Raw genomic sequence first — 66,129 nt, forward strand, 5'->3', positions numbered from 1 at the left:
CCCTGCCTATTCCCCTCACAATGCAAAATGGTTCCATGGAGTCACCGTTAACCCAGTCCTTGGTGTCCAGCCTTTTCTATTTGCTAAAAGTACAAGCTAAGAACTTCAAAACCATTTCCATTAAGCGCAGTCTCAGCGAGAAAAGGCCAGTGCACTCCATCGAATATTTTTTGGCATTGATAAATAACAGCTGGGGCATTTTGCTTAGTCTTTTAACAATATCTATTATGTGGTGAATACCTTTTGGTTGTATGACATAATATCGACAACAAAAATATTCCAAAATTAAAATATTGTGAAAAATATCAGGAACCAAAATATCATGTTTACATCTTCTTATGTAAACTACAAAAATATCAAGACAAGAATATTGTGGAGTCAAGTCAAGTCAAGTCAAAGAATTTATAAAGTGCACTACATACCCAGAGGGTCTCAAGGCGCTAGGGGAGGGGAGGAGGATTACTTGTCGAATATCCACGTTTTAAGTTGCTTTCTGAATGCTAGGTGGTTCTGGGTAAGGCGAAGGTGAGTGGGGAGTGAGTTCCATGTTTTAGCAGCCAGGTATGAGAAGGATCTGCCTCCCATGGTGGTCTTGTTGATGCGAGGTACAGTGGCGAGGGCTTGGCTGGACGAGCGTAGTTGGCGGGAGGGGGTGTAGAAGGACAGTCGTGAGTTGAGGGATTCTGGTCCGATGTCGTAGAGTGATTTGTGTGCGTGGGTTAGCAGTCGGAAAGTGATCCTCTTATTGACGGGTAGCCAGTGGAGGTCTTTCAGGTGGCCAGAGATGTGTTCGTTGCGCGGGATGTCTAATATGATCCTGGCTGAAGCGTTTTGGATTTGTTGTAGTTTCTTCTGGAGTTTAGCGGTAGTACCTGCGTAGAGGGTGTTTCCGTAGTCCAGTCGGCTCGTGACCAGGGCATGGGTGACTGTTTTTCTGGTTTCGGTGGGGATCCAGCGAAATGTTTTTTTGAGCATGCGGAGAATGTTGAAGCAGGATGAGGATACGGCGCTGACTTGTTTGTTCATTGAGAGTGAAGAATCCAGGATAACGCCCAGGTTCCGTGCGTGGTCTGTCGGGATGGGTGCTTTTCCAAGGGCTTCCGGCCACCAAGAGTCGTCCCATGCAGATGGGGATGTGCCTAAGATGAGGACTTCTGTTTTATCTGAGTTCAGTTTCAGACGGCTGTGTTTCATCCATTCGGCAACTTCTTTCATTCCTTCGTGTAGGTTAGTTTTGGCGGTGCTGGGGTCATTAGTGAGAGAAAGGATCAGTTGAGTGTCATCCGCGTAAGAGATGATGTTGAGGTTGTGTTGGCGGGCGATGGCCGCGAGGGGGCTCATGTATACGTTGAAGAGGGTGGGACTGAGTGAAGATCCTTGTGGTACGCCACAGATGACTTCAGTGGCCTCGGACTTGAATGGTGGAAGGCGGACTCTCTGAGTTCTTCCGGTGAGGAACGAGGTGATCCATTCAAGTGCTTTTCCTTGTATTCCGATGTTTCTGAGGCGCTGTAGAAGGGTGCCATGACAGACTGTGTCAAAGGCTGCGGAGAGGTCGAGGAGGATGAGGGCGACTGTGTCTCCATTGTCCAGTAGAGTTCGAATGTCGTCTGTTGCTACGATGAGGGCGGTCTCAGTGCTGTGTTTTGCTCGGAAGCCAGATTGAGAGGAGTCGAGGGATTTGTTGGCTTCGAGGAAAGCGGCGAGCTGGTTGTTGACAGCTTTCTCGATTACTTTGGCCGGGAATGGAAGGAGCGAAATGGGGCGGTAATTTTTGAGTTCGGTGGGGTCCGCTGTGGGTTTTTTCAGAAGGGCGGTGAGTTCAGCGTGTTTCCAGCTTTCCGGGAAGGTGGCGGAATTGAAGGAGCAGTTGATGACGTCTCGGAGGTGAGGTGCTATGACGGAGTCTGCTTTGTTGAAGATGTGGTGAGGACATGGGTCTGTGGGAGATCCTGAGTGGATGGAGTTCATCAGGCGGATGGTGTCCTCAGTGGAGATTGGGTTCCGGTCGTTAAGGGTGTTCAGGGGGGGAGAGTGTTCTTCATATGGATGGGTGGGTTGGTCTCCGGGTTGGTTGTCGAAGCTGTTGTGGATGTCAGCAATTTTGTTGTGGAAGAATGAGGCTAGGGAGTCGCAGAGGGCTTGAGAGGGGGTGATGTTGTTGGAATTGGCCGAGGGATTGGTAAATTCCTTGACGATGTTGAAAAGTTCATTGCTGTTGTGGGCGTTGTTGTCAAGTCGATCCTTGAATGCTGTTTTCTTGGCTTTTCGGATTAGTTGGTGGTGTGTGCGGGTGGCGTTTTTGAAGGCATCCTTGGTGCTGGTGGTTGGGTCTTTTTTCCAGGCCTTTTCAAGGGAGCGGCAGAGTTTCTTGGACTTCTTAAGATCAACGTTGAACCAAGAGGCCTTCTTGCTGCCAGGTTTGCTTTGACGTTTTTTCAGTGGTGCTAAGGTGTCGGCGGTGTTGGATAACCATAGGGTGAAGTTGGCGGCGGCTTGGTCTGGGTTAGAAGAGTGGGCTGGGGTGTTTAGAAGGAGCGATGAGGAGATCTGGTCGATGGTGATTTTGTTCCAGTTTCTTTGCAGAGTTGGTTGGGGGTGGTTGTTGGGTTTTGGCTTGTTGTAGGTGAAGTGAACGCAGCTGTGGTCGGTCCAGAGGAGATTCGTAGTGTGGCTGAAGGAGACATGATTGCTGGAGGTGAAGATGGGGTCGAGTGTGTGACCTGCGATGTGGGTGGGGGAAGTGACCAGTTGTTTAAGTCCGAGGTTGGCGAGGTTGTCCAAGAGGGTGGTGGTGTTGCGGTCGTTGTTCTTTTCAAGGTGAAAGTTGAGGTCTCCCAGAAGGATGTAGTCTTTGGAGGGGAGCGCGTGTGGAGTGATGAAGTCCGTGATGTCTTCACTGAATTTTGCGCGGGGTCCTGGTGGTCTGTAGAGGAGGGTGCCTCTGAGTGTGGTCTTGGGGTCGATGTGGATCTGGAAGTGAAGGTGTTCGGAGTTGGCGAGGTTGGCGTCAGAGCTGGTTGAGATGCGGATGGATTTTTTATGGACGATAGCGATTCCTCCTCCTGTATGGCTGGTACGGTCCTTGCGAGTGATCTTATAATCTTCAGGGATGGCAATGGTGATGTCTGGGGCGGAGGAAGCGTTCATCCATGTTTCTGTTAGGAAGGCGACGTCTGGAGAGGTGGTGTCTAGTAGATTCCATAGGTCAATGGCGTGCCTGTGGACCGATCGGGTGTTGAGCAAGATGCATTGTAGGTTGTTGGGATCGGGAGTGAGTCATCCTAAAGCAGGTATGACAGGGCCCCCCTGGAGGTGAGCGCCAGGGGTACCTTGAGGAGCTGACTGAAATTCTCAACAGGGTGTGGCTGACAACCTCTTCCGGCTCCAGAAGTATGTAAGGAGCTGCCAGAGGAGGAAGAGTCGGCAGACAGCAGCTCGAGAGAATGTGGGGCGCAGGAACAGAGGCTCCCGAGTGACAATGCGACGACAGAGAACAAGACCAAGACCGATTGGGAGGAGAGACGAAGAGGAGCAGAGGTGCCGACCACCTGAGGCAAAGACCAAACAGAAGAAGCGGCGGTGGCCCCATTATCGGGCCACAGCTTCAGACAAGTAACTCGGGCAATCAATCGTTGCGTAAGTGGGTGGTTCTTTACATGCACCTATCTCACGGGGCTGTAGAAGACAAGCCCGAGGCGTTGGAAGTAGGTTAGCTTCTAAGGGGGTGGGGTGTATAGTCTGCTAGGGTGAAAGGAGACTCGGAGTAGCGTAACATATGGGCCCAGGACACTAAGGGAGGGAATCCACCGGGTTTGGCTGCTTCTGTTTAAACCCCTCACTTTAGAGCCACGTCCTTTGATTGAGTCCTCACTTACTCCCAGGGAACCCCTATCCTACCCTTTTGTTCACACATCCCGGGGTCTTTTGGTGAAGGAACCAAAACTAGTTGTGTGGGACTGATAGTAATCACCTGTCCATGTTTCGATTTTCCCGAGGGTGCTCCCGTACAAATGAGGATCCATAGAAGACAGACAGCTACGTCGGACAGCCCGTGAGGTCTGGGGGACTGTTTAAGCATCCCTTACAAAGTCCTGTGTCTTGTACTGTAACAACAGGTAAATATATTGATTTTAATATATATTGCATTTGGACCAGAATAACTTAAAACAAGTAAATAGTTTGCCTGTACTGTGCGAAATAATATAACAAAAAATACAGTATTAATAAAAAATTATCAAACATCAAAAAAATACTAGTATGTACTTTCAAAATTTAAAACATTATTTAAACAATTATTTAATTTAAGAAGAAATTACATTATAAGTCTAACAAATAATAATAAAAAACACACTAGACATGTATACAACAAAAACATAACAAATTATTCATAAAAAAGAATAAACAAAAAAGAAAATTAAAAATCATAATGACAATTTCATTTCATAAATAATAATAGAAAAAATAATATTATCACTTCTAACTACGCAACAGTAGGGGAAGTGTTGGACTTTGCATGGGGCAGATTTAGTAGTCCCACTTCAGTCTTAGTAAGAGAAGGGAAAGTGTTAGACTTTGGAGGGATCAAATTTGCTATTTTCACTTCAACGTAAGCAGAAGTAGGGAAAGGGCTGGACTTTGGAGGGGTCAGATTTACTATTCCCACTCCAATTGGAGGAACAGTAGGAAAAGTGTTGAATTTCTAAGGGGTCAGATTTGCCATTCCCACTTCAACGTAAGCTAATGTAGGGAAAGGGTTGGACTTGGAGGGGTCAGATTTACTATTTCCATTCCAATCTTTGCAACAGCAGAGAAAGTTTGGGACTTTGGAGGGGTACGATTTACCAATCCCACACCTAATTTTTAACTAAAAAATATAATATCTCAGTGAATAACTTAGAATTGATGCTCAACAGGGAGATGAAACTGTATGAGTCTGTATGAGGTACAGAACTGTGGATACCCAGTTAGGGCAGTACTGTGATGGAGCCTTCCTGCATCATTTTTATTGTTATTCCTGCATCCTCTAGCACAGGGTTCTCCAAAGTCTTTCTTGGAGTGCTGCATCCTTGCCGATTTTTAGAATATTCTCATTTTGATAAATGTAGTTATCTTAAAAATCTGGCATTGATCCGGCCCTCCAGGACCGACTTTGGAGAACTTGCTCTACGACACTGCATAGTCCTGTGCTTATAGATGCCGGAAGTGTGCAGTAAGTCTTATAAAAAAAGGGGGAGACTCCATCAGGCCCCAATGCATTCTGTGATTTGGGTCTTGCTATACCCAAGATCACTTCCTCTGTTGTGATCGGACATCCAAGGGATTCTACCTGGGCCATAGTTAGCTTAGATAGAGGGATATCATGCAGGAACTCCCTGATCCTATTCTCTTTTGTGTCTTCTGCTCTGTATAGCGTTTCACAAAATTCTTGAAAGTATTATTAGAGCATAGACCAATCAGTTGTGACTACTCTTGCCATAGCGTTGATTGCTGAAACCTAACCATCTTGGCATTACATTTGAAACACTTTTATATTTTTTGTTTTATTCTGAATAAAGTGTACTTTGCCCTGCCGATACCTATAGATTTGAACTGCACTCTCTGATTGTTATAGGTTTATGACATTTCTTTAAGGCTCCAGTCTGTTTATAAGCTTCTCCTAACTGTTTTATATGTGCCTCCAGTTTAAGACACGTTTCTTTCCTACCTTTGTTAGCCATAGCCACCAAGGAGGTCAGGTTTCTCCTAATGTTGGTGGCTTTGAATGCGTCCCATAGGGTGTGATGTTTATTTCATCTTTGTCATTTTCCTGTAGGAAGTGTGTAATTGCTGTTTTAATCTGCTCTCTTTTGTTTTCACAAGAGGTGATTCCTCAGTCTTCAGGTGTTACTGGTTTTCTGAGCTGCTGGGAGTTGCTCAGTAACATGTATTGGTGCTTGGTCAGATATTAATTTTACTGCAGTTGCCACAATGCATCAGGCCAATTGTTTGCTGGTATGATGGGCAGTGTGCTCCCTCCCTTGAAATTGTGATTGGCTCCTTGCGGAATTTTTGGGCTCACAGCCTCTGGGATGCATTGGCGCTCTATGAATGGTACAGAAATCTGAGAAGACTGTGAGCAGCATTGCCGGCACCCCAACATTTAACTTGCTTATCTCTACTGAAGAAGGAAAAATATCCTGAAACACTTCTGGAGATACACAAGACTGTACCAACAACGGTAAATACAAAAGCCTTTCAAATAAAGTGAATGTTATTGTGCACTTAATTTACCACAATACATTTAGGCAAATTCTGTGCTGGTATGCCAGTCAGTGCTCTGCCTACCCTATTAGATATTGATTGTGCCCCAATTTCTGAGGTCTTTATTCTACTCATATCTGGTAGGTGCTTAAGAATTGGTCAAGGCATGTATGTGTTTTATGCACTGTTGGAAACAATGCAAAATTAAATTGTTCTGGTTATTTTAATTTTTCTGGATATTTAGCCCTCCAAATGTCTGAGTCCTAACTCCCCCAGGGATCCCATTTCTCCAAACCTTTGCACAGATCTGTCGACGTAGTCCTCCATAACCAAATTGTGGAATCCTCATAGGATACTTTATTTGGGTCTATTATGAGGGCGGGCGGACAATGTCCGACTGCCACCACAATGGCAAAAGGGACCGCCTGCCATAGGTGCGGCAGTCTCACCATGCCAATCAGGATGCAACCGCCACCATGGCGGTCGCATTCTGCATTTATTACATTGCGGCGGGCGCGGCTGTAGGCAGCACCCGACCCAATGTAAATAATGCATGTTGTGCATTTGCATGCACAACGTGACAGGCACTGCTCAGTGCCTGCCATCATGCGCATGCAAATGTGGGGGGTACCCCCCATGTGCACCCCCACCCCCCCAACACCCTGGGGGCCAGCAACTGGCCCCCAACAGCAAGAAACGCATAATTTTCCATGGCAGCATCGCCGCCATGGAAAGGTGATCCTCCGCCTACGTCATAATATGGATGGCAGTGTCTTGCAGATACCTCCACCATATTGTGTCCCTTTTTCCACCCGGTCGAGCATTTGACCGTCGGAAAAGCGGTGGACGGTGTTTCCGTCCATCGCCGTGCCCCCGCCTTACTAATATTGCGGGGGGAGAACCAGGGACATATGGCGGGCGGATTGCCACCGCCGGCCCGACGGTGGCAATCCGCCCCCCATCATAATGGGGCCATTTGTCTGGAGTTTGCATGATGTTTGAGTTTGACATTGTAAAATGCTTTCCTTCCCAGTGTTGGGTTCATATGTGAAGGAGTAGTCCATCAGAGTCAGTCTGAGTGCCAGAACCCATGTCTCTGATAACTTCCCATAGCCATGGTTTTCCTCTTTTGCGTAGTGGTCGAAAAGTACTGTTTGGGGAACTACCTTGATATTTGCCAGTCTTTCTTAATATACACAAACGCAATTTTACGTAGTATTTGAGCTAACAACGAGATGTATATAGTAAGCATGGGAACCAGGTTCACAAAATTATTGGTGCGACCAGGGCGAGATGATTCACTTTTTATCAGAAGAGTGAATGTGCATGTGGTGTAGTGGGCATATCTACTTAACCGCATCGCTACTGCCGTCATTTTTGCGCTGTGCGGCTTTTTTCGTTTTACCGCGATACATGACGAGCTCAGCTCGTCATCAGCACACGCCACCCGTGGGTGATGACGAGCTGAGCTCGTCATCAGCATCGAAAGGGTTAAGCACTGTATTCAATTTGATCCAAATGAAGACTATCGAGTTATTTTAAAATGAAGTAAACACTGATGGGTACACAAAAGGAAAACCTATGCTCACACATCACCCTCTCTGCCCAAACACTACCCTATTTCTGCTCTCACTGCTCCATCTGATCACATATACCACCCCTTTACTCACATACTGCCCCTATCTGCTCCTTGCACCTTCTGCTCAAACATATCTCTGTTGGGTATACCCTGCTGTCTGCTCCCTGTCCCTTCTGTTCACACAGTTCTGGGGAGTAATTCAGGCCCCTGTAGCCCCTGTAGTGAAAGGGGTGTGCGGGCAAACCTTCAGGAGACCCCACAGACCTTCTGGGGCCCCCATTCAGCCAAGATCAATGGCTATCTATACTACTATTATAAAGAGAGAACTTGCATCTTTTGGCAAGGTAAACTCGGGAACCACAGCGCCAATCCACACACCCAATACATTTTTGCAATCCTCAGGGTGTGTAGATGGACATAGGCTCCATAAAATAAAATTAAAACGTAAATTAAAAAATTAAAATTAAAAAACAAAGTAGTCCCTTGCAACTAGCGCCGGCCGCGACGTCTGCGTGAGGGGAGGAGCGGCCGGCGTTCACCAGAACCAGGAAGAGCAGCGCGACGTCTGAGTGAGGGGAGGAGCGTCGAGAAGCAGAACCAGGAACCGCCGTGATGCTAAAGTCTGGGCGGGAGGCGAGAGGCGGGAGGCGGGAGGCGGTTGGCGGGGGGCGGGAGGGAGTCGGCAGGTGCACCGCCGTGTTGTTGAAGTCCAGCGGGAGGCGGGAGGCGGGGGGCGGGGGGCGGGAGGCGGGAGGGAGTCGGCTGGTGAACCGCCGTGTTGCTTAAGTCCAGGGCGGGAGGCGGAGGGCGGGAGGCGGGAGGCGGGAGGGAGTTCTGCCCTGGGAAAATGCAGCCCGCAGCCCCCTTCTGCCCCAGGCAACGCTGGGGCGGGCTGCTAGTTTGCAATAAAGACGGGCCCCTCATCACATTCTGCAGGTGGGCTTTATCATTTTGCATCACACCACTGCCCACACTCTGAACCATCTGCTGAAATGCTGCTTTCATCTGTTATCTTACTACTTAATCTCCCTGCCTCTTTCTCACGCGCACTACCCCCTTTGCTTACATACTGCACATCTGTTCTCTGCTCCCTTGTCAGCTCACACATTGACTAATCGCTCACACACTACTTCATCTGCTCCCTCCCCCTTTTACTCACACACTTCCACCTTTGCTCACATTCTACCCGCCTGCTCACTGTCCCTTCTGTTCACATTCAGAAGCCCTGCTTCCTACACCTCTCTGCTTAAACCTTCCTCTTTGCTCACACAATCCTCCATCACCTCCCTACCCTCTCCGCTACACACGGACCTTCTTACTCACACACTGCCCTCTCTGCCCCCACACCGCCCTATCTGCCCCAGATACGTCTGCTCACATATTGACCCTATGCTTCATGCCAGGTCTACTGACACACTTCCCATCTGCTCTCTGCGCCTTCTGCTCTCACACTGCTTCCTACCCATTCATCTTTCAAACTGCCCTATTTTTTCCTCGCCTGATAGCACATCCAACAGCAGTACCACCCCTTCCCTGTTGCCACACTCACTGATCTCATCTCTTTGGTCTCCAGAAATGAAGGGACTCAGATTTCAGAGCTTTGTTCAAAGTTAGAATTAGAGATCAACAGAATCCCTCAGACCTTTCCTCAGCAAACGCGAAGCCCCTTGCCTGAAAATATTTCTAAGGCACGTGTCCCAGGGCACCATAGAATCAAGACTGATTGATAGTGTTAGAATGGGTAAATACGATGTAAATCAATACCATGATGTGAACAAGTCCGACAATACTGATAAATGCAATGCCAAGGTATGACATAACCTGTGCCCATATTACAACATCAGTGCTCATAAATACAATGTCAATGCATGTCATAATCTATGCCTGCACAACAGCAATGATACCGGCAGTAGCAATGCCAATGTATGCCATAATCCACGTACAAACGACAATGTTGTTACCAGCTGTGTTATGCACAGAATCTTTCCTTGATGACCTTGAATAATTCTAAAACAGATTATTTTAAATACTGTTTTCCTTTTAATTTAATATTAATGTGGGTGACGTGTGAGAGCCTATTAGAGACATTTGGCAGAGAAATGTTGTGTTAATGTTTCATGCAACATCCATAAAAAGTTTCTTTTAGATCAAAACAGGACCTCACATTTGAGAAATGAAAGCAATTCATAGAGATCATTTATGTTAATGTTAGTTAGCTGCTGCTGTGTTACAATCTTTAAAACACACGTCACTGTCCCCGAATATGAAACGGACACACATTTAGAATTTGTGTGAGTGAGTCTGTGCATCGCCAGTGACTTGGCCAAAGAGAGCATGAAAGAGCTGAAATTGGATCATAAATTCAAATTGTTCTGAATAGGGACCTCCAAAATACGTTTGGCATGGGGCCCCAAAATCCTTAAGATGTCTTTGCCTTGGTCAATCCTATAGATAGATGCACAAGTTACTACTTGTGTAACAATATATCTGTAAGAGACATTAGTTAGTGATAGATTCCTTACCTTAGAATATCCCCCGGCATCAGACTGGATCCGGAACATTTTGCGTAGCAATACCCCTGCGCGCCGGCAGGCATCGTCCGCGGCTCCGCGTCCATCGTCGGCGTCGTTAGCGCCGGAATGACGTCATCGGAGTACTAAGACGCCGCCCATGCGCGCTGACGTCAGTTCTGATACACTGCTTTTCCGCGCCAGATACGCAGAGCCATGATAGAACCAACACTGGTGCCATGAAACTAGGGCCCTGAAAGGGGGATGACCTTAACCCTAGATATCGGTTCGCAGAACGGGGAGGATGGGTGGGTCGGTAAGGAATCTATCACTAACTAATGTCTTTTACAGATATATCGTTACACAAGTAGTAACTTGTGCATCTGAAAGAGACACGTTAGTGATAGATTACTTACCTTAGAATAGATACCCTAGCAATACCAACCCCGGTGGTGGGTCTGCAAACCAATAATCACACCAGAAAGTCCTGGAGGACAGAACGGCCAAAGAAGCCATCCCTCCGGACTTGGCTTTCCAGGCAATATTGTCTTGCAAACTTGTGCAGCGAGGCCCACGTAGCTGCCTGGCAAATATCCTGCAAGGGCACTCCTCGGCCCAGGGCAGTGGTAGTCGCCGTGGCCCGGGTAGAATGAGCCCGTAGTCTGACAGGGGTTTCCTTCTTTGCCAAGGAGTAACACTCCTGGATACACAAGATGACCCACCGCGAGATGGTCCGCTTGTGCACCGCCTTTCCCTTCTTAGCGCCCACGTAACCAACAAAGAGTTGGTCATCCACCCGGAACTGGCGTGTGCGATCCAGATAGTAAGAGAGCGCAAGCTTTGGATCCAGACGGTGGAGCCTCTCTTCCTCTTTCGAGGGATGCGGAGGTGGAGAGAAGGTGGGCAAGGTAATGGACTGCCGGATGTGGAAGACCGTGACAACCTTGGGCAGGAACGAAGGTCTCGTCCGCAACACAACCTGGTCCGGATGAACGGAGAGGAAAGGAGGTGTAGAAGAAAGAGCCTGGAGCTCACTCACTCTCCTGGCAGAGGTGATGGCAACCAGGAAAGCAGTCTTCAAGGTAAGAAGACGGAGAGGACAGTTATGGAGCGGCTCAAAGGGAGCACACATTAGGTAGGTAAGTACAAGATTCAAGTCCCACTGGGGCATCACGAAAGGAACAGGACGGAACAAATGAGTGATGCCCTTTAAGAATCTGTTTACAATGGGGGACTTGAAAAAGGAAGGCTGATCAGGTAGCCTTAAGAAGGCTGAAAGGGCAGAAAGGTAGCCCCTGAGAGTGCCCAGAGCAGAGCCCTGCTGGGCAAGAGAAAGAAGGAAGAGGAGAACCTCAGAAAGGGGTGCAGAGAGTGGATCCACAGCCTTTGCTGTGCACCATGCCACAAATCTGTTCCACCTGCAGGCGTATACCGACTTTGTGGAGGGACGCCTGGCTGCCAGAATGACATTACAGACTTCGGGAGGCAAGTCAAATGGCCTCAACTGTCGCCGCTCAATCTCCTAGCTAGTAGGTGGAGACTGGACAGGTTCGGGTGGAGGACCGTCCCCTGCTGCTGTGACAGAAGGCCCTCCCGAAGAGGCAGACGAATCGGGGGATCGACTGACATGCTGAGTAGCTCGGGATACTAGTATCTTCGTGCCCAGTCCGGAGCCACAAGGATAACCCGGGCCCGGTCGCGCCTGATCTTCTTCAGCACTCTGGGCAGAAGTGCTATAGGCGGAAAGGCGTACAATAGACCGCAACTCCACTCGTGACGAAAAGCGTCCCTGAGCGAGTGCCGCCTTGGAAACTCCAACGCGCAGAACTGATGACATTGTGCGTTCTCTTCTGTGGCGAATAGATCTAACCAAGGCTCTCCCCACTGCTGAAAGAGGCCTTGCGCCATATCCGAGTTAAGATGCCATTCGTGATCCATCATGCACCGACGGCTGAGTTCGTCCGCCTTGGCGTTCAGGGAACCTGCCAGGTGTTGAACCACCAGGATCACGCCCTGATGTTCCAGCCATTGCCAGAGGCGTAGAGCCTCCTGGCATAGGGTCCACAACCCCACCCCACCCTGTTTGTTGCAGTACCACATGGAGGTGGTGTTGTCCGTGAACACCTGCACTACACTCTCCCGGACAGAGGGGAGGAATGCCTTCAGTGCAAGTCAGATCGCCCGCAGCTCCAGAAGGTTGATGTGGAGCTGGGAATCCGCCGTAGACCAGAGACCCCTGATCTCCGCCTCTCCCATGTGGCCTCCCCAACCCAGGAGGGACGCGTCCGTCACAACTACCTGCTCCGGGTGGGGTAGGGAGAGGGATATGCCACTAACCCAAACGCAGTCCGTGAGCCACCACTGCAGCTGTTTTGCAGTGCCCTCCAAGATCAAGACATTTTCGGACAAGTTGCCCTGATGCTGGGTCCACTGAAACTTCAGGTCCCACTGCAGAGCCCGCATCCGCCACCGGGCGTGATGCACCAGAAGGATGCAGGAGGCCATCAGCCCCAGAAGCCGCAGCGTCAACCTGACTGAGACCCGGGATAAAGGCTGAAAGATCAGAATCAGTGCCTGAATATCCCGAACCCGCTGTTCGGGTGGATAAACCCGAATCTGCGCCGAGTCCAGAACCGCTCCGATAAAGAGGAGCTTCTGAGAGGGACACAGGTGTGACTTCGGCACGTTGATGGAGAACCCCAGCAGATGCAGGAGATCGGCCGTAGTCTGGAGGTGGTTGACGACTGTCTGGGGCGAGCCCGCCTTCAACAACCAGTCGTCGAGTTAGGGAAAGACTGAAACCCCTATTCTGCGGAGATGGGCTGCGACCACCGCCATCACATTGGTGAACACCCGTGGGGCGCTAGTAAGGCCGAAGGGGAGCATGGTAAACTGAAAGTGCTTGTGGCCTACCGTAAACCTGAGTTTACGCCGGTGGGCTGGCAGGACGGGGATGTGAAAATAGGCGTCCTGCAAGTCCAACGCTACCATCCAGTCTCCTGGATCCAGGGCAGCTAAGACCTGAGCCAGAGTCAGCATCTTGAACTTCTCCTTTCGGAGGAAGCCGTTGACGTTCCGTAGATCCAAGATAGGGCGTAGGCTCCCTTTGCCCTTCTTGGGTACCAGAAAATAGTGGGAGTAACAACCACACCCTACTTCTGGCCCAGGAACGCGCTCAATGGCCCCCTTGGCCAAGAGGGCCGTGACTTCCTCTTGCAGAAGTTGCAAGTGATCCCCCGACACGCGGTGGAATTGGGGTGCATGGCTGGAGGGGTCGCCTCGAAGGGGAGGGAGTAGCCCCTTCGGACGATTTGCAGCACCCACCTGTCCGACGTGACGGTGCGCCAGTGGAAGAGGTGATGGCGAACCCTGCCCCCCACTGGCGTCACATGGGCCTAAAAGCACGGACTAGGAGGGTTTTGAGGCAGGTGCTGCGGGGGAAGGTGTGGACTGGCCGCGCTGTTGTCCCCGACCGCCGCCACAGCGGTTTCCACAGCCGCCACTGCACTGTTGGACATTCTGCGGCGTGTGGCTGGCAGCCCGTGTGGGGGGCCCCTTCCTTAACCATGAAAGGAGCGAAAGGCACCCGTTTGCTGGCGAGGGGCCGAGAGGCCCAAGGACTTGGCCGTAGCCCTGGAGTCCTTAAATCGCTCAAGCGCATGGTCTGCCTTGACGCCAAAGAGGCGACAGCCATCAAACAGCATGTCCAGCAGAGTGGCCTGGACATCGGCTGAAAAGTTGGCGGGCCTCAACCAGGCGTGGCGTCGAACCGCCACTATCGTTGCCATCGCCCTGCCCAGTGAGTCCGTGGTATCCAGCCCACACCGTATGGAATACCGTGCTGTATCTCGACCCTCCGCAAGGGTTTGGGTGAGTTTTGCCCGGACCGCGTCCGGACAATGTGGCAGCACGTCCGCGACCGCGTCCCACAGGGTGTGGGTATAGCGGCCCAAGAGGCATGTGGTATTAACTGACCGCAGTCCCAAACCGAGGGACGAGAACACCTTCTTCCCGAACTGCTCATGCGTCTTGGATTCCCGATCAGGCGGGGCCGTCGGGAATGCGGTCTGGGAAGTGGAGGCCTGGATGACCAGGCTCTCGGGGGTGGGGTGGGTGGACAAAAAGCAAGGGTCGCCCGGGGCGGGCGGTAGCGTCTGGCCACGTTCCTACAGGCGGACCTGTGGCGGGCTTGGACCAAGTGCCCACAAGAACGTCACACAAGGCCTCATTAAACGGCAGCAGAGGCTCACTGGAGCTTGCCTGTGGTTTAAGGACCTCTGTGAGGAGGTTAGTCCTCACGGCCGCGACAGGGATCTCAAGGTTTAAGGCCTTGGCTGCCCGTGTCAACACTACACTATAAGCAGCCCCCTCCTCCATAGCCACGGTGGGAGCGGAGACAAATCCAGTGTCTGGCGAAGTGTCAATACCACTGGCCTCCCCAAGCTCATAAGTCCAGTCCTGTGGTGACTGGCACTCCCGTGCCAGAGGGTCCTCAGACTCCTCCCTATCACCCTCGTCACCCATCTTCTGTAGTACAGGCTCAACAGATGGGTCCTGCTCATGGAAATAGAAATCTCCAAATGCCGTTGGCGCTCCGGCGCCAGAACCGGACCGGGGGTAGGATCGGGGACGCCACCAATAGCAGGCGCCGGGGGCGACACGTAGGGCCGGCGTCGGCGAGGTCGTGAGGTCGACCGGCAATGACCCGGATCCGGAAGCGGATCCAGAGAGGGCCTGCGGCGCCGGGACCGAAGTCGCCGGCGGCGCCGGGGCCGAAGCACCCGACGACGTCGGAGCCGAAGCACCCGACCCACTAGGCCCTCCAGCCAGGGCCGTTGGGCCCGGAGGCGCCACGGAACCCGGCTGAGGAGGGAGGGACCTCAAGGCCATGAGGTACCGCTCGATCTCCTCAGGCGTCGCGTCTTGCCCAGGGACCCGAAGGTGTGGGGCAGGCGGCGACGACTGCGACTCTGGCGGAGCCGCGTGGGTGGTGTCACCCGAACCCCCGGCCGCATCGTGGGAGCGTCGGGGTGGGTCGGAGGAACGATAACGTCTCTCCGACCTCTTATGCCTCTTACCTGAGGACTTGGATCCTGACGACCGATGACCACTCCCGGAGCTGCGAGGGCTCCGACCCCGCGACCTGTCCCTCGACCTCCCGTGGGGCCGGGACTGGGTGCGGGTGCGGCGCGGGGCCGACTGCCGGAACTCCAGTCGCTTGCGAGACCGCTCTCGCCTAGCCTTAGTCGTCAGGGCCCGGCAGTCGGGGCAGGCGCGGTCCGAGGCCTAAACACTTGAGGCACCGGCGATGGGGGTCGGTAACCGACATCAGTCGGTGGCACCTGGAACAGGGTTTGAACCCGGGCATCCCTACCGGCACCGTTGGAGTCGAAGACTCGAGTCGAGAGATGATCAAAAAGATCAAAAAGTTTAGTCAAAAAAGACTAAGGGGTAGAGCTTCTCCGGATCTGCGCTAGCTGGCATCGAAAAAAGAAGAACTGACGTCAACGCGCATGGGTGGCATCTAAGTACTCCAACGACGTCATTCCGGCGCTAACGATGCCGACGACGGACGCGGAGTCGCGGACGGCGCCTGCCGGCGAGCAGGGGTATTGCTACGCAAAATTTTCCGGATCCAATCTGACGCCTGGGGATATTCTAAGGTAAGGAATCTATCACTAACGTGTCTCTTTCAGATAGTTGAACCACAAACAGATCTGCAGTTACTGGCCCCAATAAAACACGTCTGGCCAAAGGAATGTGTTCACCTAAAATATCACAAAGCTATATGCCACATGTAGATTGAAATACTCTGCCAATCAGGACATAGCATGCACACCACGCATAGTGATCACGCGTTCCTTATGTCGGACATTTATACACATACACACTGACCCACACTAGCTCTCCCTGAGGTAAAGAGCCAACCTTGTTAATTTACAACTGTAATACCATTTAAGAATGCAGAAATCGGTTTATGGTACTTCACAAGATGTGTATAAAACCAGCCAAAACTTTGAAAACAGAGAGACTTTCCTCAGACGCATTCTGCCAAGACTCCCCCGGCTGCTGAGTTTAATTAAACCAACTCATTTTTTTTTAGAGTTTTATGTAGCGCAAACTTGACCCGAAGGTATCAGCGCGCTTTACATGCGCACCAGTTATGTTACACAAGTACACATTCATTCCTTTTTGTTAGGCTGTGGAGGTTGTGTGATTTGGCCAGAATCACAGAATGTTGAGCGTCATTGCCGAGTCTCGAACCTGGTTCCCCAGATTTGAGATCGACCGCTCTAGCCCGTTAGGCCACATCCTCTCCCTTAACTTGTTCCTGTTTTGCCAAAAGCCTCTTGTGTTTTCATTTCTTTAAGGTAAATTTATATACGAGCAACAACAATGTAAGATTCAATTAATCAAAGCAAAGAAAAGAAGAAAAATACACTCTGCATATATGTCCATATATATATTTGTGTTCTACAAGATTAATCTTACATTAGGATGTAACAAATGTATGTACATGAATGTTCTAAGACCTGGCTAGTCATCTGTTAAGAGCATTACCCATCTTGAATAGTTATGATCTCTCTCTCTTCCTCCCAACTTTACTCTCCCCAAGCCTTGCCGTGATGGGAAGGATGTTCAATACCATTAATGGAGATGAATCAACAAAGCTTCCCTGAAGAAAGTTTCTCTGTCTACACAGGTCAATTGATTTTGTTCTGTTTACTCCCATTCATCTGAATGGAATTTTTTAATTCTTTATTTGCAAAAATGCTCTCTATTGTTGTTACTATAGTCCTTTAAAAGCTATATCATTTGAAGAAGAGCTTTGTGGCACCTTGAAAGCTAGCGCCTGGTATCCACTCTGCATCCTATTTTCACTAAGTCCATTTAAACATGGGGTGTTTGGATAACAGTTTGAAGAAGCTACAATGTTTTCACAGGGTGCTGTTAATAGTGTCTACAGTACATCTCTTTTCCCCATTCACACCAGTTAAAAATATGAATTTTATGGGGATGACAGTTTCATAGTGTAAGTAAGACAATGCCCATTGGACACACTGCAGCCTCAAACTCCCAGAGCATCTCTGAGTTTGTGGATTTTTCTTATATTGTTACGTTGATGGTACTTCAAGAATCTTTATCCTCCCTCATTGTAATTATATTGACACATAGGGGCTGATCACGATGTGGGTCGGAAAGGCTCCGAATGGCATTCGGTTAGTCAGTTCGTCGGTCGGACTCCTCGAATCTGATTCAGGCGTAAACATTTCCTAGACCGTGTCTGTTGGAATGCTTTCTGACCAACCACATAATAAGGCCCATATTTGCGTTACTTTTTCATCTTAGCTGTTATAAAGGAGCAGAAAAACATAATATTAAAAGACATCTTTCTTGTACGTTATATATAGCACAAAACAGAACAGTTCTTTGGAGTAATGCAGCATTGCAAGCCATTCCAAAATGTGTGTACTCCACTCCCTGGTTCATCATTCTGGAGGACCCAAACAGCATCAAGATAATATACACAACTGTAGGAGGAGCACTCCATAAATAGTAGGGTGACTCCGGTTTAGCCCCATTTGCAGTTAACAGAAAACACAAAAATGTATTTTGATCAAGATGGTATTCTGTATTTTTTTCTCATAGTGTAAAGGAAGAATACAGCCAATGTGTTTCATCCCGTAGACAACAAGTCTTCTTCAGGGCTGATAAAAATACATAAAGCATGCTAACCAAATAATAAAATTACATATACTAACACTCTATGACCATTAAAACATATTGACACATACAAATATAAAACAAACGTGGCACTCATGACCACTCAAAAACACGTGTCCCAAAGTACCAAAACAACTTGTGCCATATGTATTTTTATTTATATATATTTACATATATATTCATAATACATTTATCACAAACTTCAGTAAATTATTTCACACTGCCATCTTCTTTATTACAATATTATATCTATATAACACTCAAAATTCCATCTCGATTTTCCTCCTTCATTAGAGTGCAAAAGTTGTCTGCTCATACATGAAAATTAAGTCCTATTGGGAGAGATGGTCTAGACCCCTATGCTTCAAACAATCGTAAAAAAATCACATGGAAGAACATATTGACCTGGAGTTAGAATAAGTTACTAATCAATCCCAATTTGAATGGTATTCACAAACGCTCACCAATTGGTGCAAATTAGGGGACATATTTATCAAAGTTTGCGTCACCCTTGTGCCATGCAAGATAATGCAAGGACGACACAAAACTTAGATGAAATTTACTGTGCCATGCATAGCCACCTTGCGCATCCCTGCGGTGCTTGGTAAATCTGGATTAAGGCAAGACAGAACAAATTACTACCTTGCATTACTCTGCCTCAGGGAGGTGTTTCATGAATGGAGCGTGGGTGTTCCCACGCACCCACCCATGGATTTTGGCGCATTCCCAGGTTTACCATGAGTGACAGACATGGGACTGCATCAAAATACTACTCCTTCCCAGGGGAGGCACAACAAGGAGAAATATCTTTATTTCTCCTTGGTTTCCTCTTTCTATGTGTGCTGCAGTCTACAGCACACATGGAAAGAGGAGAATGCCTCAAAGGATTGTATTTGTCCACGAAGATATCCCTTCCTGCACAAAACAATCCTGCCTGCAAAGCAGGCACTATTGCACAATAGAACAAGGGAGCCTGCGTTTGCTCTAGGATGCCCTCAGCGCGCCAACGCTAGGAGAGAGCAGGAGAGCGATGTATGACGGTACGACGCGTACCATCACAACGCGTGCTTTAACAACGCGTCCCTTACAATGCAAGTCGTTACCACGACTTGCGTTGGGGGCGCGGATTGAGAACAGTATAATTTACTATTCTAACACCAGTCCCCGTGGACACTAGGGAAGGTGTTGGAATAGTAAATAGACTATTCTTAATCCTCTAGCGCCCTCCAGCGCAAGTCGTGGTTACGACTTGCGTTGTAATGGACGCGTTGTTAAAGCCTTGCGGAGTAAAATCCACGTGATAAAGGATGTTTCCCGCAGGAGAGCACACCATATTGTTAAAAATGGAGCATTCCTGCCCCCTTTCTGTCATGCAGCGGAGCAAGTTGTCTTGCTGTGCTGCAATGCATGACATTTTGATAAATCTGCCCCTAAATCTTTAAGGAAATTTAGTTGGACACAGCAACACAAAATTGCCCCAAATATGTATTTTAGGGACAAAGAAAAACATATGCCATTCTAATCAGTTGATATTTCACATTCCTGTTAATATAAATGAATATTTACAGCGAATCCTTTTAGGTAAGGGATTCGGTGTAAATGTAAATGTGGGTGTGCTTGTAAAGCACACTGTGACTCCAAGGAGGATCCAGGCGCTGAAGACCGCTGGGGAACCCGTCCTGGATTTCCCTGTGAGATGGTCCCTTTCTGGGTATCTCCAAGGTGAAACCAGGCATCGCCGTTGTAGAGATGAGGCAAGCTAATGCCCAGAGTTGCGAGTGTGTTCCATGGTTAGAGTAGGCACCGAGGCGAGAATTATCGAGTCCGCTGACCCTGGTCCACGACCCTGCCGCTTCAGGAATTGAACCCTGGTCCCGGGCCGTTTTCTGCTTACGGGTCTGCCGCCTCTAACCAGTGAGCCACACCACTCCACTGTGTGAATATTCCTTGCATTTTATGACTTAGTGATTTTTCATTGGTTAAACTACTGAGTCATTAATTTCATAACACTCGATGTTCTGGTCTGCCTTCATAAGTTTGTTAAAGGTGTACAATGAGACCTAAAACCAGAGTTTCTTGTGCCCTTCCAGTTACGTTTTGCACCGCCACTACAGTTTCAGCTGTGGGTTAATGAACACCTAGTTCGGGGCAGGGTTCTCAGGGCCATGTTCAGGAATGGGCTGCAGTGAGGGGGCGATGAGAACCTCCTGTAGAAGTGACGTTGGTGTTAATTCAAAATAAATCTCAAAATATTCCATAGAATCCCCTGGTTCCTGCTCCACCAAGAAGTGAAAGTCTCCAAAGCGGATCATACATTTGCTGGGTAGTTCCATTTTATTTAGGTAGTTCAGCTCCACATTGTTCACCCAGAGTTTGGTCTTTCTGCTCATGTTCTTGATCTCAAAACTGATATCAGAGCTGTCAAAGTGTTTGAATACCTGCAGGAGAAACTGAACCCGGGAAGCGTGCTCATCCCACAGGGCATAACTGCAGGTATTGATGTTGCGTCCAAATGTAAGGGACACCTCTGTTTTGTATTTCTGCTTGCTAAGAAATGGAATGGCTCGAAAGACTTGCTTTTCGATATTCTGAGGATGGTACATTTTCATTGTGATGCAGGCCAGTGTCTCTTCTGTTTCTGCATCTTCAAAAGTCGCCATGAGAAATAGTTGGTTCTAAAAGCAAACATTCAGATTTACATGATTAAAGAATTTACATAAGTCACAGCTATCCTATTTTTTCAGCGAATTCAAGAAAGAAGGTTGCTCCGAGCTCAGTGGCAACCCCCCATGTACATCTGAAGAGAGGAAATACACGCAGCAAGCCTAGTGCCTTGAAATGTGTAGTTTAACCACCACAGTAACTGAAATAAAGAAAGGACAGCATTTTTCACAGATGAGACAAATGTGCACAATGCGTATTTTGATGTTTATTATTTCAGCTTTTGATGAAAAATTAAATACTATACACCTTCATCACACTCACACAGAGACCTTGTTTGCAAACTGTCTGTGCTTCTCTATTAAAGATAGTATGTAAGGTTTGTTTCTCTGCTCTTTATCCACCAGAACACAGAGGACCTCAATGTATGGTAAATTAGAATACAGTGGAGCCATTCCTAGCCAGAGAAAATATGCTAATGCATCTTGCGCTTTTTCCCCTCCTGCTAAATTACCCCATAATTGCGATCTTTCTTTCTTAGATCGAAGAATAACATGCGAATCTGAGTTATTTCATGCAATTTACACGCATTTTACATCTTTCTGAACAGTTTGCTTGCCAGATATGTTGTCCTTGCTTCATTTCTTTAAGGGACATTGCATGATAGCATTTTTTATGATTATGGTTTAATGCTAATTCTCTTGATTAACTAACTTTTGCTTTCTCTAGTGATACTATTATTTGCATAAATCTACAAATGCCGAGATCTGGAAACACCTTGTTGTGCAGGTGTTCCTAATGGTCTTGATTGTGCGTTAAAGTTTAGAGTTCTCCCTTTCGAGCCTATCAACAGCCCATAATTAATTAGGGGTGGAGCTGTGACAAATATATGTAGCATTCCATAAATCAGAGTCCTAAATTGTATATGTAGCTGCACAATACATTTCTAAGGGATTATGACTTCTTGTTTCAATTCTTAGACCCTCATTATGAATAGGCCAAAAAATACTGACATCTTTGAAACCTTTATTTGTGTAGGGGTTGGAATTATACATTATATGGAGTTTATCACACCAAGTAATAAAGGAGTGAAATAAACTCTGCACCCCAATAACATTTCACCATGCCCAAACTGCCAGAATGTAGCCAGGCTAAATGACCAGGACATGCAGTTTTTACTGAGATAAACTTGTAATAGGTGCTCAGTGCTTAATTTGCTGAAAAATAATTGCCAGGTCCCTCATCAGAAGGCCAATGCAGCTTGCACCACATATTGCCACTGCCATGCTGTCAATGTTAGTAACAACACAACTTCTAACGATCACACTCCTGCAAGTATGACAGTTTGGACTATTTCAGGCCCCCAGATCTATAAAGATGGCTTGGGTGGCAGGTAATATTATTTTTTATGTATATTGAATAAACAATTAACTGTTATTGTGGTAATTTCCAAATTAGCCAGACAATGCCACCTTGTGGCAGACTATCACAAGTCGGTGTTGACAATTAAGTGCCGGTGCCAAGCACTGGAAACCACCGGCTCAAATTAAGCATTGTAGGTGCTAAGTATGGCACCGACAAATTCTGACCCCCGCAGTATTGAATTTTAACAGATGTAATAAATATGGCCGCAGCACCTCCTCCGCTAATGCGGAGGAGCATTGCCCCACATGAAAAATTAAATGATAATAACATAACCTTATTGTCATTTTATTTTTATGGTTCAGGCCCAGTTTTTTTCAAGGGGCGGGGCTGAGTTGCCAGCTAGCAGGGGGAGGAGTGGTATATACACTTAAGTACGGAAAACGATAAGGCTGGCCATCTTGGGCTGGTCAAACCATCATGCACACTTTGCATGTTTTCCACCCAGTCTGCATTATAGCCTGAGTGGAGAACTTACCCAGGCTTCCACTCCCTCTCTGAGCGCCGAACCACGGTGTTCAGACCAATCACAATGCTGCATCAGCAGCGTCGTGATTGGCTTGGACAGACTGGTAGCCTGGGTGCTTCCTGTTGCAGCTTTCTCAACGAAGAAGAACGGAGGAGAGGCTGCGGCCAGATAAGTTCCGTTTTCTTTCTTTTTAACCCCTCCTGCTGTATTCCCCCCCTCTGGCCCCAACACCATGGCCCAATAGCAGCCGACACTGAAATATGGCACCTTCCTAAAGGGCTCCCGTAATGAAGGGCCTATGGCAGAGGGTTTTCTGCATGTCAACTTTCTTTGGATGTCAGTTTCTATGGTTTTTTTTAGCACCAGCTGGTACATAAGAGGATGGTCGAAATTACTTTAAGCGAAATTATTTCAAGCAGACACAGTTCTTCAAATTATCATGGCACACATCTTTGTGCTGCTCGATCCACCAAAGACTATAGTGGGTCGGGTTCACAAAGCCATTTCAACACCAAAGTTCAACTGAGGCGCACAAATGATCAAATTTATTAGCTCACATTTACTTTTTGCAATTCACAAAACCTGAATTTGTCCTTGTCAATCGCGTATTAAAGTGGAATTATGTAATGATAAATGTGAGTGAATCTGCTCCCCAGGCGAACAGCTGGTATCACTATTCAGAAAGAGTGTGTGGATGAATGCTCCATAAAATTGTTGAGGATGTACCAAAAAGGTCTTTCTATCTGGGGAAGCATGGGGCATATTACCAACGTTTAGCGATATTTACCGCTAACGATGCTTAGCAACAAATTTTTTAACGCTAAGCATCGCCGGAAATTATCGCAGAGATAACTTGCTATTAGCAAGGTTTATCTCAGTAGTGATAAAAATCCTCGCGCTAACTGCCAATTGAGAGATTATCTCTGGAAAACCAACGATAATCTCTCGAAATTTGGAGTTAGCTTGATAATAGGGGCTCACAAACTTAGCCATGATATCCACCTTCCATAGGATATCATGGCTAAGTCAGGCAAATACCAGGTGTAAAAAAAGCAGTGCTAACCGCGGTTAGTACTGCTTTTTTTTATCTCTAACAGGGTTAGCGAAATCCTTGATAATAGGAGAAATGTCGCTTAACAACATTTCTCCTATTATTTTTCTCTGGAACGCCCCCTTTGCATGTAAATGTAAATGTACAGGAATTTATATAGCGCAAATCACCAACCGGTCTCTAAGCGCTTGCTTAGGGAACCCGTCCTGGTATTCCCCTGTGAGATAACCCCGGCAGGGTATCCGCAAGGTGAAAGCCAGGCATCCCACTGCGAGGGGCCGTTGTGGAGATTAAGCAAGCTATTGCCCAGAGTCGCAGAGTGTGAACCCATGAATCGAGTAGGCACCAGAGAGAGAATTGTCGTGTCCATGGACAATTTAGGACTTAAGACCCCGCCGAGCCGGGAATTGAACCCTGGTCCCAGGCTGACCTCTGTTTCCAGGTCTGCCCCCTCTTACCAGGGAGCCACACTTCTCCACTCATTAGAGATGCAATGGGAAGCTTAGAGAAAAAGGGTGCTAACATGCGATTTTGCGTGTTAGCACCCTGTTGCTAATAGGGAGATAATTTTATCTCCGCTTTCTTGGCTTTTAAAGCCAAAAAAGCGGAGATAAATCCCTTGATAATATGTTTTCAAAACAGAATAAAAAAAAATAGCATGAGCAAATGCAGTTTTCTTAAGCTCATACAGGTGTGTAATTGCACGCTATGTACAATTACACATATGTAAGTGCTTAGGTATTTAAAGACCCAGCTGTCTCAGCTTTCCATTAGTACTGCGGGAATCCTTAGAGACCTAAAAACATCATAAACCTCCACCTTCGGGGCTAACTTGGAAAATCATCTGTGTGAATCAAGCTCAGCGAGCATACAGTGGTGGAAATGATAAAAGGGAGTGCAGAAACTCCCCTAAAATGGTATTGTTATTACAAGAAAATAGTGTTTAAAAGGAGTCACGAATGTTAGCAAATTTTTAACTCTACACGTTCAAACAACCATGCGCCAACAAGCCCAACTCTGCACCCAGAGGGGATTGGAAGGGCACGATGTGGCATAACGGCCTGAGCTCAATGTTTAACTTAATAAATAATAATAATAATTTCTTTATTTAGATATATAAAAACATATCTTTAAAAGATTCTTCCAACACATTAAGTACAGTTTTACAGATTAAAAGAATAGAAAAAACAGAATAAATTTGGCCTTTCTTATCAGTGCTTACTGCAACGTGTCAATTTAAAAATTAACGCTCCCGGACAATGCAGATGAGGTTAAAGTACATATCATTCTGCACAGTTATCAGCAAAGCCTTAGCCGTTTCCAATTTTTCTAAAATACTGTAAACTTGCAGAACGAATTTGGCCAAATTTATATTTAAAACAGTGTTCTCTAAGGACAGAGCAGCAATAAGGGCGTGCCTACAAGTCCGAACTCCCAGCCTATTCCATTCTGGCCTGAGAAGGCGTCTGCGTTGAAGAATAAAGAAAGGGCATGTACAAAGCACGTGCAGAATAGTTTCATTTGCTGCCCCACATCCTCTGCACATTGGATCGTCCCTTTTTCAACGCCATACTGGGAGATTTTTAAGGAAGCGCCAGTCTCCCAATCTAAGGTCGATCAGGCATCGCTTTAGATAATAAGAAAATGTTGTCAAAAGGTAATTGGCCGGGGATAATCGTTTATAAGAGTTGGCTACTGCCCAAGCATGACTGCGTTTCGCAAGAAGAGCTTTGTCCATGATCAGGGATTTCAATCTTATACCTTTTTTAATTGTGTTTTTAAAGACAGTCTGGCTTAGATTAAGAGCCCAGAGATCCGCAGCAGACATTTGTTGAATGTGGTCATTTAGGAGGCGGCCAAATGATACCCCCCGGGTTGTTCACACTGATTTCCTTTCAGACTAGGAATTCCAGGGTACCTGCTTCTGCCTGTCTTAATTTGTGGATCAGCTTAAGATATGAGCCAACGTTGGAGGCTTCGTATTTAATTAAGCCCAGCTCTAGTCTGACCTGTGCTGGCGAGGAAGAACTCAGCAAGCGAAACAATTTCTTGTAGAGTTTAGTTGTAAGTTTATTTAGGGTATTATTCATTTTACCCTTAAAAATCTCTACGCCATACGAAAGTGTGGGCCCGATCTTTGCTCTAAGCACTTCCAGTAAGGGCAAGACAGTGGGGCCTGAGAGTCTCCTCGATAGCTTTAGTTTAAAAGGAGTCAAAAGTCTGTCCCTCTCTCTATCTGGCTCTGTAACGTCCCATCTTTCTATGTCTGTGTATTTCTCTATTCTGCTGGCCTTCTCCTCTCTCCAATGGCTTTTCCGTCCTTCTCTCTTCCTTTGATATATTGTGTATGAACTGAAGAGAAAAAATTACACCAAAAGACATAATACACTAGCAGTCCCCCTCAGATGGATCTGGGAGCCAGTGGCGTAGCTAGACCATTGGCCGCCCAGTGCGGCCCCAGCGTTTGCCACCCGCGGTGGCATGTAAGAGCGGGGGAGGGGAAGGGGAAGGGTGTGCTGACGGATTCCTACGATGGCCTGGGGGGGTGCTGTTGCGATTCCCGTGCGGCTACCGCCCCGCAACGGCTGCTGGTAAGAGCTAGGGGTGGGTGGAGGGAGACCACCACCCCCAAAGCTGGTGCCGCCCAGGGCCCTCCGCCCCCCCTTGCTACGCCACTGGGAAGAGGAACACTGAACTTAAATATGTCAAATTAAAAAAATAAAAACTATGTATTTCCTTCTGTCTTTCTGCTTTGTATTTTGAATGTATTTAATAGATTCTGTATATTGGAGCATGCTTGAAGTTATCCCGCATGCCTCATCTGAGGTTACCTAACAACTTGCAAGACCTCTAGTTCTCAGTGGAACAGTTACTTCATGGAGACCATGCAAGAGAATGCAGTCGTGGGATCTTCTCAAGAAAAGTTTAATTTGGAAGATATTTGTTTTTTTTCTAAGAGATTGTAATTGTACATAAATCAGTATGTGCATTGGTGTAAAAATCGGAATCAGATAGACTAACACCATTGAGATGACCAATGATGATCAACTGCTACAATTCAGAAGCATAAACAATATTGCTTAGCCTTGTACAGAATACAGTTGTTTTTTTTAAAAACTTGTTTGGGCTCACAGTAAGTGTTAAAGATTTTTCAGATGTGCAGATTTTTGGTGACAAGTGTAAATTAGTAATTTTAATGATACAGATGACGGTAATCAATGAATTCATGATTTTGCATGAAAAAGATCTTTATTTTATTTAGGAGTATGAAAAATAATGTAGTATAGTTATGCCATATTTTCAATGTGAGACTCTGTTTAATTGAATTGGGAGCAGTTTCTGGAGTTCTGCTCATCTTCCTCCAGCTAATTTTTCCTTCCCAATCAGCAGCCTGCTGTGAGGCTTCTCTCTCTCCACCATTTCCGCTGAACATGGCAGTGACATCAGTAGATTGTAGTAATCGAGATAACAGAAAGCGTGTATTGTGAATGAAACTTTCCATCTTGTACATAAAGTATCATTTTGAAGGATTTCTGTTGGAAGTTCAGATGTAAGCATGCAAAAGAACATACTTCTAAAGGCTATTGTTTAAATAATGTTTCATATTAGATTGCACATCTCGAGAAAGCAGATGCTGGGAAAGAAAGAGCAAGATTACTCTTATCTTAAGAAAATGGTTAGTGTTAAGGACCCTTCAAATTAACAAAATTGTTTATAATTTGCCAATGCGATCTAACCATGGTCATACTGTGCTGAATTTGCAGTTTTATTAATTAAAATGCATAAAATGTGTATAAAAACCTTGTTTTGAAAACACGCGGGTGGGGGCAACTTCTCATCCCCACCACCCCGAGATTCTAAGTATTCTGCGATTTTTCTTTTTCACTAAGATTTGTCAGTACTCTTCTTGAGTTTGAATACTGGAATTTAGACTTTTATGATCTGACTAGGGTTCTACTATGATTTATGAATTTGTCTTTTTGTATTTCGGAGTCTACATGGCTAAAATCTACACTCCTCTGAAATATTGTATTAATGATTCTGTATTAAACCTTTTTTTAACTTAATTTTGATCTAGAGCTCAATTCTTGAGTGGTCCCAGTTTCTAAGATGGTTTCACTGTACTAAATGAGTGGAGGACATTGCTATTGCCACTAGATCAATGACAAGGGTTGCAGAGCTGAATTGCCAAAGGTAAATATTAGGGTTTTGCAGTATTGGGGTTCAAGAGATTATTGCAGTTTGGCTCCCTCAAAGTTTTGATAGCAGAGGATGGGTATCATCAGAGCACCTTCTATTGAAGGAGTTCCGAAGGATTTTTGTAGTTTTTGACCATTTATGCTCAAAACGGAGGAGAAAAGAGTTTTAGGATACGTGCCAATTTTCTGGTGTTGAATCCCCCTAGGACATGACTAGCCGTAATGACTGAGTTTCTGAAAGAATTTGGAATCTAACTATGAATCAGGAGAAATTTACAGCCTGATTCATGAAGTGAAATTGCGCCCGCAATCGCTGCGAAAATGCAAATGCGGGCGCAATTTCCATAATCGGCATTCAACAAAAAAATAGCGAATTCGCAAACACATAATTGCGAATTCGCTAATATATTCGCAGAATCCCGGCCGCTGAGCATTAGCGATTCGGAAATAGCGACACACCACGGATTCTGCGAAAATAATAGCGAAATCGCAAAATAATCGCAATCGGTATTCAAGAAAAATCGCTATTAGCGAAAAACCCAAAAATCGCAATTTGCACCGCGCAAAATAAGGACAACTCAAAGCAGGTGGTAACCATGAAAGCCATGGAAAAAAAACTTTCAAAAAACCGTTGTCCTATCACCAACAGGTACTGGCCTGACCAATCACACATAAGGACCTACATCAGCAGCAGCATTAGGAGTCCCACAATGCCAGGAATGTACATGGTGGTGAGGCGTCGCAGGCTAGACCGATTAGCACGGAGGAGATGCAGGATCCAGGACAGGATATTCCGCCAGCGGGTCACCTTGCTGGGCCAAACCAGAGGGCAGATATATGCTAAATACAGGCTGAATGGGGAAATGATAATGCAGCTAATACAGGACCTTGACCCCCTGATGCAGCACCCAACAAGCCGTACCAATGCTGTGCCTACACATGTGCAGGTATTGTGTAGCCTGCACCTCCTAGCCTCCGGAAGTTTCCAGGGGGTAGTAGCGGCTGCTGGGGGAATATCCCAGCCCACCATGTCACGCTGCCTCCACACTTTTGTTGACGCCATGCTCACCCAGCTACACCGTCACATCAAATTCCCCGCCAGCCAACAGGAATTGGACATGACCAAGCTACAATTCTACAATGTAGCCCATTTTCCACATGTGCTCGGATGTATAGACTGTACCCACGTCGCCATCTGCCCACCAGCTGGCATGGAGTATATGTTCCGCAATAGAAAGTGCTACCACTCCCTCAACATCCAGATGGTCTGCAATGCCAAGACATACATCACTGACATTGTCGCACGGTACCCAGGGAGTACCCATGACTCCTTCATTTTCCGGCACAGCGGACTCCACACACGACTGGCCAGGGGAGAGTTTGGGGAAGGACACCTACTTGGTAAGTACACTTTGATTGAAATGTCACATTGCAAAGATGTAACAGCGCAGCACAGGCAATCACCATCTGCTCCTCTCATTCAGGTGACAGTGGCTACGCCCTCCGTGAATACCTCCTGACCCCATACCTCAACCCTGCTACACCCCAGCAACGGCGCTACAATATTGCACACATACGGACAAGGAATTGCATAGAAAGGACATTTGGCCTGCTCAAGAGCAGGTTCCGCATACTGCACAAGACAGGTGGGGCCATGTATTACAGTCCTGAAAAGTGCTGCCGCATTGTGGCTGTCTGCGCAATACTACATAACATTGCAACCAAGCGCCGGATACCTGTTGACATCTCTGGCAGTGAATCCGAGGGGGACAACCGGCCACCTGCACATGCGCGCCATGCACAAGGGGAGAACCCAGCAGAAGGGCACAGACGTCGCAACCACATCACAGTGAACAGTTTCTAGTACAACCACTTCCATCACCCCACAAATCAACAATGCATGCAAAATGTAATGATGACACAACGCTAATGTGAGTAGCAAAATAAATGTATTTGTTAAATTCACAAAATGAAATATAAGGTTTCTGTCCAAAAAAGTCCAACAAACAGTATTACGCCATACTGCTGTGCATCAGTGCATGGCAGGCTTGACCTCAGCCTGTGCCATTGGTTAGGTGCAGTTCTCTAGGTGCGCCTAGTGCGCGTTCCTCCATAGCGCCTCTGAGGGGCATCCTCCTCCGGGGCTTCAGGCAATGGGGGGGTCCTGGTGCTGCGGGTGGGTGGTGGGGCCTGTGAGGCAGATTGTGAGCTGAGGCTGGACGCCCCCTCACTTGCATCATCACCCCCCACAACAGATGGAATAGGTGGAGGGTGAAGAGCAACGACGGCCGTTGTGAGGGTCTCCAGCACCCTCGTCATGTCCTCGCTGCACTGGATGATTGCGTGCTGCTGGGTCAGACAGCGCTGCGCCAAAAGAGATGTCGCATTTGCCGACACATAACTTGCCCTGCTGTAAGTGCCAAGCCGGGTCAATAGTTGGCGGTGTCGCCGGCGTTGCCCACTGCGCACTCTCAACATGGCACGGGTGTTGGCCTCCATGGCTGCAGCAATGCGGGCCATTCCATCTCCAACACCTGCCAGGTCTGCCCTCATGCCTTCCATGTGGCCTGCAACAGATGCCACATTGCGCCCAATCATGTGCAGTTGGAGCTGTATAGCTCCCTGCTGCTGAGCCTGGCGCTGGTGAATGCGCAGCATCCGTCTCTCGACGCTGAGCCGCGCCAGTCCATCAGCATTGGCCCGCCTGGTAGCTGCTGTGGAGCGCTGGCGTGACCTGCCACGCCTGCCCTGCTGGCCTGATTGTGCGGTTGGCCGCTGAGTGGACAGTGGCGCAGCCCCGGATGTTGAGGCGACAGCTGCTGGGGGTAAGACCGCCGGTGTTGCAGGTGAGCCAGTCGCAGGGGGTGTGCCTGCTGGTGTGGCAGTAGCAGTTGATGCAGGGGGCACAGGAGTGACTGCCCTGGCTGCGGCTCTGGGAGGAGCAGCGGTGGCAGGAGGCACAATGGGGGATGACATGCCAGTGGATGTGGGTGCTGCACCAGTTGCAGGGGGGACGCTGCTGGTGGTACTTGCTGCTGGTGTAGATGCAGCGGCAGGGGCTGGTGCCTGGGTAGGTGTTGGCACCTCCACCTCCGGGACGCCCTCATCGATCTCCAGCCTATCGCTGTCACTGGTATCGCCACCTGTGGGGGTAAGTGGTGGACCATTAGTTGCATGCATCTGGCAGACGTGCAGTTGCTACATGCATGCTGGGTGACATTCCCTGAATGGCAGTGGCTTTGTGTGCATTGGGACCTGTCTGGCTGCATTGTGGTACTGTCGTAAATATTTAATTTACTATCTTAATTTCTATGCAGGTAAGTACTTAATCAATAATAACTCAATCGGAAAGAAAGGAAACAGAGTCCGTGGTGTTAGAGTTCTTAGGGGTTTTATTCCTTAAAAAGGAATTATTCCGGAATAGGATATCATGTTCCTGCAACCACACAGGGTTCAGGAAGGGATAGAGCCATGTTTTATTGACAGTACATAGCTTATATACTTAATTTACATCATAGAAAACAGTGTAGTAGGCGTAACAGCTGAGAGAAGACAAGATAACAGCATCCACGTGTTACTAGTACGTAATCAGAAGGCGTGGACTAGGCGTAACTGTAGGTGTGTTCTAGAAACGTCACAGGTAGGTGTCACATGTGGGTGGCACTAAACAGAAATGTTGCAATGTCAGCAGAAATCGGAAGCTTGGATGCGCGCGTAGCTGTATGACGTGTGATTGGCGTGAAACTGGAGGGTGCAGGGGGCTTGACATTTGCACTGACGGAAAGAGACAGAAGTCTGGCATGTCAGATCAACTTGTGCTTCTATCATATCTGATATCTGATGTTTAGGAACTGAGCTATCTGGGCGGAAAGGTCTCTGGGGCAGAAGCTATTCTATACTGACTGTGAGTGCGTGTATAAGCGCCTGAGTGTCTGCATGAGAAGCGTGGGGGCATGGGCCTTCCATGGGAGCATGGTAACAGAGGCTATGAATTACTTGCACGGAGACAGGCCAGCCCTTTGGCTCTGCAGCTGGGGAATGTTTACTGAAACTAGTAGGCAGGAATGTATCTTCGAGGAGCGGAACAGATAACCCGAAGGTTGTAGTCAGTCTTGGCAGGCAGCAGGCTGAGCTGAGCGTGGTGGGCCGCGCTGAAAGTAAGGCAGAGTTCACAGGTACGGGGGCAGCCTGGGCAGCCTGGCTTTCAGAGTCAGAAGGAAGGAAAAAGCTCGATGGCAGAAATTCAGGGCCTACTTTGCCAGAGCAGAAAAACATGTAGAGTACACTACAAAAAGACGTTGGCATAGCATACTTAGGAACGGGCTATCCAACCCATTCAGGGTGGGTCTGAAAGAGGACATGTTAACGTTGGACGCAAATGTATTTGCGTCTCCATAGCTGGCACAGGAGGGAAGTTACATGCACTTTAACTCGTACATGGAGACGGTGGGGTACACGATAGGGAACATAACTTGACCAAAAATTTATATTTCCTCATTCCCTCCTTGTTCCCTACGGACCCTTCATGATATATCGATCATCATAAATTGATCAGTTTGTTCTTGTAACATAATTTGTTCGTCTCTCTTCCGTTGTCTGTTTGAGAGAAAACTGGAATGTTCAATGCACGATGTGGCACACAGTCCACATATCGCCGGCCCACACTGTAGGCACAGGCAGCAGCTGAATACTATGACAAGGCCAAAACCTAGGAAGGATAGGATCTTCCATCCCCAAGCGGACAACGTTGTCCAGAACCAACCGGACCAAGTCCAGGTGCCTGGAGTCTGATGTATTAAACTTGTAATTTTGTGAAGACGTGTAATAGCTTTGTATACAGATGGCGCGTTTTCTGGAATGAAAACACAGCAACTTGACCCGATGACCTTACAGGCTCCACCTCTATCTGCCAAGATGACGTCAATAACAAGACGATTCTGAAGGACAACAACCCGCATGGCGGACTGCTCCTCAGTTAAGTTACCTAAGGCGGAGGCAGTTTCATGTACTACAGCTTCAAGAGTTCTAGTTAATCTACGTATTAATTTACTGTTTTGGACGGGGCCTAAAAAGAAAAAGAATCCTTTATTAAAATCGGTGTACTGTTCCCATGCCGTTTCTGTATAGTCGACAAGCGGGAGATCTCTTCGGAGTCTATTCTTTACTAGATTTGGGTTTCTGTGATAATCAGGAGGGGCTAGGAAAACAGGTGGCAGAAGGAATGCAATATAACAGGTACCATCCCAATCTGGAGGCAGACGTATGTATGCGGTATGCCCACAAACAAAATAAGAATGACGGGTAGCTTTGAAGGATGACTTACCATGATCACTGAATTCGATCACAGTAGTACATTTACTATGACCTAAGTGTACTGAACCTTTCTTCCTGACACATAATTCACCAGTGACTGGTAATACTGACATAGCGGGCAGAGCTGGTGCAGCTTCGGATTCAACAGTAAGAATCATAAGGTTAATTGTGTAATTACCTAATCCATATACTTCATTTTCTAGATCAGTTCCTATTCTAATGGGGAGTCCCTCCTTATCAGGGTAACAGACGTTGAGCAGGACTAAGTTCAGGTTTCCCCAAACCCAGCTCCCGTCGAAAACAGCAATATCAGGATCTAAGGAATTAATTATTTTGAACCATGCACCACAGGAGCCGTTATGAGTGAATGGGTACGGAAAGAGGGGCAGAGCTCCCTTGTAATTCTGGTAGGGGGGGAGTCGGCCACATATCCAGCAGTTTGTAGCGTTATTAGTCTGATGGGAGTGATGTAACATACTAATGAATGTGTTGTTGCGCAGCGCAAGCCTGTAAGAAAGTTCATGTGGAGGTAACTCGCTAAAAGAATGTTCAGCAGAAACATTATAAGCAGATTGTTCATGCTTGAAAATAGGGCAATAGATTGGAAGAAGTACACTTGCAACAATTATCAGAATACTTAGAAAAAACATAATTAATAATGTCACTATACAGTGACTACGCAGTGATTTGCAGTATGTACGTTTCTTGAATTGTCTCTCTCTCTCTCTATCTCGATCTAGGGGATACATGTCAGAAACTATTTAACCGATTCACCTAGGGGAGGACTTAAACAATTAAACTGTCTGACTTGCTAGATCGAAGCTTGAGTCGGTACTCTTCTTGGGGAGTTTTTTCTCGTTCAGGTAATTTAAAGTCACTAGGTTTAATACAGTCTTTGGTGGGGGTGGGCGAGTCAGGGTCTGGTTTCAGTTCATTACATAATTTAATATGACTCGTGTGGACCCACCCCTTTCTGCCCTCCAACTTCACTGCGGTCCTCGTGGTAAGAAGGACGGTCTTCGGTGCTTTCCAGCGGGGCTCCAGCGGGCTTTTCCTGTCAAAGTTCCTCACTAGGACTATGTCGCCAGGACGGACATCATGTGGCTTTACATCAGTGTTGTCAGGAAAGGCTGCGGCAACCTGTGAACGACATGATTGGAGTGCAGACATCAAGGAGGCAAGGTAATCTGTCAACATGTTACAATCAACATCAGTAATTTTCTTAGGAATGGGCGTCCCCCACATATTCGGTGGTCTGCCAAAGACCACTTCGTACGGGGATAGTCCTGATCTCGAATGTGCAACCATCCTCATATAGAACAGTGCAACTGGCAGGGCCACTATCCAGTCGACCCCTTTCTCCTGGCATATTTTGGCAAGACGGATCTTAAGTGTCTGGTTATGCCTTTCTACAAGGCCTGCGGCTTCGGGATGTCGGACACAGTGGAATTTCCACTGATATCCTAGCAAAAGGGAGACATGCTTCATGAGTTCGGATGAGAACGGCTGTCCGTTATCTGAGTACACGACACGAGGCAGGCCGTATCGTGGGAAGAATTCTCGAACCAGCTGCTTGGCAGTGGTCGGGGCAGTGCAATCTGAGACTGGGTAGGCTTCGGTCCAACGAGAAAGTGCACAAACAACTACGAGGACATATTTGAATCCTCGACAACGGTCCATCTGGATATAATCCATCTGGAGGACTTCAAAAGGGTGATCGGAAGGATGAAATCCACCTTGCTCTACAGGGACGCTTTTACCTGGATTGAACTGACAACAGATCATGCAAGTACGCACTTTCTGTTTTGCTGCTGCTCGTAAGTGTTTGTTGTACCAGAGATTCTGTAAACTGTCTAACATAGCTTTTTCTCCTAGATGTGCAGGACTATGTGCTGTATTTATCATGATTTGAACCATGGAGTCGGGGAGGAACCATGTAGGTTTTCCCTTTGTGACCCATCCTTGATCTGTCTGGATCCCTCCTAGTTCAGTCCATTTCTTTATTTCATCTGAAGTGGCATGTGTCTGGATATCGATTACGTCTAGGGTGGGATCCCTGACTGACATACACTGAGTTGGTACTATTGTCTTTGTCATATCAGTAGTCTGGGTGTGAGTCAATGCTGTATGTTTTGCTGTCTGGTCTGCCAGGTCGTTACCCTGGGAAACAGAATCTGTAACTTTAGTATGTGCTTTACACTTCATGACTGATATGCCTGAGGGCAAATGTATTGCCTCTAATAGTGCTTGAATGAGGGGACCATGCTGGATCTTGGCACCATGAGAGGTCAGAAAACCTCTTTCTTGCCATAACATGCCGAAGTCGTGTACGACTCCGAACGCATAGCGGGAATCAGTGTATATGTTAACATTTCTGTTCTTGGCTAGAATACAAGCTCGGGTCAGCGCGATGAGCTCCGCTGCTTGAGCAGACAATGTGTCAATACGGTGTGTTTCTTTGACTTCAGTTTCAGTGGTCACTGCATATGCGGCCACTAATTCTCCTGTACTTGTTCTCATGCATGAACCGTCCACATAAAGTGTCAGGTCTGGATTTGTCAGTGGAACATCTGTCAGGTCTCGTCGTGGTTTTGTTACTGTATTAATGATCTCTATGCAATCATGCGGTGTTGGATCTGTCATAATTGTAGGTAACAATGTTGCGGGGTTCAAGATGCTACAGCGTCTGATTTCTATGTGTGGCTGGAATAGTGTCAATTCATAACCTGTCAATCGTGCTATGGTCAAGTGTTGAGTCTGGGTTCTGTTTAAAAGAACCTCTACAGAATGTGGAACTTGAACTGTTAATGGATGTCCTAAAACAATTGAATCGCTCTGTCTGATTGCTAATGCTGTTGCTGCTACTGACTTTAAGCACGCAGGGAGTGCCTGGGCTACTGAATCCAATGTACTTGAAAAATAAGCGCAAGGCTTATATGAACCTGCTTGATCTTGAGTGAGGACAGACAGTGCTGTACCCTCACGTTCTGTAACAAAAAGTGTAAAAGGTTTGCTGTAACATGGTGTCGCTAGAACTGGTGCTTGACATAATGCTTTCTTTAATTCCTCAAAGGCTTGTGTATGTTCCTGAGTCCAGGGAAGGACAGTCGAAGTCGCTGCCTCCTGTGTTGTTAACTGAATGAGTGGTTTGGCTAGAAATGCATACTGAGGAATCCATTGTCTACAGTACGAGGTGAGGCCTATGAAGGCCCGCACTTCCTTTTGTCTCTGGGGTTGTGGCATATTTATGATTAACTGAATGCGATCGGGAGTGAGCTGTCTCCCCACTTTGGACAGCAAGTGACCCAAGTACACAACTTGCTGAACACAGAATTGTAGCTTCGAAGGAGACACCTTGTGTCCCTTGTCGGCCAGAAAATGTAAAACTGTCAGTGATGCTTGTTCACATTTGGGCTCACTTCGTGCGGTGATCAGCAGATCATCGACGTATTGCAGTAAAGCGGTGTTAACTGGCATTGTGATACAATCAAGTTGTCTTTTCAGTGCTTGGCTATAGATGCTGGGGCTTTCTGTGAATCCTTGAGGTGCGCGTGAAAATTTGAAACTGCGTCCATTTAAACTGAATCCGAAGAGATATTGGCTCTCTGGATCAATAGGTACGCTGAAGAAGGCGTTCTTGAGGTCAATTACAGTAAAGAACGTTGCTTCTGAATCAATAGCAGTCAATAAGGATGAGATGTCGGGAACCACAGGGTACTGTGGAATAATGCATTTATTCAGTTCTCTTAGATCAATCACCAGCCGATATACTGGAGGTGCATTGGGATCAGTACGTTTAAGAATCGGAATGATGGGTGAATTACAGATATTGGAGTCGGTCTCCACGACCACTCCCTGGGTAATAAGCTCTTCAATTATTTCCAGTAAAGCCACTACAGCATCGGGTGGTAACTTGTATTGTCTGATTCTGGGTAAAACTACACCTTGTTTGAGTGTAACACGGTATGGAGTAATGTGCATACAACCTACATCAGTTGGGCCTTTTGCCCACAGGTGATCTGGTACATTTTTCAATCTGACATCAAACTCACGTAACATATAATGACCCTTGAAATCCCGCAGAAAGAGTCTGACTCCCTCCGGGGAACAGCAGATTACGGCTCCTAGAGCCTTCAATGTTTTAATTCCTAACAGATTTTCTGGACATGATTTCGTAAGTAACAAGTCAGTAACACGTGATAATGGACCCACAGCCAGGGGAATGGGTTTTGATACTTCATTTACAATGGGCTTTCCTGAAAAACCAAGGGAAACATTCTGTGAGCCTGAGAGGGGTGCCCCTGGGACTTCCTCATGACTGATTGTGGTGCGACTTGCCCCTGTGTCAATTAAAAACTTTCTGTCTTTTCCCAATACTTGACTATGTACATAAGGACCCTCTTGATCTACAGGAATCTCAATAAGAGGCAAGCCACCCTCCCTCTCTAGGCTGTTTCATGTATATCGTGGGTAATCGGGGTAAGCGGACTGGGCATACTGGTACATCTGTTGTGAAACTTGCTGAGTTGCGGCAATGGGCTGTGGCTGTGATACCGCTACTGTCTGTGCTGTATGTGATGAAGCATGCGTAGGCTGTGCATTCTGCATGGGCTGTGTATTCTGTGAAGACTGATGCTGGTTATGGTCTTGTCTAGGCGGATGCGGTCTTTCTTTAGTTTTACCTGTTGCTATGTTATGTTTCAGAACTGGGCATTCATGTACGTAGTGACCTGGCTGCTTGCAATAGTTGCATGTCCCTTTAACGGGAGCTGCGGCATGACTTGTCTGGGTCGTACCCTTTCTGTGGCCGTCGGTTGGAACCGACTGGGCTACTAGCATTTTCATTTTCGTGTCTTTCATACGTTTCTGTTCCTGATCCTGCTCTTCTCTAATTCTGTTCTGATGATATTGTAACATTTGTAACATCTGTGATGGCGTATTGGCTTGCCAGGTACTCTCGACCTTGTATACACGGTTTTTAACTGCTAACAGGGAATTTTCGACTAACTTTGATACAAAAAGATGCGGGTACGACTCGCTACTTGGTTTAAGACCACTATTAATAATGAAACATTTCTCGAATCTTGAATAGAAGTCACTAGTATCTTCGTCGGGTTTCTGTTTACATGCTGATATTGCATCCCAGTCTTCCTTTCTAGTTGTCAATAATCTTGGCAGAACCTGTACTATCAGACCTGGTAATGCTTTAGTTTTCTCCCCAAGGCCTACCCCTGGGACACGTTTGTTCTCTTCGTCTTCTATTTCTGTCCATACAATCTTTTTCTCTCCCACCTCCCATTCTTTTTCCTTTAGTTTCTCGTAGATGCCCGTGGGCAGCAGTACCTTTAACATTTTCGTGATATCTTCGTACGTATAATCCCCCATCAGTAACATGTCTTTAAGCTCTCTATGAAAACCTGCAGGGTCTTTATCATGGCACGGGACTAGTTTCTTCATTTCTAACAGTTCTAACTTAGTCAGAGGCGTGTGTACATACACTCGTTTCAAGTTATGATCGTCACCCATAACTGGATGTACTTCTCGTAAGGGGTTCTGACTTTCAATGCCATGCCGACGTTCCATATGATACATTTTCCTTTCTGGGGGCGGGGCGGGAACATATTCGGAGCTTATGAGGGTGTCATATCTATGGCGTTGTTCTAGAATTATTTGAATTAATTTGGTACTTAAACCTCTCCATCTGTCCATGAGTAGTTCTTCTAATATCTTGTGTAAGGGACCTGGATCAGAATGTTTATTTCTGTATTTCGTGAGGAGGTGCTGAATCATATATACACCTGCTAATTTCTGCTCGTCTGGGGAAAGGTTCAGGAATGTCTGTGCTACGGTGTCATCATTATATATATCCGGGTTTTCAGTCCATAATATGGCTGACCGGGCTAGTTCTTGTTCATCCATAGAATTGAGTACATGGTACCCTACTCGATCTCAAAGCCTTTTATCAGTCTCCTGGAACTGATGTTCAGCCGAATTCGGGTTTGTTAAGGCAGAGAAAAGAACTCTCTTGCTTTCCGGACGAATGCCTTTCCTAAGATAAGTTCCCTTACCTACATATGCTATAGTGTCTGTAGTCTTTTCTGGTTCTTCAGGTATTATCTCTCTGTGGAGTCTGTATCTATACTTGAATTTGTCCTTTAGTAGGGTCAGGTATACGTGGTTTCGGTACATTAACTTTAGGTATGGGAGGCGGTAGAGGGGGTGGAACAGGCGGAATCTGATCTTGGGGCGGGTTACCACCCCCATCCCTGTCGTTAGGCAGGGCTCGGACAGGCAGATTGGTGTAAGCGGGTGCTACATCCTCTAGATAGGAATTCAGGAATATGTCTTTAGTAGTCTTGTGAGTTACTTTAGTTGGAACCAATGGTGACGGTACATTTTTCGGTATTTCTGACATGGCCTCAGACGAACCCTCGGCCGCGAGATACATACCGTTTACGAGGTTATTTCGTGCACGGTCTATCTGTTCTGACTTTACTCGGATCCCCTCAGTAATTAATTCGTTTTCTTGGGCTTTCTTGGGCTTTCTCTGATTCTTTAAGTCTGTCCTCTCTACGTAGTTCTTTTTCAGCACGCTTACGTGATTCCTTACGCCAAAACTCTATGGCGTCTTTCTGAGATTGTCTGGCTTTCTTTTTCCATAATGCTTCTTCTACCTTCATGATGCACTCGGCATCCCATGTTCCAGTAACTGGCCATCTGTGTCTCTCGTCTAGATGTTTAGTATATTCGGCCCATAAATCTAGATACACTATGGCATCTATGCCATGCTTGTGGTACATAAAGTTTCCAGGAGTATCCTTAGGGGGGATAGGAATCTCTTCCTCTAGTATCCCTTTCCTAGTTCCTATCTGCTTTAACTTGTTGAAAAACGGCATCTTGTTTACTCAGTACTGAATGCTCAATCCTTGCTACTTAATACTAGACACAGCTATTTATACAAGAACACAGTAATGCACAAAAACAGTCACTCATACAACGACATTGATCACATAAAAAGACATTTGCGACATATATGACTACCCCCTATATCGGATGTACTGCTAAACAGCACAGATACACTGCTGAGAACAGTGCAAGAACTTGAATCATCGGATGTACTGCTAAACAGTACAGATACACTGTCTAAAAACAGTGCAGACCGGACTTGTGTACCCAAACCCGTCTAGATACGTCCCAGCAATGGTACTCACCGGGACGCACGGAAAACAGAAGGCCTCGGAAAACTCGACTGGACTGGACTGGACTGGACTCGACTCGACTCGACACGTGGATACTTCGGAAAACTGGTGGGCCTCTTGACACCTCGGACCTTGCTTCTTTCGGCTAGGCTCTGGTCGGGATCCTCCGCACTCCTCACCGCCTCGTCTGGGTACTGATCGCAATCTTCGTCACCTCCGTGGGCCAGAGGGAGATACAGGAAATCCTGCCGGTACGCGTAGTTTCCTTCTAACTGATGGCAGGGGACAGAGCTTGCAACGCACCAACCGGCGCGTGAGGTGTGGGAGTGGTTCCTATTCGGGCGCCAAAATGTCGTAAATATTTAATTTACTATCTTAATTTCTATGCAGGTAAGTACTTAATCAATAATAACTCAATCGGAAAGAAAGAAAACAGAGTCCGTGGTGTTAGACTTCTTAGGGGTTTTATTCCTTAAAAAGGAATTATTCCGCAATAGGATATCATGTTCCTGCAACCACACAGGGTTCAGGAAGGGATAGAGCCATGTTTTATTGACAGTACATAGCTTATATACTTAATTTACATCATAGAAAACAGTGTAGTAGGCGTAACAGCTGAGAGAAGACAAGATAACAGCATCCACGTGTTACTAGTACGTAATCAGAAGGCGTGGACTAGGCGTAACTGTAGGTGTGTTCTAGAAACGTCACAGGTAGGTGTCACATGTGGGTGGCACTAAACAGAAATGTTGCAATGTCAGCAGAAATCGGAAGCTTGGATGCGCGCGTAGCTGTATGACGTGTGATTGGCGTGAAACTGGAGGGTGCAGGGGGCTTGACATTTGCACTGACGGAAAGAGACAGAAGTCTGGCATGTCAGATCAACTTGTGCTTCTATCAAATCTGATATCTGATGTTTAGGAACTGAGCTATCTGGGCGGAAAGGTCTCTGGGGCAGAAGCTATTCTATACTGACTGTGAGTGCGTGTATAAGCGCCTGAGTGTCTGCATGAGAAGCGTGGGGGCATGGGCCTTCCATGGGAGCATGGTAACAGAGGCTATGAATTACTTGCACGGAGACAGGCCAGCCCTTTGGCTCTGCAGCTGGGGAATGTTTACTGAAACTAGTAGGCAGGAATGTATCTTCGAGGAGCGGAACAGATAACCCGAAGGTTGTAGTCAGTCTTGGCAGGCAGCAGGCTGAGCTGAGCGTGGTGGGCCGCGCTGAAAGTAAGGCAGAGTTCACAGGTACGGGGGCAGCCTGGGCAGCCTGGCTTTCAGAGTCAGAAGGAAGGAAAAAGCTCGATGGCAGAAATTCAGGGCCTACTTTGCCAGAGCAGAAAAACATGTAGAGTACACTACAAAAAGACGTTGGCATAGCATACTTAGGAACGGGCTATCCAACCCATTCAGGGTGGGTCTGAAAGAGGACATGTTAACGTTGGACGCAAATGTATGTGCGTCTCCATAGCTGGCACAGGAGGGAAGTTACATGCACTTTAACTCGTACATGGAGACGGTGGGGTACACGATAGGGAACATAACTTGACCAAAAATTTATATTTCCTCAGTACTACAACATTGTGGCCAGACTACATCTCCCACAATGCTTCAGGACATTCCTTGATGTGCAACTATGGCATGCCTATGGGACATTGGGGGAGCCTATTTGGTCATGGACATCCATAGGGGGCAGGGTCGCAGTCGCATGCCACTTACCTTGGGTGTCTTGGGTGGGGCGGGATGAGTCCAGTGTAGTGAAACCGACACAGGCCTCCTTCTCCAGGGTGTTCTCAACCTGGTCCTCCATGGCGGTGTTTGGTGGTACCGTTGGTCCTCCTCCTCCTGTGCCCGAGGACTCCCCAAGGCGCGCCGCCACCTTCTCCTTGGCACGGCCTCGGAGGTCGTACCACCGCTTTTTTAGTTCTTCCAGGGACCTGGCCGCCACTCCCACGGAGTTCACTGCTGAGGCTATCCCCTGCCATATGCGCCGCTTCTCCATTTCTGGGACCCTCCGTGAATTAGCGCCAAACAGTTGGTCATGGTTGGCCACAACCCCCTCAATTAGGTGTTCCAGCTCCTGCTCAGAGAATTTCAGTTTTCTCTTTCTCCCAGCAAGCTGCTGGTCCCAGGTGCAGGTTCCTCAGCCATGGTATAGGGTTGTGGATCTGTGGATCTGTGTACTTGCCAAGATGAGCTGCAGCTCTCCAATGTGCTCCCTCTCTCTCTGCCTCAATGTGCAAAATGGTGGTGGGAACCGGAAGCTTCCTGGTTGTGATGTCATCACTGGGCTCGAAATGCGACTTCCCGTTTTCCCGATCTCGCGAGTTTGCGATCTCGCAAATAGCGATATCGCAAATAGCGATATCGCAAATAGCGATATCACTATTTGCGAGATCGCAGTCCAGGCGCGGGTAGGCGGAAATTGCGATTATTCTGCGATTAATCGCAATTTCAATCGGATCGCAATCGGATTTTGCAATCGCGTGCGAATCGCTTTTTTTAATCGCAATTATTCATGAATTCGGATTTGCGTTTTCTGAATAGCGACTCGCTTTTTTTCGCTATTTCAGAATCGCAAATGCCGATTTTCATGAATATGGCGGTAAGTTTGTGGGTATATTTTGAGGTATGAATCGTGATGATGAATTTCTGTTGCTGTGTTTCTTTGAACAAGTGATGATCATCATGAGTTCAATTGGTGGACTAATTATAGTTGTGATGATGTACTATTCATATTTGTAGTCGCATTTGAATATCAATGTGTTAATAGAAGAAATAGAGTTGGTTATCAGATTTGTCATACAACCAAGATCTGGAGATACTGATTTTGTGTCTGTACTATGGTGTGTAGAGCAAGATGCCACTTACACATGAGTGGGGATTTTAAATTAGCAACATTTTCTTTACAGGTTTGAGAATTTACCTGGAGTTGTTTTGCTCACCCTGAGTGCACGAGCTGATGGACATTAACTCAGAGGTGGATTTCTGCTGGTCCAAATTTTTCTTTTTCTTATTTTAAACTTTATGGTTTGCAATTGAATAAATTCACTTAGAATACTGATCTTTACTTCCTGTTTAGGGTAAACAGAAAAAGTTTTTTGATTTAATGTGGTTTTGTAATTTTTTTCTTGTTTGCGAAGAAGGCACACTTTGATTGGTTGCTCAGACTAGGAGCTGTGCTGGGATTGGTGAGACATCACCACAAAGCCGCCCTTTAATTAGCTGGTTGATGGCATAGTCGCGCTGTGGTACCTTTGACAGAGCTGTGCTGTAATTGGCTATTTTTCGCTATGGTTGTTTATAGAGTTATTGTGACTTTGAGTTTGTTTTGAGTCTATTCAGTGTAAAAATAAGGGTGGTATATTTTCATAAGTTAAACGGAAGAAGAAGATACATAGAGAGGGGTCAGAAATTACAGAGTGAGAAGGAACACCAGCATATGAAATTATGTTAAAGGTCAGGTATTACTTGTGCACCTGGCTCTCTAAATGGAATAAAAACACAGCACATGATGAGGTTTTACAGTTTCAAGTGGAAGGTACCTTTAATATTTAAAAGCTAGATTCCTAAGACAAACCATGTAACATTTGAAGCCAATGCCTAGAACCACACAGTTTAAGGTGCTTAATAAATGGATCGCATGGCAACAGAAAAGGAAAGAGAGAAAAAAAGATAAAAATATGAAGAAGTCATATAGGGGTCCACTCAAAAAGCAAACTAGATCACCAAGAAAAGAGTTGGAGAGAGGACATGATAGAATGTGTAACCTTTCCTGCAATAGTAAATATCAGAGCACGACAAATAGAAAAATAAGAAAATGAAAGATGTGGAGTCACATGAGGAGGATGATGAACAAATCATAAGTGAACTGTTGAATTCTAGACATCCTCCATATACAGACAGATCGGTGGAGGCAAACAAGACTGGGGTAAGGATGCTGGGCGACATACAGCAATGGCCCAAGTCCCTACTGGGATTGTACTGAGTGCCCCAACTGTGGCGACAGCCATAATGGCAGTGCCTGGTACTGGTAGAAGCGGAGTACCAGAGGATCATCCACAGGTTCCTCTATGAGAGCAGTGGTAGTAGAGCCACAGTCTAAAGAAATGTGTATAGGAATTCTGAACATTTTATTTGGTGAATGGCTGCAAGAAATGCGTGCATTTGAGTAGGTTATTTAATTACAATGCTAATGATATTGGATATTTGATCAAAAAAAGCAACAAGGTATGCCAATGAAGATCATAACAAATTATAGGAATTAGCTGATGAGCTAGAAATTGACAGTAACAGAATGAAAAATAAAAAAATATATAAAATAGCTTTAACCCAAGACAAAATTTAAGAGATGGGTTTGATTACTTTAAGAGCTCACATTAAAGATCTACGGCCTAATTATGATGTTGGGCAGACGTGACACCATTGCAGAAAGGAACCGCCCGGCTTTAGGTCGGCGGTTCCGACCTCAGTATTACGATGCGACCCTCCATTTGTCAATGGAAGCTTGTGTCAGGCAGAAAGGGACCGCAGCACATGCTTCCATTGTCAAATGGAGGTTTGTAAACATCCCTGCACCACCATGTGACAGGCAACTCACGGTGCCTGCCACATGGTGCCGGGATGTTTAGAGGGGCAACATAAGTGGCCCCCAGGTCCCATTGCAGAGGGACAGGGGGTAACCGACATCATAATCCTGATGATGGAGCCACTGTCATTAAGGGATCATGCAGTCTATCTAAAGCACCGGCAGGCTCCTTGAGCCAGTCGGAACCTCATCGGAATCCCCCCACAGGTTTCACTTTGCCCACCGTAATCCTAAAACTGTGGTCGGACTGTAAACCTACCATGTTGGGCAGAAAGCCTCTAACCGCTGGTCGAAGGCTTTCCACCCGACATCCTAATTAGGCCCTTAATTGAGAAAACAACAAATTGGAATGCTTTTAAGAAATATCGAGAAAAATGGAAGAATTGGACACTGAATAAAGGGAAAATTAATGGAGTTTAGGCAAAGGCAAGGAGTATCACGAGTGAATCTGAAGTAGTGTCAACCTCAGTGGTGGCATTCCCTTTAAGGGGAGTACATGGAGGGAATCTGGTACATATTCCGTGGACAAAGGCTGGTTTGTATGCTTTTATGAATACATTTCTGAAACTGAGCGAATACCACGCAAGGTGGTATGAGGAAAAACATTGGTTGACACACATTTCTCCAATGTTGTGGACTGATTTGAGTACTTTGTTTGAGATTGCAGTCCCTGGAGAAGGTGGTTACTGGATGGCCAACACTGGAACATGCCAGCATTGGTCCAAATAATGCACCAGCAACTGAGATAGCAGACAAATACAGAGCTGTGATTGCATTTTTGAGAAAGTGAGTTCCTGAGAAGATTATAAATTGGGAGAAGATTTTGAGAAGGACACAGGAACCCAGGGAATCAGTGCATTCCTATTATGTGAGGATTATCTATGTATTTAAGAAATGTAGCAGAGTCAAAATGTAGTAGTAAAAGTCTATTTTGGAAAATTATTTTCATAAAACTGACATTCACCAAAACTATTCTATGTAGCAGAGTAAAAAAAACAGAAAAAAATGGAGCTAGTAGTTTTGTTTCTGCTTTCATGAATGGATTGAGGTCAGAAATTAGTAATAACATTAAAGAAAGTGATTTGTGTTGGCTGATGAAGCACATTGATGAGGTCTTGAGTTGGAAAACATAATAGTGGCAGTATTGACTGTGTAGTAGTGACAGGATAGTACACAAAACTAAGACCAAACATAAAGGAAGTTATGTTGGAACTGGCAGATATCAGTTTTGAGACTAGGCAAAAGAAGTTAAGGGAAAAGATGATGATTGCTCTGACAAAACAGTTTGAATAAGGATTGCGGAATCCAATAGGTTCAAATATGAATTTTGTACAGAATAGAGTAAATACGATGAATCAAGGAATGCAAAGTAGAAGTGATAGAGTGAATGTTGAAATGGTGTTTCATTATTATGGGAGGTTTGGGCACTGGAAAATACAACGTAGACAATATCCTAATGGGATGCACGTCAATTTGGAACAACTCCAGCAGAATCAGAAAGGTAATATGTTGTTGAATATGCAAAATGAAGAGCAGAATATGCAGAATCAGAAATAATTTTAAATGCCTGTGCCAATAGCCCTGGTAATGCAGCACAGCATGAGAAATAACATGCCATATAATGCAATGTATCAGCAAAATACTGTGATTTTGAATGAAGAGATGGCAGGGAGTAGTTTAAAATGATGGTGGCTGAGGTAGGAGGATTGCATGCTTAGTGCAATCTTTGAGGTAAATCAGAGTAGCCCATATATTGACAGAAAAGTCAATATACCCCATTTAGTTTTCTATTGATGCAGGAGCTACTCGTTCTACAGTCTTTTCTGTGGAAGTCCCAAACCTACCTCTCTTGGGAAGAGAAGTCCAAGTTGTGGTTCTCAGTAAGAAACCAATTGTGAATCAGGTTACGGTAGATGTACCAGTTAAAATAGGACCACTGGACAACAAACATCAGCTTATATTATGCGATTCAAGTACTGTAAACTTGCTTGGAAGGGATCTTCTTTGCAGGGTGAATTGCATAATATATTAAACACCGGATGGTGGTGTGATTTCAAAATTAATTCATAAAGGATAACCTGCCGAATTGGGCTGATTAAAATAGAAGAACCAGTGGAAAAAAAGATTAAATCACAAACAGTATTTCCTAGAACTAGACAATACATACTTAAGAAACAGCGTGAGGTAAGAATGAAGCCAGTAATTGAACAAATGATTGAGCAGGGAATTCCTCGAGATGAGCTTGGTAGTTCTTGCAATTCCCCAGTGATGGGAATCAAAAAGCCGATCTGCAAAAGGAGAATCATACAAGATCTTCAGAAAATAAATATAATTGTTGTTCCTGATTGTCCGGTGGTATTGAATCCAGCAATAATATTGTAGCAGTTTTCATCCGAAGCTGAATGGTATACACTCTTTGATTTATGCCGAGCATTCTTCTCATTCCCATTACATGAAGATTTACAATTCATTTTTGCATTTCAATTTTTGAATGAAATTCTCTAGTGGTGCAGGATCCCACAAGGGTATACTGAAAGTCCTTCAACTTTCTCACAGATACGGAAGAAAGATTTAGAGAGTCTAAAATTGCCATACAATTCAGTCCTATTTCAATATATAGATGATTTGTTGATAGCATCTAAGACAAAGGAGGACTGTAAATTGCATACCATAGCCTTGTTAAATCACCTAGCTAAAAATGGGCTAAAAGTCTCCTCAACTAAAATGCAGTATTGTGAAAAAGAAGTAATTAATCTTGGATACCATATTGAAAAGAGATTAAGGAAAGTTTTTAAATATTACATTTCAGCAATTCTGAAGTTGAACCCACGACCACCCAGAGGGAGGTTCGGATTTTTCGTGGAATTGTTGGCTACTCTCGTAAGTGGATTCCAAATTTTTCCTTGACTGCTGAACTTTTTGTCAGATTGAGATATAACAATATACAGAATCCTGTACCATTTTACGATGAGTGTCTTGTTGCATTTAAGGAACTGAAAGAGAGATTGTGTCTTGCACCCGCACAGGGAATGCCTAATTACTTTTTGATGTTTTTTCTATTTTGTTAAGAAAAATATGAATGTGTACTTTCTAATATCACCCAGAAACACAGAGGACTTAGGCACCTAAGTGTGTATTGGATACAGTAGCTGTAAGTCTTCTGGTTTGTTTTAAATCAGTTGCAGCAATTTCGCAATAGAGCAAAGTAAAGGAATTGTGATGGGTCATGCTTTAAGTGCCTAGGACCCACATTCATTTGAAATCCTTTTGACAAGGACCAGAACACAGCACTTAATGAACAAAAGATTCACACATTCTTGCAGCAGAAAATATTTTACGCACGGAGATGTAATGTTCTAAATTCAGCAACACTGCTTCCGATTTCAGCCAACGTTTGTGAAGACCAAGTTGATGAAATGGATTGTGAGTTGGATCAGGACAGTATAGAAGTGACCAAATTGTGCACAAAACTAAGACCAAACATACCGGAAGTTCTGTTGGAACTGGCAGATAGGACTTTATTTGTTGTGGGTTCTTGTTTAAAAGACCAATATGGAGGATTAAAGGCTGCTTATGCAGTATGCTCTATCACAGAGGCACTTGAGGCATCCTCCTTACCAAATGTGAAATTGGCGCAAGTAGCATAATTAAATGCTTTAACAAGAGCTTGCTGCTTGTCAGACCATCTTGTCATAAAGGGGATTTATGATATCTTCAGGAGCTCTAACAAGAAATGGAATATATATTTTGGATTTGTTGAATTCAATACAGAAACCAAAAGAAGTGTCCTTTTTAATTGCATAGCACATAAGGCTGGCAAAGATATTGTCACTTTGGGACATAGGTATGCCGACCAGGTGGACCAATACTGTGCCCTTCAGGAAGAGACAATTTTCCACCAAAAAGAAAATGATGATTTTGTACATAATAATGTACAGAGTCCAAACGATGTGAGTTGTTTTTTAAGGAGTCGATGCAGATGTCTCTAAGTGAATTGAGAGTCTTGCAGGAGGATGCTCCCGAGAATGGGAAAAGAAAATGGGAAAAGATGGGCTATGAAAAGAATGATCAAGAATAGGTTTTGGCAAACTCAGTATTACAACCCATGTGTAAATATATGCATAATCTGGCTCATGCAGCAAGATATAATCTGTTTAGAGTATTTCAAATACTGGGAAAATACAGGATATCAACATGTGGCTGATGATGTGTGTAACCACTGTTGGGCATGTCATTTAAATAGTCAGTTACAGTTATGAATCACATTGGCAAAACAGAAGGCTCATTTATAAGAATACAGTCCAGCTTCATTGAGATGCCACAATGTAATGGCTTGAAACATGTCTTGGTAATAGTCTGCGTGTTCTCTAAGTGGGTGGAAGCATTAACCACAACAAGAGCAGATAGCCTTACAGTTGCCAAATTCTTGTTGAGGATAGTAATTCAGGATTTTGGTCTCCCAACTTCTATTAAGACTGATCGTGTTGCACACTTAAAAAATAATCAGCACAGTTTTCTGGTCAAGCAGAGATTTCATTACAGTTATTGACCACAGCCTTAAGGTTTAGTGGAGTGTACTAATGGCAATTTGAAGAATAAACGGACAGATGTCTGTGCATCAATTGGTTTGAAATGTCCTGATGCTCTTCCACTTGTTTTGATGAATACGAGAAGTACTCAAGACAGAAAGACAGGTTTGACTTCTCAAAAGATACTGATGGGCATGTTAATGGAACCTGTATTTGTACCTTCGGCAGTGCTAGTTTCAATAACTGATGACATTGTTCTGGATTATTGCAAAGGTCTGACTGATATGGTGAAATCAGCCCCTCAACAGGTGAAAGTGTCAACTTAAAACTATAAAGATACACCCTGCCACAGTCTGAATGCAGGTGACTGGGTTTTCATAGCCTGAACACAAGATGTAAGGTCCTTTCCAAAGCACCCTGGTGATAAATAGCGCTGTCAAGTGTGCAGGTGTGCCTCAGTGGATACAAACTTCTCACACAGAGAGGATGAAAGTAGCTAAAGCAGTGGATGAGGTGAATGATCAGAGTACTCAGTTTGTTCAAAACGTTCAGAGCCAAGCTTTGGTTCTCAACATGAATCCAGAAGTGGGGGAAGGTTTCTCTGAAACTAATGAAATCAAAATGAAAAGCAAAAGCAAAAAGGAATGAACATTTCTGGCAAGTGAAAGTTCAGATGAAGAACCTGAAATTGCTGAAGTCCAGTTACAGGGTGTTCAGATTGAAGAGCTACTCCCATGCAAAAAAGCAAGGCATGAGTGGCAGCAAGAAGCAAGAAGTAGTAGTCTCTGATCAAAGCAGTGACAATTTGCAGTTGAAAATGAAAGTGAAAATGACCCCTCATGGAAGAAAGAGAATCACTGTGGAGAAAGCAGAGAAAGATAACTTTGACCAAAGTACAAGCTCATGTTTGAGTCTAAGCTCAGGTTTGGGCTCAAGTCAAAGCCAAGAAGTCAAAAAATTGAAACTTTCAGTAGAAAGAGAAAATGCTGAAGAAGTTCCAAGAAAAGAGAACCTGTAAACAGAAGCACTGTGTGCCAGAAAAAGATTTGGGAAAATTTGTGAGACCAATGAATCCAGAAATTAGTGACAGTGATTCACTGGTTGCTAAAAGAACAAGAAGAATAAAAAATTGGAAAATATGCATTGCCTGAGTTGGTGTATCTTGCTACAATATCTGAAGAAGAGGATGTAAATGAAAATGAGAAAGGCTACTTCCGAATGAGAAAAAGCCAATATTGTTTTGAGAGTGATTCAGACACAGAGACTGAAACAGATGAGAATTATTCAGAATAGATGAAGATAATCCATAAAAGGACGAAAAGTAATGTTTTGGCTAAGAGACTGATGTAGAAATTTAGGATAAGACAGTTTTTTTCAAAGACTAAAAATCTGTGACATTGCTTTTTTTCCTTTTGCTTGTTCTATTAATTTTTTTACAAAATATGAAAATGTTTGTTTGATTTTTGCCACAGAAGGCATTTTTGTTTTGATCTCAATCTAGAAGATGTGATACTGTAAAGGGGCCACAAAATTTTAGAGATGACGTTGCCAATTATAACTTAATAGTATTAGTTGGCATGTTCATATGCTTACTGATCCGAGTGGGAAATGCTTTAATTTATATAAATAATGCTCAAATTGAAACTAAGTATGACAAAGTTAGACAATTGATACCAATACATGAAGAGCATGTAGCTAGCATTTTTAAGGACAATGTGTATGCTAAAATGATTAAGGGAGTTTTTGGATATCATGAGGATCAATAAATGCTATGCGTGCCCTTACCTTTCAGCTTCAGCTGGGGAAGTATTGACGTACACATAATTAGAAATATCATATGCACTGTCCAGCAATATTTTTGTGGCTATTTTTTAATCATAAGGCGTTCCTTTCTCCTTATATGACTGATTTGAATGTGTCTTTCGAAAATGTGTTTATTGATGAGAATGATAAAAGTATTACATATGGTGAGTATTTGAGGACGATTGCACAAAATAGACATAATACTAATTTGAAACAATATTATATTACATTTATTGTGTAATGAGAAGAATACTTTTGTTAGGGGACCCAATGAAAGAGGAATAAAAGTAGTGCAAAATGCAGAGGAGCAAAAGATTGCCTTGGAAGAAATAAAAGAGGAAGAAGAATTTAGGCATTCGGGTTTACATCCTGAATTGCAAGTAGACCAGGAAACAAAAGGTGACGTGTATGGTAATGCGAAATCCTAAGAAAAATGTTAAAGAAGAGTTTGTAGGAGAGAGCATGTGTTACAAATCTTATTAGGTGAGCGGAGATCAATTGTCCGGGGGAGAACATATTATGAAGGAAATGTATTATGCTTGTGGAAGGACTACTTCTCTGAATGTACCAAGAAATTGGATGAGTTTGAGTTATCTGGCTTTTTTCCCTAGAATGTATCTTATAGATGAAATAGATGAAGAACATGACAAGAAGAGAGTAAGACAAAGTCTTGAACAAGGGGTTTTAGATAATTTAGGCGCAATGATTCCTCCAAGGGGTGTGTCTATGAATGATGTCAAAATTAGACAATTGTCACAATAGTAGATAGATTTGCTAGAGACACAGCAGTCTTTCAAATTAGTAAATGTGAAAATGGTTGCAATTAGAACAATGGTTATGCATAACCGTCTTTTCTTGAATATTATCTTGGAAAAAGAAGGCAGAGTTTCTAAAGTAATTACGACAAGAAGGTGTTGTACCTATATATCTGATTATAGAGGAAAGAATGATTGTTTTATTATTAACATAATTAATTTGAATCATGAAATTAAAACATTGACAGAACCAAGATCATAGGAAGGTGTAGGATTATGGGTAAGAGAATTAGGGAATAGTTTTACTAAGGTAGGCAAATGGTTAGGTAATATTGGTGGTGGTGTTCTTCAGTTAATTCTAATTCCTATAATAATTGTGATGATTTCTGCTATGAGTTTATTGCTACTTCTTAAATTGTTGGAGTGCATGCTCAATAAATATAATAATAGAGCTAGAGGCTATAATAGTTGGTGAAAAAGAAAAAGGTTGATGGATGTGGAACTAAACAATTATACAGATTGAATGTATCAATAATTGAAGCAGCTGGAGGCAAATACATGGTTCCCTAAGAAGATGAAGGTTTCGGCAAATTATTAATGAAGTAATAGCTGAATAATATAGTTTTTTGTGAATAATATAAAATAATTAGAGGCGGAGGATGTTAAAGATTTTTCAGATGTGCAGATTTTTGGTATCAAGTTATTTGTTAAATTAGTAACTTTAATGATGCATATGACCGTAACTGATTAAGTAATGATTTTGGAATTGAAACAAGATGATTATTTCATTCATGATTGTGAACATGTTTTAGTATAATATGCCACAGTTTCAATGAGAGACATAGTTTAATTATATTGGATGCCTTTTCTGGAGTATTGCTCATCACACTCCTGCTCATGTTCCCCTCCTAATTAGCAACACTCTGCAAGTCTTCTCTACTCACAGCCTCTGTGAAACATAGCAATGATGTCAATAGATTCTAGTATTAGAGAGAATAGGAAGCGTGTATTGTGAATGAAACTTTCCATCTTGTCCCTAAAGTATCATTTGAAGTATTTCCGCAGAAGGTTCCACACTAAGGGCCCCATTATGATGTTGGGCGTGGGAAACTCCGCCCGACATCGTCTCGGTCAAGGGACCGACCGACACCCGGTCGGTGGTCCCGACCGACTAATTAGGATGCGACCGAACACTGTTCGGTTATGCTCCTATACTTTACAATGGGAGCATGCGTTCCGGCCAGAATGCATGCTCCCACTGTAAAAATGTGAGGAGCAGTTCATCCTTCCACCCTGTGGCAGGCACCTCAAGGTGCCTGCCACGGGGTGCAGGGATCAACAGGAGGGCACCATAGGTGCCCCCTCTCCCTACAAGTGGAGGCTGTGCACCCATGGGCCCCTTGCTGGGGGCCCCCAAAGTCGAGCTACAACAGCCTTTGTTTGTCGGAAAGGCCGGCGAAGAAAGGCTGTCGGAATCTGACATTGTAAACCCTCGGGCGGAAAGAGTTACCCTTGGGATTATCAAAAGCATTCCGACTGGCAGACGGGCTCTCGGAACCCGTTGGAAGGTGGAATGACAGGCTGCATTGCTTTCAGACCAACTCCATCAAATGGGTCGGTTGGAAAGAAATCCCACCGGCAGATTACAATGTGGTCCGTTTCCGACCGCATCATAATCAGCCCCCAAGCATGCAAAAGAACAGGATTCTATAGGCTATTGTTTAATAAATGTTTCATATTGGATTGAACATCTCCGGACGGCAGTTGCTGAGGAGGAAGCAAGTGAAGATTTCTCTTACCTTAAGAAATGGGTAAGTTTTAAGAACTCTTCAAATTTACAAATATATTTGTTTGATCGTGGGAGCTAACCATGGTCATACTATGCTGAATTTGCAGTTTTATGAATTAATATGTATACAGTGTGTATAAACAGCACTGGTTTTGAAAGATTATGGGTCACTGCTCATTTTCCTCCTGAGATTTTGTCCGAGTATTCTGAGATTTTTCTTTTTCACTAAGATTTGTTTGTACCCTTCTTGAGTTTGAAAATTGGATTTTTTTTTTCTTTTATCCTCATTTGAGTGCATGGCTCCAATTTATCAAAACTAAGAACTGCCACAGAGCAAAAGATTAGGTAGTGTTTGTGTGCTGTCTCAGCGTATAGCTGGCAGGGAATTCGTTAGAGAGAGGGGAGACCAGTTCCCAGCAGCACATTCACAATTTCAAGAATTTTGAGGGACTTTTATTAACTGACTAGAGTTCTACTATGATTTATGATTCTGTATTTCTGCGTCTTCACAACTATTATTTATGATTCTGTTTTTCTGAGTCTTCACAACTAAAAGCTGCATTCCTCTAAGGTTTTATTAATTATTCTGTAGTAAACCTAGTTAAACATTGTGATCTAGAGCACAATTTTTTAAGTGGTCCCAATTTCTAAGATAGTTTTTCTAAAGTAGTGGTCTGGTGCAGCTGGATCAATGTGAAGGACTGCAAAGCAGAATTGCCCAAGGTAAATGTTAGGGTTTTGCAATATTGGGGTTCAAGATTATATTGGGGTTCGGCTGCCACATTAGTTCCATGCCACCCAACTGAAGACACCAGGGAGGATAACAAGCACTATAAAATGACACAACAATGTCATGTCAAATCCTTATGTTTTCTTTGGGCAGATGTTATAGACCAACTGCACAACATATGTATTTATTTTATCATTACATATTTAATCTATTTATTTATTCATGCATTTATTTATGGTATTCATAGAGCACAGTTCCAGCTGGGGAGGCAGCAGGGTACTTTACATATAACAAGAATGATTACAGTCAGACAACACCAAATAATTACATTCTTCATCATTAGTGCACACACACTCACCCCAGGTTCCTATAGTCCAGTGATTGTGAGCCGCTGAAGTGCTTGCTGCAGGTTTGCAGATATGTTAGCGCTAGCACTTCGCTCCCTGAAAGTCCTAAAAAAGATAGAAAAAGGGTTATGATTATAGTGGTAATGATTATTATGATAATGCAATCATTATAGCTCCATCTGCACATATATTTGTTTATCAAAGGCTTCCAGGAAAGATTTTCCTCAGTATCTACACCTATTGGAAATCCTCCATCTGTATATTTAACATGTCCTGTTCTTCATCATCACCACTGTCTTCACCTTATCTTTCTGCATTACTTCCTTGTGTCACGCCTTCGGTATTCTCACTCACTGTATTCCCTCATTATCTCTCTCCTCACTGATAAATACAGCAGTATTTAGACACCTGTATTTCTCCTTCACATAAAGTAATGATAATTTCAATTCAGTCGGTCTATGCGCTTTGCAGGGAAGCAGCAGGTTTCATGAGGGTGTAGGCAATATAACTTTATGACCTACAAAGAGGCACTGTGATAAAAGTTCACTAGCTTTAACCTCAACTCCAGAGTTGCAACCCACCTATAATCTGAACTCTTCCAGATACCCAGAGGCAACTCCGTTCACAGTATGCACTATAAAAGTATCAGATGTTGCACAAGAAACAAACATTGGCAAATGCATTAGGTTTCGCCTATGTGATTAATAATAAGCCTTTTTTTGTTGTAAGTTGTAGCTTGGTGAATAGTTGTGAAATATGAGTTACAGAAACGTAGAAACTGCTTGATGGTTTTTACTGCATCTCCAGTTTTTTGTAACAGTGACATTTTTAATGTGCTGTGCGTCTATGATTACCCCTTTAAAATAAAGAATTATAGAGGAGGGTAAGTGAGATAAATGAGACAGTAGATTAGTATTGGGAGATTAGCAATAGCCCATACCAACACAATAAAGGCAACATCCAAAGCAGACCAAGAAGCTCTAGCTGTTACTAGCTCAGACCACGCAATTAAGTACCATGCTGCAGGGAAGAGTTAAAACAGTTAACAGCCTGGATGGGTGTGATGGTGTTAGACAACACTGTGAATAGTGCAACAGAAGGATACAAGTGGGCAGCAGAAGGTCCAAGCATGCCAACCATTTCTGAAATGCCAAGGCGGCGCGAGGGATGAGTTATATCCAGAAGGCTCGATCATGTTCTGTGGATTGGAAAGCAGCAAACATGAAAGTAAAATTGTGGTCAGAGGCCTGACAGACGCAGAACTCAGGGCAAATAGAGAAAGTGTAGTGGGGAGAGAAGGGGCAGCAGCAAAGAGAAAAAGATATGGAACGGTTGAGGCAATTAAGAGAAAGAAATGGTACTCAAAAGATGGGAGAGCCTGGGTGACTGAAGACAGAAACCTCTCACCTGGATAAGTACCCAATCGGCTGGCACACGCCATTTAGATAAGGCCACTTCACCATCAGTCACTAAACTACAACTGACTGCCCATGGCCTCATTCAAAATAATCCCAAAATGAAACATGCTCAGAAGGAGACATATGTCACTTCCTAGAGCGAATGATGAAAGGAGTTCCCTGTTTTTTCCGCATTCACTTACGCCCTCCCGCAGTGTGGGCTCTGATTGGCCCACGTTTGCTCTACTTCCATTAGACCAGAGGTCTTCAAACTTTTTGATCTCGAGACCCCATTGTCAAACCTTTTTGGAAGTAAGGACCCCCTCTTGACCAAAGTTTCTAGAACCTGGTACTCCTCATCACCGACAACCATAAACGCCTCCAATTCCCACAAAAAATAATTTTTACAGTGGGAATATAATATTAAACAGTGTTTAGCCAACCGTAGGTCAGTGAGAGTGGGGCGTGGTCAGCGGTGTAGCTAAAAATAAAGAGCCTCATTTATGAGGAATTGGCGTTGGGCAGTGCGGCCAGACTTCTTGCTGCACTGCTCTGCACCAATGTGAGAATGCAGGAATGCACCATATTTATGAAATACGGTCCATTCCTGTCCTTTCCTCTTGCGTTGGCGCACAAATTGCTGCCTAGCACCAACATAGGCAGGAATGTTTTTGCGCAGGAAGAGAACCTTCCTCCACAAAAACAATCCTGAGAGATGTTTTCCTCTTTCTATGTGAGCTGCAAAATGCAGCAAACATGGAAAGAGTTAAAAATGAGGAGACATTTTTTCACTGGGGAAACATACGTTTCTGATGCTGCCCCAGATTTAAGTGAATTTGTAATTATGGGGCAGCATCAAAATCCATGGGTGTTGCGTGGGAAGACCCACGCAGCACACATGGAACACCTCCTTGATGCGGAGTTAGGCAAGGCAGCAACTTCCCCTGCTTTGTCTTACTCCATATCGATGAGGCCATGCAAAGCCACGCAGGGTGACTTTGCGCCACCTCATAGAAATGGTTGAGACGCTTGCGCCACCAGAGCATCAATAAAACTGGTGCTCTGGCAGCGCAAGCCTCTCATAAATAAGCCCCAAAATATTCTGTATGTTTTTTAGGTCTTTCACCATCAGGTACCTACATATAAAATAATGGGGCATTGTAAGTAAAAATTAAATGTAAAAAAGTTATTACTCAGTAGGAAATGCACTGCAGTAAATTATGAAACCTCTATTAGTTAATGCACTGCAGAGGTCTGTGTGTAACCAGAGAGACACAGAATTAAATCTTGGTTGGTGCAGTGGAGAATAGTGTATTTGTAGCGCTATGAGGTCACAACTGTGACAGAAAGCACTGTGAGTATGTAAGTCATTATTTTACACTTGCAATACACACAGTGAAATATAGACTGATACAAATTATGTAAATAGTTTTACAATAAAATGGTTCTTCCAAAATGTAGATTTCAGGAATACCAGGGCTTATGTACTGCAATTTCTTTTTTAAATAACTGTCACTTCAACACCTTCTTAGGGGTACTAATGGCTGTGTAAGTACAGTTATGATTAAAAGCAAACACTTCACAGCCCAGTTGTTAACTCTTTTCACTATCACTCAAAACAAGCATTTGCAATGCAATAGGTCTCGCATTTATGAGAGTTTGAGCTATTGGCATTATAAATGACAATTCCTTTTATGTATTTGTTGCTTTTGAAACAGATAAAAGGCATTGTCATTTACAATTCCAATAGATTAAACTCTCACAAATGTGAGACCTATTGCATTGCACATGCGTGCTATAAAAATGATTTGATTTGATTTATTGTTTGCCAGCCAGTCCTCCAGGGGAAACTCCATAATGGGGCACATATGCCCATGGGCGTCTTGGCGCTGGAGATACGGGAAGACTAGGGCAGCAGAGAGAAACCGACTAACCAGATATGAATAATCATGTTTTTATAAGTTTCCTGAACAAAAGCAGGGGGTTGCTGTGTTTGATTGCAAGTGGGAGCAGGTTCCAGTCTTTAGCTGCATGTAGCAGGAAGCTTCTTCCTTACCACCTGGCCTGTTTGAAATGAGGTATCGGAATCAATTTTGCCTGGCTGGATCGCAGTTTCCTCGTTGGCTCGTATAGTTTGAGGTGCGTTCTTAAGAACTGAGAGTCAGAACCATGAAGGGCTCTGTATGCTAGACAAACAGATTTAAATGTGATTCTTTTTACCATAGGGAGCCAATGTAGGACACCTAGATGATGTGTAATAGGTTCAGACCTGGGAATGTCCAGTACCAGCTTTGCTGCTGCATTTTGCAGGCGTTGCAGTTTGGCTAAGTGCTGTACTTGCATCCCGTCGTACAGAGCATTCCCGTAGTCTAACCTTGACAGGGCCAGCGTCGTGACTACCGTTTTATCGGAGTCAAAGGGAATGAATTGCATGAGCTTCCTAATCATTTTCAGGATATTAGTTTATTAGTCTGGGTGTCAAACGTTAACCTATTGTTAAGTATCATACCCAGATTTTTCACTTTGTTGACTGGGGATGGGCAGTTGCCAAGACTAGCTGGCCACCATTCCGGAGACCAGACTTCACTAAAAATGAAAAAAAATTGTTAGAAGGGAGCGTGTCCTACCTGCTGTAATTAAAGCCTGTCGAGCAACAACTACACGTAGCAGGGGGTGTCGCAAAGGGAGGTTATAAAATGAGGCAAGGGGTTACTAAGGAGGGAATACTAAGCCTTTTGACCACTGAACAGCCACAGTTCACTATGGACAATGACACACCAATGAAAAATGTGGGCAGAGCTTCAAGTCCCTACCTTAATACAGCATGCCTCTCAGAGCAGCACATGCGCTGCCCAGACTCGTCCTAGCAATGGGTAAGAGGAGAGAAACTCGGGAGGTTAGTGCTGCATCAGATGTGTCCCCAATCAAGGAGATTGGATGTGCTCTATCCATCTGTAAAAAGCACATTTTCACATTTGATTTGCAAGAAATTATTAAAAGTGTCTCAGCCTCATATAGGAAAACATCACTGCCAGCAGTGACCACTGCATCCCTCACTGGATGGGAAGCTCAGGCAAAGTTGTCTCACTTCGAGCATGTTGTTTTCAAAAGGAGTCCTATATTACATTAGTTTTCTGGAGCTCATTGTGCTTTACCTGCCCGAGTCCTTCCTACTTTCAATACTGTCATTGCCAGTTATAGTATGTGAGCAAGCAAAGATGTTCAGCCTCAAGGACCTGATTTCTAAACGCTCAAGCCATAAGTAGGTTGCTGATAGCAAGTAATCTGACAATCGAGGCAGTTTACTTGCTAGACATGTAGGAGATTGAGGCAGATATTCACAAGAGAATCTTAAGGAATTAAAAGTTACACATTGTCATTTGTGTCTGGTGTTTCCCTTAAAATAGACCAATTCACTACTTCGGAAAATAAGAAATGTCAGCTGCAATGATTCGCGGGGGGCCCTGAGCATTGGAACCAGGCTCAGAGGACTGGAGGAGCATTCACTGGGTAGCAGTAGGCCATGACTCAGGAGACCAAGCAGGCTCGCACAGTTGCCGAGGGGTGGAACTGCAGCACCTGATAGCAATGGGTGTAGTGCGAGGGCCACGTTCTGATCCGAGCATCGTGCCAAGCGAAAACGACCTTGTCCTTAGTTGTGTGCCTCCTTCCCCTGCGTCTGGTACTTGGGTCGATCCCTCATAGACCTGCAGCGCCTTATGGCAGTGTGAGCATTGCAGTGGCTGAGTACTGGACGAGGTCTGCGCCCCTGCGGTTCATGGCATTGGAGAGATCGCCCTCCACGTGGCCTTGCTCACTGCTGTCTACCCCACTGCCTGGCCAGTCCTGAGGGCTCGACAGCTGCAGCCCACCTCATTGAGCACAAGAGCAGCACAGGCAGCGTATCAAGGGAAACCAGGTGAGGGCCTTCGGTGGCAGATGAAATAATGCAATAATGTTGGCCTGCCGCTGACAACCAGCCAGAGGTGCTCAGATGGGGGAGGGGGACAGAGCTTATAGTTAGACCCCCCAAAGTACGGATGTTTTCCACCTCCTCCCAGCAGCGACAGACAGACTGGAGCTTTGACACTGGGGTGGAGAGGACGCCCGAAGCTCCCTGTGGCTAGACTCATTCAAGTAGGCGCTGTCACTCCTAGATTCCCAGGTCAAAGGCGCAATGCATCCTGCTTGTGGCGCGACTGAGGCTTGACTGTGGGCAATAACAGCATGCAGCGACAGTGCAGTATGTTGAAGCTACTGAGTCCCAGGGGAGGTGGCACTCTACATCTGGGGCTATCGGCTCCAGCCCCTAATCAGTTCAACAGGTACTAAGTGACAGAATGGAGCAGCTGCTGTAGCCCCCCTCCCTAGGAAATAAGACTGCCTGCTGCAGGCCATTAATGACATCAAAACAACCTTGGAGTCCACACTTGCTGCTATACGCCCATCAATGGCTGCCAGGCAAACCCAATTAACAAACCTGAAGCGGGGAGTGGCCCTCCTCAAGGCGAGAGTAAACAATGTTGAATGCCAATCGAGGTGTAACAATGTTCGCATCATTGGCCTACCGGAAGGAGCAGAAGCCCCCATTATGGAGTTTTCCCTGGAGGACTGGCTGGCAAACACGATCCTGGAGGGGAGGAAGTTGTATTTTTTATCTGTGGAACAGGCACACAGGGTCCTGCTGGGAAGCCCCCTCTGAGTTCACCACCTAGACTAGTGGTAGTTAGACTGTTCAAATAACATGATAGAGATTACATTTTGCAGGCCTCTAGGAGATAAGGCAAATGGCAAGTAGACAAGGCAAGGGTGAATATATTTCCGGACTATACCTTGGAAGTTTAGAAACTGTTGGGATCTTTTTTGGACATTAAGCAACAACTGTGATGCTTGGGCATTAAATACTCCTTAATATTTCCGGCTATATTAATGGTGCTTGACTCTGGAAAAGTTAATTTGTTTACATTCCTGAAAGAAGCCAGTGAATGGCTGGAGTCCATGGAAGGGATGATGTCTACAATCGACCTAGACATGTAAAATGGTTGGGAGTAACCAAAGGTGGAGCACAGATCCCAGGTACATGAAGCGTAGGCCCTCGAAGGAACATGCAGCCAGGGAGTGAGCCATGGTGGTGGCAGATACTGAACTGCACAGTGGCTCGGACAAGGCACAGTCTGTCTCCCCTCCAAACTCCCCAGATTGGCTGGCTGAAATCATAGATGAGGATCTAGAATTGAACTTGCTGTTATTGTTGAGTTGTTGGGAGGGAAGGAGGGGGGGCAATGTATTCCAATGCTGCTCTGGGTAGGGGGCCGCTGGGTCACAGCGACAGGACGGGCCTTCCAGCTGATCACAAATCCCTAGATAACCAGAACTTGGCCTACCCCAGAGACCGGGATGGAACAGTTCGGTTTACCAGGTTGTTAGGTTAATATATTGACGGGCTGCTGGTGCAGTTTCAACCTGGGGATAGGTGTTAGGAGCTTTCTGTTTATTGTGTGGATATGCATATAGCCTCTGCTAATATAGAAGATATCAGCCCACAGCATTCCCCGGAAAACTTAGTGCGCATGTTGAAGTAAGGAGGACCAGGCACCCCATGCAAAAGATTAGTACACGAGGAGACAGCCACTAGATATACAGTCCTGACCTGGAATATGCTGGGGATGGCGAAACCCCTGGAACAAATCAAAAAGAGAAAGGGAGCAGAGGCACTTGTAGGTCCAGCATACATACCCCTAATATCACGTCTATCAAAAAGGTATGCAGTTCCTTTAGAAAGAAGAAAAAAGCAAAAAATGGGGAGAGAATATGCGGTCAGCCGGTTTCTAAGGGAACGTAAAGGGGGGTCAGTTGCTTAGTAACTCGGGCCCTAACACACCCAGATGGATGTCATGCTTCATCAAAGGGCGTGCTCCTCATCGGGCTGGCTCTGCAATGTCCGACAGGCACACGCGAAGAGGCTCTTTAGCAGAAATCTTTTGTTCCAAAGCTGTATGTGAAGTGGGCATGTAGGGCCTTTAAGTGTAGATTGAACTGCAGTGAACTGTTTGTGCATAAAAATGGTGTTGTTTAAAATAGACTAAGTAGTTCTCTAAAGCATATTTTAATAGGTGAGTCTACTTGTCTAATTATAAAGAGTGGTGACTAACAGTAGAGACAGTGATCTCTGGTAGTTCAACAAAGAGTCAACATATTTCTTGCCCTGTTATGTCAGGAATCATCAGATGGCAATTCGTCAGGACTTAAAAGATTCTAATCTACACAGTGCTTGAAATCCGGATTGGTTTCAATAAATTTCCAATCACAAATAGACCTAAATGTGGTGTACCTTTATACAGTGATTTTAAAAAGCAGACCTAAAATAAAGAAAAAACATGAATACACACAATATACCTACTACAGGTCATCAAGAACATATTCTCACCGTGGTGTAGCATGCAAGGAAATCATCAACATGCTACTGTCAGTGCTGATGCAGCTAGGACAATGAAGGAGAAAAACATATGACAAACAAGTGACACATTTACTGCAAATGCACATTTAAGGCAAATGACAAGCAACAGGATTTCACACACTGTAACATGGGGGACAAGGCAGCTCATCCAAGTAGGGTGGCTCTGAAACCTTCCCAAATGAGGGCGGAGGGATCACCCATTTAGCAAGCTAAAAATAAAAATGAGAAATTCACACAATAATCAAGAAGTGAAACTACTATGAAATAGTGCAGGACCTGTAAAAAAGTAATACTTTGGTACTCACAGAGTCGTTGTCTCCGATACACAGGTCGACCTACCCAAACTCTGCCGCCTTGGGATAGAGGGTAGAGGAAATGCGGCTTGGCTTGAAAGTGCTTCTGGAAGAGCTGATACCAGGTGCTTGCAATTAGTGTGTAACCAGTATAGAAATCGGTAAGCTATCTTAGTAGTGCCAAATGGTATGAGAACTATGTTTTCGGTAGCCACCGGTCATTGGGAAAACCATGCGAAGTACCGAAAATAATATGGCCTTCACACACGACTATCAGAAGATAGGGGCCCACCAGGGCATTGAGTTGCAGATGCGGGGCAGTATTGCCAGCGCACTAGAAAGCACAGGGACATGGACTGCCCAAACCTTGAGTGAACATGTTCTTTATATCAGTGCCACTGTCTCTGCGCGGCATCGGGGGCCCCCGGTGTCATAGGGAAATCAGTCGCTGGACCTGCAGAGTGAGGTCCATCTGAGGAAAACATCCCTGTGGTCCTGGAAGTGCCGGACTAACGTGGCTTAGATCCGGTGTCTGTTGGGAAGGACTGAGGGGAGGGCAGGGGGCGTGGCTGGCAGACCTCAAGTTAACATGCCCCACTGGGGGAATTCTGTCTGATGGCATGTGCAACAGGTCAACACCAGTGTGAGTTCTCATTAGAAGACAGCGGGCATTTATGGAAAATGGGGACATCGGTGGAAAATGTAGACAGAGCTGAAAAGTGCCTCTGGAACGTAAAGACAACAGCAATACACAAAATAAATGTAAAAAGGCATGGTTTCATTTGTGATGTGCCTAATCACATGAGCGGGTAAAGAGAGTTCATAAGGAAATTCCATATGGGAATTAACTGATGGGTATTTTAATGGGGCAAAGGGTAAATGCAGTTTGACGCCAGATATTGAAAGAGTGTCACCTTGACTGGTGGAAGCACCATATTTGATGGTAGATGACTATGACGGGCACATATTAGTCCTAGGGGTGCAAACGGTTAAAAAAAAAAAGACGTCAGCGGTTCTTTTATTTAGTTGCTTCGCTGTGAAATGGATCCCAAACAAAAAAAAGAATCTTGCGAGTGGTGCACGCGCACGCAACCACGAGACGTGGTTTCAATTATCGCGCCCCTGTCTGGGCACGATAATTGAAGCCACATGGCCTTTGGTGCACGTAATAGACACTAATAGGCCGTGGGTGGAGCAATGCGCCCGCCTTTGGCCTATAGCGTGCCGTATTACTGAAAAACATGCACGTAAAGGCCAAAAGCAGGACACAAAAGGAAAAACACACGCACAAGCGTGTGCGATTCCTAGTCCACTCTCTAAACCCCATTTTTAGATACTAAATGTCTCGCGCTGCGTGAGCAATGCTGTGAACTGCACCGCTAGGCGAAATACCTAAAAACAACTCTTTATCATCCGCAAAGCTTAGAGTGATTCATGGGGTCCCAAGCACACTTCACACTTACAGATAAACTAATGGGGCACATTTGCATTTCTTTAGGCGACCAGGCACCCTGGCGCAAAACCTTTACACAGCACAGGAGACTCAGATAAAGCATTTAAGGAGCAACATTTGCTGTCCCAGGAGGGCTGTCTTTTTACCAAAACGAAAGCAAATGTTTTAGTATCCAGGCAAAGTGAGGCTGGGAAATGCGCAACCCCCTTCCCAGGACTCCACGGCCCCCCTGGGGGTCGTGTCCCAAAGATTGAACACATCTGCATTAGACGCAGGTCTGGCATGCTTTGGCTTGGGTGGCAGGGCTTGATTGGCTGCAGTTCTGACAGCTCATAGTGCTTTAGTTTAGTAAAACTGAATGCTTCGTTTTACATAGCACTAATAGAGGTCCTATGGCAACTTCGAGTACACGTGGTGGGGTCGATCAGGGAACCAAATGGAAAGAATAGGGAGGAAGGGGATCACATAGAAAATATTATTTTAATCACCATCCAAGACAAGGGATGAAGGAAAGAGCTCCCTGACAAGTATCACGATTGTTGTTTAACACTGGTGCAAAAAGATGGTTTTATTATGAAAAAGAATGAAAAAAAAAGTATCAGGCAAGACGAAAAACTAAAAGCAGAAAGAGGCAAAACTTTATGAAAAAATAGTTCCATTAAAGCGGTTATTAAAAGTATTTTGGCTACGGGAAACTGATAAGAGAGGCAGAAGTGGAACAAGCATTGGTAAATGCAGGAATATATGCTACAGCCAATAGAAATGGAGGAAAAGTAAGTGGCAAATACAGGAACCAATGAACAGCCAGGAAAGCAAGGGGACAGGATGTAAGCCCCTTTTAAGATTTATTTTAAAAACAATCGATTTCACAAGCGCAGCGAAATCACTGTGCAGGCGTAACCTAAAAAACTACAGAAACACTACCTCTGGAAAAGGATGTATTCTTAGGAAATGCAAAATTAGGTAAAATGTGTAAGGTAAACAGGAACCGCATCGCTTACGTGGATTACCATAAGGGAAGGCTTTACCATCATTCTGTGCGTTCTGTAGATGCCAATAATTGGATGAACATATAGTATGAACATCTTTATGAGCCACCAACAGGCACTGTGAGAATCTCTCATTGCTTTAATCCTTACAGCAGAATTTTGAGTCATGCTTCATAATTAATACAACCACCCATAAAGTGAACGCACTCAGACATTTGGATGAACCTCAGTTCTCTTTCTATGCACTATACAAGAGTTCCATGTTAATGGAAATACACTATAGAAACAGCGCTGGTATAAGTATATGTTAATATGCAATGCAAAATAAGTAAAGCAGGGTTGGACAAGGACAGGTAATGGGCTGAGCACCAAAATAAAAGTGGCTCCCATTGGCGAATCAGATAGCTAAAAAAGTGCTTAGGATTGCAAAATGTGGTAATTTTAAACATGCAAAGACAAGCTGTATGTGTGTATTACAAGGTATGTGATAATGCATGCCTCTGTGCTTGCTGCAGGCAAAGTCTGTGGTAATATGAGGGTAATCAACAGTAACAAAATGGCCCACCAGTCCATAAAAGAGACCCACAAGCAGCTAAAACAGGGGCCCACAACACTGACCTGTCAGACC

General features: G+C 45.1%; 1 protein-coding gene across 1 annotated transcript; it reads right to left on the reverse strand.

Annotated features, from left to right (window-relative positions):
* Window positions 1–19,514: 19,514 nt before the first annotated feature.
* LOC147663287 (TRAF-interacting protein with FHA domain-containing protein A-like) lies at window positions 19,515–55,019 on the reverse strand. Its single transcript, XM_086950556.1, has 2 exons — window positions 54,924–55,019; window positions 19,515–20,732 (listed from the first exon to the last, which is right to left on the reverse strand). Exon 2 carries the CDS (start codon window positions 20,715–20,717, stop codon window positions 20,196–20,198), a length of 522 nt encoding a protein of 173 aa, XP_086806682.1. The 5' UTR covers window positions 20,718–20,732; window positions 54,924–55,019; the 3' UTR covers window positions 19,515–20,195.
* Between the last annotated feature and the right edge of the window lie 11,110 nt (window positions 55,020–66,129).

Source organism: Lissotriton vulgaris, unplaced genomic scaffold, assembly GCF_964263255.1.
Source record: "Lissotriton vulgaris unplaced genomic scaffold, aLisVul1.2 SCAFFOLD_4312, whole genome shotgun sequence".
Classification (NCBI taxonomy): domain Eukaryota; kingdom Metazoa; phylum Chordata; class Amphibia; order Caudata; family Salamandridae; genus Lissotriton; species Lissotriton vulgaris.

Bases quoted from the DNA above. Each gene is read 5' to 3' on its own strand.
- LOC147663287 (XM_086950556.1), bottom strand. From the start codon at position 20,717: ATGGCGACTTTTGAAGATGCAGAAACAGAAGAGACACTGGCCTGCATC.